The sequence below is a fragment of the Amblyomma mixtum genome, chromosome 1 (genome assembly GCF_055824585.1).
Source record: "Amblyomma mixtum isolate Tamu chromosome 1, ASM5582458v1, whole genome shotgun sequence".
In the NCBI taxonomy this organism is placed as follows: Eukaryota; Metazoa; Arthropoda; class Arachnida; order Ixodida; family Ixodidae; genus Amblyomma; species Amblyomma mixtum.
In genome coordinates this window covers 267,733,244-267,805,332 of record NC_143012.1, presented here as the reverse complement: position 1 = coordinate 267,805,332, position 72,089 = coordinate 267,733,244, and the positions used below count along the sequence as shown (strand labels likewise).

The window sequence follows — 72,089 nt, the reverse complement described above, 5'->3', positions numbered from 1 at the left end:
ATGGGGAACGCTTTTGACTACAGCGAAAACTTTAATAGAATAAAAAGTTACAAGAGTGCCGTCAGGATCTATAGATAGAATGATTGTTATAGTGAAATCTTACATTATATGCAAAACTCATGTTCATAAATGGTTTCTCACTCGAAAATGCTTTTGTCCAGAATTGGTGGGTATTAAAGACGCCACCTTATATCTTGGGGTGGTGTCCTTGTGAGTGCTCGTTAAAGTGCAATGTGCGCAACCATGGAAATGGAGGGACACCAGCTAGACGACGTGAACGAAGTCGTACTAGCACCGGCTGGTCGACTATCCAAATTTCACCCGCACAGAATCTGCGCAGCACTGCAGGAAAATAACCAAAATGCGGTAAAGTGCGTTACATTCTTCTGCTGCGTAAAACATTCGAGGCAAAATCTTCAAAGAACAAGCAGCTGCGTTCTTCTTGCGAAATCAAACACTGTTGCGGTGCTTGCGGAGAGCGATAGTCTTCTACACCAAATGGAAAACTACTCACGCAAAGCTTTGGCATTTTTTTACAAAGGTCTAGGACAGCCAGAGTTCCCAGTACATTGACGTCAACGACCCGTCTGCAACAGGAACAGAAAATTCTCAGACATATCAAGACTTTTTCGGTAACAATTGTATTTGAGATAACGAGTACAAAGTCGTCCAAACGCAATCTATTATGTAACAGTGAAAGGCGGTCTATTTGGTGGTTCCAACACGAATGCATGTTTTGTGGTCTGTCCTGTTTGTTTCCTTCTTACGTCCCTCCTTTCGTTTGCGGGGTTCGATTCCGCAGTCTATTGAAATAGAAATAAACAAAGAACATCTAGATTGTTTGCATAACATGAAACGAACATCTTTTGGAGAAGACTTCCATCTGATAACGTGCAGAACGCGTTCTTGTATTCGCAGTTTTCCCTTACACAGTGACATCACGAAAAAGCTTATGAGCGAGGTGCCACTATGAGCGAGGTGCCAAACATTTTATACATCAGATGTTTCTTGTTCTTATGAGGTACTCAAGAATATTAGTTTAAGTAAAGAAAGTAATCTTATAAACAAAGCTGAGGGTCATCAGATATAAAACGGTTTGGTTTGCAATGCTTCACACGGTGATCGAATTTTCGTACACTCACTTGAGAGAATCGGTAAACCGGACCGTGGCGCCAGAGTGGAAAACCACGGAAACTTCTTCCGTTAAGGCGGCCTGGTCCACATCGCTGAGCCCCAGGTTTGGAAGAGTCAGGTCCCCTGCCATTAGCCTGACTTTTTCAAGGGCGCCTGGCTGCTGTTTCTTGAGGCGGTCAAACACCTACGTAACAAAAACGAGGTAAAGTATTAAATATTTACGTATCACCACATTCGATGGGACGCGCTGTCAACATCAAATGTCGTTTCGCGTTTGCTCCGTTGGGATTTTCTGGGTCTCCCAAATAAGGCAACATTGAAAGATTGTGAAAACCGGTATAGAATGTCGGACAGGTTACATTGCAATGAGTGAGTTTTTAGAGAAGTGTGCCTTTGATAGGCTTTTGTTGCATCTTTAAAGGGCATTTAAAGAGTGACAACACTTCGACTATAAACCGAATATCAGCGCTTTTAAGTGCTTTCCATGAGCCGACAAGGGCTGTACTCGACCAACAGTAAGCAAATTGCTGTCTATCATTTAGAAATCTTCGGTACAATTCGCTGCGTGTTTGCAGGAGCCATGGAGGGAACTGGATTGGGAAGAGTTAGAGATAAGAAGCAACACATAATAGCTCAGTAATCTCCGATCCGGTCACGCCGATGTTTTTGTGAATAAATTAGATGAGATTAAGAAAACGGTGGCCACAACTGGTGAAGGACAGGGTTAATTGGAGAGACATGGGAGAGGCCTTTGCCCTGCAGTGGGCGTAGTCAGGCTGATGATGATGTGAAACATGATCGAGGATCTAGACCAACAAAGCACAACGGTGAGTCTGCAGAACATTATACAGAGAAGTAAGTAATGTTCAACAGTCTCGGAACTGTTTAAGATAGGTAGCGAGGTGCTGGAGGTTGTATGGGAATAGGGCAAGTAGTGACCGCAGATCTGGACCCCGAAAGTGAAATAATTATAAGAAGTGGAAGCACCACCTTAGGTATGTATTCTCACATCATAAATAGCAGTTTACCAGTATCACTCAAGAGGAAAGTTTAAAGCAGCTGTATCTTACCGGTACACATCTAAGCGGCAGAAACGTTAAGGCTAACAGTACGAGTCCGACTTTAATGGAGGACAACGATGCGAACTATGAAAAGGAAAATGATAGAGGAAGAAAAAGAGCGCAGTGGGCCAGAAAGAAAACGCAAATTAATGACATACTATTTGAAATCGAGAATGAGAAATGTACATGGACAGGGCATGTAATGGTCAGGTAAGATAAGTGATGGTAGTTAAGTGTAACGGACTCGATTACAAGTGTAGCCAAGTGTAGCAAGGGCAGCAGGAAGTTCGGTAGGTGATGAGATTAGGAACTTTGCGAGCATACGGTGGCCGCAGCTTGCACAGGACCAAGTTAGCGAGACAAACATGAGAGAGGCCTTTTTTTTTGGAGTGGGCGCAGTCAAGCGGATGATGATCCATTTCGAATATCTGCTACTTCATGCAGGAAAATAAGCGTCGTTGTTCTTACGAGATTTCGGTAATCTTCCTTGAAGTTTTTCAGCACAACTTAAATTAACCTATTGTACAAAGAAGCGATGATCTTTGCCTTGACAATTCTACGGTAGAGTAGTAACTGCTCGTTAGCCTCGATGACACCTTCGATGTGGCTCATATTGCCTCCGCCTACACAGGCGATAGCGCTTTGAAAGTAACGCCGCCCCTTCCTCCTGAACTCTGCTAAAGGCGGCGAGTTCTTCCAGTTTTAGGCTAGGTGGCAGGGCGCGTTCGGGGCTACGTGTGATCGCCTTAGAGCGGAGATCAATTACTGCTCGGCGCTGAGCAGGAAAGTCGATACTTAAAATCACGTCATTCGAGCACTGCACGTAGTAACACTACGTAGCTTGTCGGGTAGGTACCGTCGTTCGTTGTCTCGTCGACGAGATAAGATGGCCGCTAGCTGTATGGATGTCTAGGCTAACCTGTGTGCTTCTCACTTCAGCAGCGCAGGGAAGGCTGCACATATCACACGATACTCAATAGCCACTTCCAAGTAAGCGGTCTGTGTTAATGCGTCGAACGTCGGTCTGATGCTGGAGTCACGGTTTGGTTGGGTGATTTGAGTCGTGGAAGGGAAACATCGTGGCAGTACTGAGCTGCGGCGATCTGGCTTCGCAGGGCCTTCCTCTCACGGCATTTTGTCAGTACGTGGCGCGATGAAGCATCTTCGTAGTTAAGCTGAGAAGAAATCTTACTTACAAAGGTTTCTCTTTTCAGGTTCCCTACGGGGAACGCTGAATACAAAACGCTGAATAGAATTTCCCAACGCCTCTCCTTTGCTTATTTTGGGTCCTTGTAGGGCCATTCGGCAGAAAAGTTATGTACAGTCCTGGTCAAAATTCTTAAGGCCAAGCTGCAGCGAAATGAATGTTCCTAGAATTCTCGGTGTAGCGGGTCATACAGAACACATGTCTAGCAGGAAGTTTCTCTACCGCAAGAAGAAACCTCCTGCTAGCATTTCATGGTAATTCGGCCTTTACTAGTGCCGTAACGGCTCTTGTTATGCGGCTGAAGCGAAGAGCCTTCGGCCTTAAGACTTTTGACCAAGAAAGTGCATTTTAGCGTCTCGTCGGGGTTTTGAATACCAGATTGTAACAGGAGTTAACTCTTTCCTTGACGACGACGATGCTAAACGGTCCGTAGTAGTTTTTGTTTGGAAAAGTAGTTAGGGAAAAACGGTGGTTTTTAAGCCACGTTCGGGCTGCGCTATTCAGTTCGAAGACGTTGCGGAGATTTGTCTCGTTGTGCCAAGAGCTGAGCGCAGCCGTACGATTAAGGACGTGCCGCCATCTTTTTTACTTCTTCAGGAGGGGGCCACGGAAGGTTGACCGTTTTTGAGGTTAGCGAGACAAGAAATGCACACCAGGCTCCATCTTCGATGGCACATCAGGCCTGCGATTCAAGACCTCCACAAAATTCCACGGGTAACATGACGACAGACTGCGACAAATGCGTGGACAAAAGAAGGGCAGGCTCACGTAGCAACAAAAATCTTTGTTACTGAGCGCTACTACTCAACACCACTGACTACGCAAGTTTCAAAGATGTGAAACTTTTATCACAAGATGAAGAACCAGCTGGCCTCTGTTGTGGCATTGGTGGCAATCCAACTTTTTTTTTTATTTAACATATTTTTTTTTTTCGTTTTCATTAGACTTACACCATGCGCCAGAAATGAGGAGAACTGAGGAGGTGAACGAGGGGAATGCCGTAAATCGTCCAGACATTTTTGGGGGGCAGTGGTTAAAACGTAATTAAACTGGTAAAGGCATTTCGTTAAGCTTTCTTTTGCGGTGACGTCAATTTTGGTTTCACAGCAAGATCCGCATAAAATACCTCCTTCGGCGTAAATGGCGTCGTCTTTGCTCGTTGTAGTCAGTAACTCAGCGCTCGTCCTCGTCTACTCACTATCCGTTGTTTTCCTTTTTGCGCTGCTGTCATTATTTCTAACATTAACAATTGATTAACAGTTTGTATGCACAGTTTTAGACAGGCACCTGAAAATTCTTCCATACATATAACTGCATTATACAATGATACGTCCGTGAAAGCAAGCAGCGCTTGTTACAACTTTTTTTTTTTTTTTTTACCAGAGGAAGTGGTTTTGAACTAGCGTTATCGTAGTGGCCTGGAAAATATGTGGCTTAGAAATCTCTGAAAGAGAACACCGCCACATTGCTTTCAAGAAAACAAAGCTTGCATACAAAACTTACTGGGCAGTTGAGCATAGTTTCCATTCTGGCTTTCGGTTCTTCTCCACGCTTGCATCGCACCAAAACATAGACTCGTTTCACCCCGGGACAGGATCGCAGCAACTTTTCCAGCAGTACCTGGACCATGGCAGCACTGAATGAGACTATGCGCGTGGTTGTACGTGACTGAAATAATTTAAACCTTTATTTACTCGCAGATGATCAGCAACAAATTATATTGAATTGTAGGCATCCAGTCAATAGACAATAAACGATTGTTAACATTCGGTCACTAGAGTAAGCTATGTCATTATCATGAACAGGGAACAGCAGTGCACCTAGTATGCTTCTTCGGGGAACGGCAGATGCGATTGAAAGCGGTGTGAAATTTGCACCGTCCATCTACCTAAACTGATTTTGATTCTTAACGTACGAAACAATTCCAATTAGTAGGGATGGAGGTACGACTATTGAACACTGAATAATCTCCAGGGACACTCGCCAGTTTTAGCTAAACACCCTCACTCTATTTGCAAATGTCAGTTAAGACGTCAATGAAGCTTTTGGAAATATTGTGTGGAAACTGAATGTTTCGGTATAGTTAGTGTCACACGTTACTTCGCATACACTTCAGGAATCTGATGTCTACAGCTTGCATGCACACTGTGTCGACGTTTTTCAATCCGTGTTTCACGAGTGGCAGTACGGGAAAGCTGTTTCATGCCTTCAACTACAAAAAGTCTGCTGACCTTCCCAATGAAGCCTGTTGCTCCAGTGATGAACAAAACCCGGTCCTCGTAAAACTGAGCAACCTGGGATTCGCCACATTCTTCAGCAGCCGTAGCTGACGGAGGACTTTGCTGCTGCTCATCTTCCGTTGTCGCCATAGTGGCCTCTCTTCAACACTGTGCAGCACACACACAACCAATGACATATGAGAGAAATTCTTAGTAAAATATGTAAGACTTAATGAGGCCCAGAAAATTGGCAGGGTTCTAACGTTGTTAAACCGAGTAGATGCGCGAAAGCAGGCGTTCATTCTTCAATTGGACGGGACACTTCTGCTCCACCTTAAGCGTATGACGCAATCTCCTTTGTGGGTTAATTCCTATATATGAAAAATTTGTCACTCTCTACTTAACAATGATAGATGGCGGCGAGTTCTCATACTACTACCAGCGCAGTGGCGCAGAAATAGCCACCGTTAGAGATTGTGCGACCCATTTTGCTCAGCCCGAGCTACCTCTCGCGCAGCTGGCACGGCGCTCTTCCGAACTTACCCGAGCTTACCCGAGTAAATCGGGTAACTCGGGTAAGTTCACGAAGTAACTCGGACTGCTAGGCAACAGCACAATACCGCGCGTACATACGTGCGGTGAACGATGAATGGACGTATGGTGTCAAGATTCTTGGTCGGTGTTGCTGAGCGTACGAATGCTTTCCACTGAAACACGTCTCGGTTAGTTAGGCGGCTATAGCATTTTTTTACTGAGGCCGAACTTTGAGGGAAGCGAACTGTGAAAAGGCTTGCGTAAGAGCCTAAGGTGGTCGAATTTGTCCTGAGCTGTTTACTACGTGTTGCGTCACACCATACTGAGGCGATTTTTCTGCAAAAACTGAACACTGTTAAAATACATGAAACGACATGAAAACGAGAATACACATTCGACTACATGTGGAGTCGCCTACAGCAAATAAAGGCATATCGGCCGGGATATCAAAATCCCAAAGAATTCTCCCCTCTCGGACTGTGAATACTTTTCCTGTTTTCTTATTATTCTTAAAGCACAGTAGTCTACGCATTTGAAAGCGAGGCGTACGCACCGCGCTTTGACAGGGTTTATATTTGCTTGGTTTCGTTGTGCAGTACCGTTGTACGCGCAATATATAAATAAATTTTCGGAAGAAAGTTGAAGCTGCTCTGCTGTGCGTTGATCGTATATATTTGGCTGAAATGTTCGTTTACACGCGTAGTGCCGATTGACGTGGATTCTTGGCAGTCGTATTCAGAAGGAACTGCAGGGTTTGGTTAATTCGCAGTGGTCGTTTAGTTTTCGCTCGTAATAGCAATTTATGGCGCTTCGTTACTTAATTTTTTTTTCTGTCCCTCTTCACCTCGCAAGGGACGAAGAAAGTTCCGCACTCCGTCCTGTCTGTTTCTTTCTTGGTCCCTTGTCGTTCGCGCGGTTACAGTATGCATACAAGTACGAACTACCAACTAGCCTGCCTTTCCCTGTTATCTATGAAAGTCTTTGTTGGGATAAAAATTAGCACAATGTGTTGTTACCAACCAACCGAAGACGATAAGTTAAATGATTTTGCATTTAAAAACCTGGCTCTGTGGCAAGAATTAGCATAAAAAAAATTTGTGAGAAATATTACATTCCGAATATTGCGTTTATGAGCCTGGTCAGAAAAAATTAACGTTCGCTTGACGTTAAACACTCTCGATTTTTGCTTGTAATAGAAAGGGGTGTAACGGGCTCCTTTATCCTGTACGGGCTCAAGGCGGGTAGAAAGTCTTTAAAAGCGAGAGTTCCAAATGAAATATGCATATTTCAGTTTAGGGCTAAGAATGGATTTGTAGGTAGTGAGTTTAGTATTGGTTCCAGTACAGCACAAAGAGCGACAGAAAACCCAAGCTTCGGCTTGCTGCCGAGAGGCCCGTGTACTGTGCGATGTCAGTGCACGTTAAAGAACCCCAGGTGGTCGAAATTTCCGGAGCCCTTCACTACGGCGTCCCTCATAGCCTCAGTTGCTTCGGGACGTTATACCCCCCTAAACCACAAATCATACAAAATCATTGATTACTGTATCTAGGCACTGTATTCCGGCACTCTGTGGTGAGAGTATAGCTGCATACAACAAGCACTTTACGAGACGAAAAGATGATGAGAATACTCTCAGAATTATTAATATCCGTCAACCATTCAAAACACCACAAAGAAAACTTGTCGGGGCCCCCTGGTAAAGCACTGCAGTCTGATGCGTGAATGTCAAGCCTAGATATGCTTAATGGAAAGGCTTTAGGCATGCGCAGCAAATTTGACCCCAAGCAGCTAGCGCTGTTATTCGTGCCATCAGTGGATGACCGTGCGGTGAGTTTTTTCTCTTTTGTTACAAATATGGCTGTCCCGGCTTAAAATAATATTTCATTGAAGAGCTAGGGGGCTAGCAGATCTTGTCCGGCAGTCACTTCGCACCAGTGCCCGTTCTTTCTTCTCTAATCCCCTTCCCTCGCCTGTGTGTCCCGATTGGCCGCAATGTTGCGCTCATCCGGGATACTCCGTTTTTTCTTGCCCCGAACCCTTAAAATTTGGTTCATTATAGCTACTCTGTCACTTTCTAACTGTGCTCTCACCTGAAAAAATAAATACTACCTTCATTCTTTAGGACCGATGCAGTTTCTTTGCAAGTCTGTGAACGATTTGGGACTACGATCAGCCCACGTACCTTGTTACTGACGATAGAAGCGATCCCTAGCTCTCGTGCAGCAGCTAATGTAAATATAAGCTATCAGCGCTAGCTGCAGAAGTGAACGACATTGCCATCTGGATAGAGGACGTCCTCCACTAGAGGTGGGTAAACGAGTCTACTGCATGCACATGCATTACATCTTGTTGTTTTGACATATTATTTTTAGACTCCCGTATACGTAGTAGACCAAGATAAACGAACGTGCATATGTGTCATACCAACAGCCTGTGGCAAGTTGACATGTTTGAAGGCAGACTAATCAAACAACTCGCCCAAAAAAACGCAAAACAGAAAGGACACTGTATGCGGTTGTAGATTGCCTTTATGACAGGCAGTTAATACACCTTATCGTAGGGAAAGGAGTGTGGTATAGGAATGAGGGGGTTGGATATTAGTTCGAATGTCCTATCTTGTTGTGCAACCAGCAATTAACTACGTCCACCTGCCCAACATTATATAAGCAAAAAAGGTTTTTTTTTCGTGTATGTGAGGCGTTTCACCCGGATCTACAGGACATTCCATTTCCAAGTAAAACGCGAAGCAAAAAAACAAAAAACAAACTCATAGCACGGTTGCAACAGTGTCACGCGAGACTCAGCGGCGGCTGTTAAGCCATTTTTATTTTACGATATATTGCATCCGAGAATATGAGAATGACTTCATACCTGTATAGTTTTAGAACACTGCTTTTAGCTTTCCACTTCTACTCCGCGCACCTGGAGTGGCTGACTCGAGAGTCTGCCGTTCTTGGTGCGCGGCGCCACGATCGTTGCTCCTCGTCTCGAGCCGGCGCGCTTACCAGCAGCCGCCACGGACGGACAATGATACATTCCTCCTCCTCCATCGCTATACTCTACCTCTTCCTTCCGCGGTAACCGCTCTTCAGATGCCCCCGTAGGAGCCACCATACCACTGATCATTCCTCACACGACATACAGTCCTTCTTCGCCGTTAACCATCCTCCGGTTGGAGATTCGCCCTCTCTCGATATACTTTACCTCCTCCTTTCGCGTGCCACGCCACGGTGGCTCAGTGGTTACGGCGCTCGGCTGCTGACCCGAAAGACGCGGGTTCGATCCCGGTCGAGGCGGCTCAATTTCAATAAAGGCGAAAGTCTAGACGCCCGTGTACTGTGCGATGTCAGTGCACGTTAAAGAACCCCAGGTGGTCGAACTTTCCGGAGCCCTTCACTACGGCGTCTCTCATAGCCTGAGTTGCTTTGGGACGTTAAACCCAAATAAACCAAACCAAACCATCCTCGTTTCGCGGTAAATTGGGCATTCTTTCATCCCCACTGGAGGATAGGAACTGCATGAAGCGCGTAAACGCGACCGTTCATGCTCGAAACGTACTACGCCGTTTACTCTAATAAAACGGAGAGTTCAGCTAGGTTGTGCATACTGCTTTTACATACTTCTTTCTTGGTCCCTCGTCTCAACGCTGTTTTTTCCCAGCCGTTTACTCCGGCGGCGAAAGCAGCCAATAAAGCTGTAACTCGAAAAATAGGAGACGTAATCTTTCCCCACATATCCTATATAGCTCAAGCACTGTGGTAGTGCGTAGTTCGTTGTCCGTCGCGACGTGAAACGCTGTCAGCGCAGCCGACGTACGCTCTGCTGGCAGCTGAGCGTGTGTCGTGAATTCTAACCGCGATAAATTGGAGGTCTTGCCACACATAATATATGGGGAGTGTCCGAGCAACTGCAAAAAGTGTCCAGGAATGCATTTCTATGTTTTGTGGCCGCACCAACGAACGCGAGCAGTGCAGCGACTGTTTTTGCCTGGAAAATTATAGCAGCTGGGCGTAGAGAAACTATTTGCCCCACTGCTCACCACAGAAAGCTGTTTAGACAGGCCCCCTTCTTATAAATACGGAGGATCTTCATAAAGGCCTGGCACAGCTTCTAGGGTTACTTGTACAAGCATCTCTTTAAGTGAAGTTTACATAGTACACAACGGCTGGCACGTGTTTGCTGCAGCCTCATTTTCCTTTCATTACAGATTCTTCGTGCGGGCTGAAAGACAAACTCCGGCATCAGCCAATAAAAACAAAAAAAAAACAGAAAGCTAAGTTTGAGAGAAACTTACACTAATTTTGCTTCAACTGCCTTGAATTGCGTCAAAAAAAAAAAGAAATGCCTTTTGCGTGCATGTTTCAGACGTCGACAATCATAAGTCAATAGAATGAAGCTCTGCGTCGTAGCTGGGTTTTGTGGCATTGGAAAGCACTAAACATTTAGCGCGTACGGCAAATAGATCGGCCCTTTTAGCTGAGATGTTGGTGCTATCCAAGAATTTAATTTCTTGTCAGCCGCTGTCGCCTCAGGAGCAGTCAGCGCGCACCCAAGAGATCGGCAAATCACATGCGTAGCGATGGGGAAGCCGGAGAGGGTGACCCGACACTTGCTTCCAGCCGACGCCGCTAGGATGCTTTCACTGGCGCTTCATAGAATCACTGTAGTTACTCTAATGCCTCAGGCATTGCGCGAGGCGTAATATTTAAAAATCAATAATATTTTTAATAATCCAGATATATTCATCAAGACGCGGATCACTTTTTAGAGAACTCAGCTAGAAGACACCGCAGGCTTTTCATTTCTACAACTGCAGAGAGGCGGGCAATCGCTTCCAAAAAAAGAGCACACAGTTTTCGGGACATACAATGCGGCTCTCATGTGCGGCTCCCCACTGTGCTGCTCTCCATCTTACACATCTGTTGTAAACCCCTACGATAAGCAACCCTCGTTAAGATGTTGCCGCATGAAAGAAGAGTTAATGGGAAGCCTAACAATCACGAGCGCTTCTGAAGAACACATTTTCGTCCATACAGTCGTTCCGGCTTGTACGTAAGCGTAGAGAAAGGCGGAGAGATAGCCTTTGAAAGTGAAGCATTAGATTGAAAGTGAAAAAGAGGGATACATTATATAAACGCACTATATAGGCGTCGAACGGACGGGGCTAGAGCTACTCTTCAACCCTGCCCGTTCTTGCCATCATACCGTATCCGGTCCTCCCCAACGTGTTCCAAATGTTCTGAATCCTGGACTTGTCATGAATGCCCTTATTGTACAACCTCATTGTACAACCCCCTCCTCTCCTTCATTGATCTGGCGGCTTTGGCTCACCTCTAACCATCTGGAGGAGCTTATGGTTAAGATATCACATACCACCTCCGTACTTTCACATTAACAGACTTGTACGCAATTTCGCGAACACCGTCGAACTGAGATTACTGCCGCCACTTGCATCGACATACGTACCTGTTATTGACGATAGAAACCGGCTTTACCTCTCGTTCAGCAGCAGAGTTACTTATAAGCGATTAATGTGGACTGCATTAATGAAGGACGACTCCATATCGCAAAGCAATGTGGTACGCCAGACATGGGCAAAAATCATGCTATGCCTCACCCGATAGGCACGTACATGCCCGCATCTAATTTTCTTGCTTGTTTCGGGCTTTCATAAATCCAAGGGAACAAACTAGACGAATAGATGGAGGTAGGATGCAAGCCGTCTGTGGCAAGCTGACATGTGTCCAATAGTGTAATTGAAATAGGGCATGAAAAAAAAATGCAAAAAAAAGTGTATGATGCCACTGCGCAACCGGTACGCCATATACTTGATATACGTTATCATTTCAAAAGGAACGGTTTGGTTAATAGTTCAAAATTCCTGTCTTTCTTTGCGAGCTCTAATTGGCTTGGTTCGTCAGCCGAACCTGACTCTTCCAAAGGGGCTTTTTTGTCTCTGGATGGGATGAAGGAAGGTCTTCTTATCGTGTACAGTGCTACCTGCGGGCAGGTTGCGCACAGTCTGGTGGCCAGGTTCGTTGGTTGAGATATGTTTGGTTGAGAGGGACGTGATTATAATGGTGACCAATTGTTCCTCCTACTGAACGCACCCAGTATTTATGCGCTTAATAAATGTTTTTCCTCCTCGCCCTCATGAACATTACCTTTGCATCTCTAAACCCTCAGGGATAGTGACTATTCCCGCGTCGACATCTGGGTGGATGCTGCCACATTGTAGTAAAATATTACGTTTTTTTTTCAACAGATTTAATACACACCGCACATATGCCATCTTCTTGATTAAATTTTCTTGCATCTTCGCATTCTAAGACACCCTACTCTTGCTTCAAACAACAGGGCACTGACGCTTGAAAAATTATGTGTACGATCTATTCAACTGATGTGTCAGAATGCGATTGCATGCATTACGTGCTGGAGCGTTCCTCGTTGTTTGATGCAACCATTTTGCGGTGGTTCTAATCTCTCGCCGTTCCATTCCGCTCCATGCACGTCAGATGGCTCTTGATTGCGCCCTCTGGAAGCGGATGAATACTGGTGAAGACGACGATATCCAAAGGACAGCAGGAGAGACTAGCAGATAAAAACGCTGGGTGGTAGGCTTCGCCGACGGCGCCTTTGTGCTCTAATCTAGCGGCCAGCGAAGCTGATTTGTTCACGCCGCTGCGGGCTTTATCCCGCTCACGGCCAATTCAATTCCTTTAATTCACATACATTCAGAGTGTGACATTGGCGTACATCTGTACGGTACATTCGGTACGTTGTACAGTACGACCTGCACCTGCGTTGATGCACATGCATACTTGCACGCAGTATGCACCCGCATACTGCGTTGATGCACCCGCATGCTTCAACTCCATCTTCTAATCGCTCACTTAATTCTACTCCGTGGCCGTTCAGAGCATTATTAAACACTACCGCTACCATTACCTAATTGCCCCCTGCGACATTCTCCGACAATTTTCTTGCACCCCTGTGGTTATTGTACTCCCGGGAGAGTACCCACTCCTTCTTGATTACATCTTTTTGCACTCTCCATTGCGGCTTTCTCGCCACTTTTCATTTTCCAGTACCCAGCGATAAGCACCTAGCGATGACAGCGCCCCGGCATCTGGCTATGCAACTATGGTAGTAAGGTGTTGCACAACTGCATTGTATGGGGTGGTAACGGTGATAGTGATACGCAGGCGGTGTTAGCCACACAAGAGTAATTGTCAACAACTTCGTCACCAGTAGTGAATAGTCGTGACAAAAAGAGATCGTAATTATACTGCATAACTAGAAATCCAATCCTTCCCTTCGGAACGCCAGAGATAGTTAAGCTACTTCTTATTTGCTGACTCGTGACGCTAACAAGGTTTCGCACTCGTTAACAAAGCAAGGTCATATTAACAGAATGGGCGGAACAATTGCAGGCAGTATAGAAAAGTGGCTGTTCCTGCTGGAGACCTCTTGGAACGCAAGGGAGCGTGTGAACGTTGCAGGAAAGATACCAGCTGGTGCGCTACGAGTTGCTTTGCGCAAATAGCGCCTCTCGAAGCGGCTGCTTCCTTTCATTGGGATCGGAATTGTTGCTCAAGGAAATGCGCTGTCGTGTTTCGTTACTCGGCTGTGAGTCAAGTTTACTTTAATCTGCGCTCCCTTTCAGTGTGACGCTGGAATTTTGACCGAATTGTTTTGACCGCCAGAAACCTTTTTTTTTGTAAAAGCTGGATAACAGCTCATTGGGCCAATTTCTGTCCGAAAAGGACAAAAACTCACCGCTATCTATCGCGCCTCGATAGAGAAGTTCGCTACACCGAGGCCTTTATCTCTACTTGAGTTCATGACAGTCTACCGTAAGTATGGTTACAGTTAGGTTGTGCTTTAAATAGAAGCGTTAAATATTAGCGATTAACAATTAAGTTTTAGGGTTCGTTTCTCCTAGGTTTGGAAGGGGTCAGGTTAGGTTACGTTTAAAGAGAGGTAGTAATAATTATCTGTTTAAAAATGAACTAGCAGGCTTTGATGCGGCAAAAGTTTTCCCGGAGTCACGAAAAGAGTAATGAGCTTTCGTCCTTATTCATTCATAATAGGCAAACTATTCTCCATTGAAATTTTGTACGAGATTTCTTTTTTTTTTTGCTTGTTCCTTGGTTGCCCTGCTGTCTTTTTTGATACTGATGTGAGTTGTATGATCTCGCAATCGAATTGTCCTGTCTCTTAGTGGTTCTCATGATCGACGCGAAAACAAATGAGCGCCTAAGTAAGTCACTTCAGATTGTGTAAAAAAAATGTCACTGAAGTCCACAATGAACATTCATGCTTTTATTCCTTTCCTGATGAAGTAATAGGTCACGAAAACAATACTTTAGAGATGTCAGCGCTCATATCGACAGTTTCCAATATCTTCTGCGTCTACTGGCATTGTTCACGGATAATCTCCTTGCCCCTTACATTCCTGCACGAATTACCGTCGAGACAAACAAAGAATTGGTTATTTCTCTCAGATCTACGCCAAACATTGGAGTGACTGAGCTTTACAACATTTAAGCCCCACTCCCACCAGCAAACCAAAAGCAACAACGGCCATAAAGGACTTGATAAAAATGTGTGCTACGTAGAGCCTGTAAAGAAAAGAGAAAAATGCATTGATATAGAAAGATAAGGCGGGATTGTTCTCATACAATTAAACAATATAAAATATCACAAGGACGCGAACGTCTCAGCGCTTCATATTTCACTTTCGATTCTTTCGTTACTTTATTCCTTATGATAGACTTGGTGATGATTGCTGGAGTTGTGGGCGTAGTATTTGACGGTGGAGTTGTGTCTTGTATGTCTATGCGCGAATGAGCCCGCTTCCAGTTCCTTCTCTGCCAAACTCCTGAGCTTGCAACAGTGTGTGCGAGCAACCCGGATGTTCGTCTGGTTAACGTCTGTGATTTTTCCTGTTTATATTATTTGTCTCTTTCATGACGCACACTACTAGGCCGGCTAACATACTCTCAAACGACTGCAGACAAACGCAACAAACGCACGGACAGAAAAGGGTGACCAGACAAGCCCCGCTGTAATCTTTTATTGTTCTATGAACGTATAAAGGGCACTAAGTTGTGCAGCGGTGAACACATGCTTAAAACAGTGAAATCTGAAATGAGCTCCTGCGTTTTATATGCGTGGTGTTCGTGTTTTTGTGGTTCTTTGCTTATTTATTCGGGCTTTTAGCACGAGCACTGAACCGGGAAGTTTGTGTCTAAGCCCAGGTGGGGCTCTGTTTTGCTCAGAAGCCCACTTTCCGAAAACTCGACCAGCGTGGCATCTTACCGCGTACCATTCGCTCACAAAGTCTAAATTTCTGTGTCAGTGCTGACACTTTGAAGTTTACTAAAATTGCTAATTCACAATTAGCTCATCTGGTCTGCTAGCCGCTGTAGACGTTTTTTCCTTCCATTTCGCCTTGCTTGAGATCGAGCTATGCTAGAGTTCATGCGTGTCCTTACCGTCGTAAATGCTTCCATGCCTGCGGGAGTTCCGCATCTTTGGCCTTGAAGAGGTACCTGCGAATACCCAGAGCGTAGTTGTCAAAGTACGAGGTCCATTCCACGTTTCGGACGTTCATGCCAAATAACTGCATAAACAGAAAAAGAAAATGACGTGCGATTTAGTGCGGTCAGGCAAAATGCGAATTATTTGCGCTGGCACTTGGATTTTCGCCTCGGTTTCGGTTCAAGGCTCGGTAATTGAAGGTCAAGTAGTCTTTAGATATAGATCGGGCAAATTCGACTTAAGCGCCGGTTCCGAATGGTATGACACGGTAGCGTGAATGCGCAGCCCATATCTGGAGAAGTGGTCATTCTTTACTTTACATTCATAAATCGCTGGGAGTCCTCATACTACTCCTGCACACTGGTTTAGATGTTAAGCAACCCACAACTGCCCTGCGATGGCACGTGCTGCTACCGATTAGTCTTGCGAGACCCATGCTGCTCTTCCCGAACAAGCTCTTTCCACCAGCCGTTCAGTGAAATACTACGAAACCTATCGCCACTATTCAATGAACTGCCACCTGCCACGGTAGGCAGCTTGCTCACAGTCTGGTAAGCAGGTTGTGATGCCGTTGCAAGTTCACCTGTGTGGCCCACCTGCCGCATAGGGGCGACAACAAGGAAGAGGATTCGGACAAAGAAATAAGCTTCGGCTAAGCCTGTGACTTGGAGTCACAGTGCCAGCACACTAAAAGAAGTCTTTTAGCTCTCAGAAAAAGTGAAAAGACACAGATGTGCATCTAAAAATAAGAAAAAGAAATTGTGCGTACCACGGTAGACAAGGCTTAGAGTAATATATGTCAGCAATGCAGTGACCACATCTTACTATAACTTGTTAAATGAAAACACAAGCTTTGAAAATTTTGGCGGGATAACAAGGCCAGGGCAGTCGGAACACCAATGTTGTTTTAGGACACTTGGACAGTGAAGAAAGTTGGGCGACTTGGTACTTATTCATTATTCACAACAGTGCACGAAACACGGACAAAAGGGGGAGAATCGACACTTGGACAGGCGTTAGTAGGGCAGTACACTAAGCTCGGCTGGTGACGATGAAGACTTTCTGAAATAAATTAAGAACAACGATAGCAGCACATCAGAAAATATTAAGAAAATTCTTTAAATTAAGGTTTATGTATGTGTCTTGGCGGTAGGCATTTGAAATGGCACGTTTTCAGAAGCTGTTTGGCTGGACAGGTGCTTGAAGCTGCTTGCTGCCTTAAACAGAAACTACTGCGGATTAAATTGTGAAACTAAGTTTCGACAACTGATTCTCTTGATGTTCATATGTAATTCGTGTGAACCGCCCGGCTTTTAAGCGCTAGAATTTCCACGTTATTTGTTTTACAACGAAGATGGTAGTGGCTCATTCGCGGCTTGAACAGCGTCGCTGGCGTGATACATCCCATGACCTCACGTGAACAGCTACGTCACCATTAGCGAGGAGGTATCAGAGTGTGCTGCGCACAGGTGTTGGTGAAGCCTCTTGATTTTACCGCGCATAGCAAATGCCCATATCACGAAAGCACTAACAGCTATGCTTGTCGAGCACAGTACAGGAAAAAGCACAACCGCAGAGAAATATTTCACTGAATTTTTTGGTTATGCTGGCAAGACGTGCACTTTCTCGGTTTGCAACCGCAAAAAATTTATTTATTTATTTATTTCAAGATACCCCTAAAGGCCCTCTTTCACGAGGGTATTACATAGGGGGTGGTAAAAATTACAAATTGTATACATAAAAACATTTAACATCAGTAACAGGGCAAAAAAGAAGCAAGAAAAGAGCAATAACTGGTAGTTAGCAACAATCGAAATGTGGCGGAACAACAAGACGCAAAAAAAAAATAAAAACATCGGAATAAACAGAACGAAAAGCGAAACTCAAACACATTACGGTGAACAGAACAGAACTAGAAGAAAACTACACATCGCTTTGATTTTTTAAAAGTTCATGAAATGATGTCGCGTTAGTTTCAGTTGCGATTGTGGAAGGCAGCCGGTTCCAATCAATAATGGTTTTGGCTATGAATGATTTGGCAAAACTTGAAGTGTGACATGTGATGCGTTTGATCTTGAAAGGATGGTCACGGCGTGGAAACACTGCTGTGGGTAAGTGAAAGAAATCGTGAACTTCCAGCTCTTCGTTTTTGCCATAAGTTCTTTCCTGGTTTTGAGGGGCCAGTTGTCTTTCTTATTTAGTCAAAAACCTAGGCGTTGATTGCCGTAGGTACCTTTGTACCAATTCCCAATTTTGAATGGCATGCACGACTTGCTTATAAGAGAAGGACCAGTAGGAAACCAGTGCTCTTTTACACATGTTTTCTCATCATTTCACGCCGAATGCACTGTCCGACTTTTCGAATCATAGCTGTTCTTTTCCTATAACCAAGTCAGTACAAAACAATGAATTAATTTCTAAATGTATTGCTATGGGGCCCACAGTAGTGGAAGGCTCTGAATTAATATCGGCTATCAGGAAATATTTAACGTGCACCGCAACCTGAGTACACGATCATATTAGCATTTTATTGCGAGCGCTGATTACTTGTCATCACATACACAACTTTTTTTATTCCGAGAGCATGCTTTTGAGTATGAAGAACTTAACAGAATATGTCAGTGGGCGCCGAAGGAAAGTTGCAGCCATGTCGGGGCCCCCAGATGCATTTCCCTCGATCCGAGTGCCGACCATGGCTCAGTGTGCAAGTGCCGAACGCCGTAGTTGGTGAGCCACCATGGCGCAATAGCAAGCCAGTTCTGAAAATACTTATCTTTCCATCTGGCTATTTTTCTGATATTGAATGGAGATATGTGCACCTGTTTATCTGTGGCGGAGAGGTCACGCACAAGTCCGACAACATTGCTCGACCGGAAGCGCCAGCTGTTGGTCCCAAAGAACTGCACTGCGTCGAGGCGCTTGCAAACCTTCTCGTAAAGAGTTACGAACCTGGAAAGCAGAAAAGGTGAAATGTCAAGTGCACCATGAAATTTTGTTGTAGCGTACGAAGCAAATAATCATATCAGAACAAGTGCTTAATTTCGCGACTGGTTTCGAAGAAAAAAGCAGATTTCGTGTTCACCTCTCATGTCCTGAACAAGCAGCTCTACGTATAGCAAAGTTTGCAGCCCTGATTTGACACAAAGCATCGTGCAGTATTTTGAAGAAAACTAGGCATTGATGGTAGGAAGGTAAGGAGCGTCGATTGCCCGAGCGTCGGTGAGTGGGCACTGTGTTGAGAAAACTGCCAGACGCCTCACATAGCTGCTGAAACACCATCCTCGATGAATCTGGCAACCACGGTTTTTCAGGCTGCAGTCCTTTATTGCGGCGTCTAAACTCTTTTATTTATAATATTTCTACATTGCTGGCCGCTCATAGATCCTGAAGTAGGGAAGCGTCATCCTGGCGATGACCTAATTTGTGGCTTACTTTTAACTTAATACCATCTGAAATGATTGCCACTTCTCATTATTGGATTGAATGACCTTCCGCGCAGACAAGAAACAACGAAGCAACATGTTTGCCTCTCACTTATCTGTTAACGTCGTGAAAAGTAAAACGAAAACCTTCATTTGATAGCAATGAACAGTCGCGCTGAAATAACTTCACAAACGAATACCAGAACGTACGATAAAGTTCTGAGCACCGATGTATGGGTGGGAAGATTTTTCTCATTTGGCATCGGCAAATTCAGAACCAACCTCGGCTGTCGACCAGTAAGCTGCAGGGCCAGGTCAGCTGTGCGTGCTGGCAAGTAACGCAGGCATAAATGCAGCAGGCGATGCAACAGCTGGTTGTCGGTCAACAAAAAATGCGGGTAGACAATCATGTCGGGCAACGGGTAGATTGGGATGATCCTCCGTAATTCATCAGCCAGTTCACCCCACGTATGCGGCTCGAAGTTGCTGCTAGTGCAGTTATACACCTTGATGTGTTCTGGCCTGCACAAAGGCAAATGTGATTTCAAGTTGACAAGTTCACTGCCGTGACTAAGCAACCTAGGCACAATTTGGGACATGGTGAAAAATAATCACGCGGTAAAAAAGAACAGCTAGTGAGCTGTGTCCGTCAGTCGTTGAGGCCACTGTTCAGTATTACTCGTGGGTCGCTGCCTAGCCAACAAGCGCATCTGAAAGAAAGGCATGACGTGGTTCTCCTTAGCATAAAATTTTAATCGGACAAGATTCGTTTATTACTTGGTGCATTTACTGAGCGACCGGTCACCTTTACTAACTTGATTCTGGTTTCCTTGAATTTGAGTATGTCGAATGAATTGTCTCTTCATACCACATAAAAGGGGCACACAGTGCGCCACAACATGTGCACTGACTTCCAGCTTGGAAATAAGTTCTCGTGTTGGTGTTTGACCTTTCTTGTCTTATACGGTTTTCGTGCTGTTTATGTGGTACTTTTAGTACTGCAATTTACTGCCTGAGGTGCTTTAATCTGTGACTAACCTATGCTTGACCTGTCGTGGCCTGCAGAGCTGCTATGTGTCTTAAGGTAACTAAGCACTGTTCACCCCTGCCACGTTGTTATCAGGCGCAATGATTATGCTACTACTCTGTATCGAAGCAATCACGTTACGCAAGAACGTTCTGAGACCAGAGCATAAATAAGGATCCCGACCATTTGGCCTAGAGGAATCGAAAAGAGAAAGCATGTGAACGTATTCAAAAGCAAGCATAGATGACTCTTCGTTCGTTGTTATTTGAAATAGTTAAGCAAATAACAGCTGTGTACACTAAGAATCCTGGGGATTTAGCGTGTAAAAACGGTCGTCTTGGTTCACCTTTTTCTGCCAGGGAGACGAATGTCTGCCGCTGGCTCTCTTATCAAAGAAGGCGCCAGTCGATGAAAAAAGAAAAAAAAAATGTGTGTGAAACAGATTTTTTTTAATGTGGGCTTTGGATTGCATTAACCGCATCATAGTGGTGCTATAAAAAGAGCATCATTGAAAAGGGCACGCATACGCATTAACGCACGCACGTGGACACTTTTACGTCTTATATTTGTTCCCTTCTTTTCAGTGGCCATGTGGAAATCAGTCCCAGCCTAGGATTTTTCGCACTTTTATTTCATGATGGTCTCTGCCCTTCCAAAAAATAAAAATAAAAATAAAAGATCCATATATTAATCGTTAAGTGTGTCTTTTCTTGTCGATTAGGCGCTGTTTCGAGTAATCATGCTCAACTGATTGTACTCGCGAAGGATTTATTCAGAGCCTATTTTTCTTAACCTCGGTGAAGTTCGTTCTCCTTAAACAAAACTTTATGCGACAAACGGTTTAACTTTTTTTACTTGCAGAATTAACAGCCCAGATATCATTTACAGTTTTCTAATGTGCATTTGTTCGCTTTTATGTTTCATTTTGAGGCCCATTGTAGCCAAAACTGCTTTTTAAAGGGTTGTCCTAGTGCCAGGAGCTGAAACCGGAAGTTGGGGTTCCGTAGCTTTGAAAGAAGGGAACCACGCACGGTGGATACACTGCTGGATGCAAAGAATGACTGTTCAAGCACAAGGAATAATTGTCACCTTGTCACGCTGGTGTGCCAGGGCACGCATATGAGCATGTTCGTTACTATGTCCACAGGAATTATGTCAGCTAAGGATCCCTTTTTCACCATGACCGAAGGTAATAGGCCTGAACTCACCTGCAAGTATATGGAAATGTTTAATAAGCCAGTTCCCGCCACCATCAAACGTAAGAGCTCCAGGATAAGAAATGACGGCGCGTTTCACCGGCACTTACGCACGCCACGATACCGGTAAGCGCATTGAAGTTGTCGATCCAGCCCTTAAGGAAGAAAAAAAAGTGTATATATATATATATATATATATATATATATATATATATATATATATATATATATATATATATATATATATATATATATATATATACACATATACACAATATATTGATTACTATCACTTCAAGATTTCAGAGCACCATTTAAAAAGCAATTAAGCAAACAAGGAAGGGGATGAGGGGCTCGTTGTAAATATGACAGAAGCCAACAGCCACAGAAACCAAGGGGCACAGGGGATTTTTTTTATTAATTTATTTATTTGTAGTGTTGATCAATTTAGAATATTACTTAATATGTTATCGCTTAACGCTAATTGATTAGAAAAGCAGAAAAAAAACAACCACATGCCGCCGGTGGGATCCGAACCCACGACCTCCGAATTACGCGTCCGGTGCTCTACCTCTGAGCTACGGCGACGGCTGTCAAACCTTCTGCTTTCGGGGGTATTTATGTTTACAAGTAACCTAACCTTGAGAGTGTTCATCAGCGCCACCCACGTTCATAAGCGGCGGACGTAGAACGTCCTGATTTAGCGCAGGTGTGACGTAGAACGTCATCGAACGGAGAGGGTGGAAGCTGTGTGAGAACCCTCTTATGCTTCCTATGGCATCAAGGCTGCCAGAATCGAGGCCCTCGCTAAGCAATTAAGCAAACAAGGAAGGGGATGAGGGGCTCGTTGTAAATATGACAGAAGCCAACAGCCACAGAAACCAAGGGGCACAGGGAATTTTTTATTTATTTATTTATTTGTAGTGTTGATCAATTTAGAATATTACTTAATATGTTATCGCTTAAAGCTAATTGATTAGAAAAGCAGAAGAAAAAACAACCACATGCCGCCGGTGGGATCCGAACCCACGACCTCCGAATTACGCGTCCGGTGCTCTACCTCTGAGCTACGGCGACGGCTGTCAAACCTTCTGCTTTCGGGGGTATTTATGTTTACAAGTAACCTAACCTTGAGAGTGTTCATCAGCGCCACCCACGTTCATAAGCGGCGGACGTAGAACGTCCTGATTTAGCACAGGTGTGACGTAGAACGTCATCGAACGGAGAGGGTGGAAGCTGTGTGAGAACCCTCTTATGCTTCCTATGGCATCAATGCTGCCAGAATCGAGGCCCTCGCTAAGCAATTAAGCAAACAAGGAAGGGGATGAGGGGCTCGTTGTAAATATGACAGAAGCCAACAGCCACAAAAACCAAGGGGCACAGGGGATTTTTTTATTAATTTATTCATTTGTAGTGTTGATCAATTTAGAATATTACTTAATATGTTATCGCTTAAAGCTAATTGATTAGAAAAGCAGAAGAAAAAACAACCACATGCCGCCGGTGGGATCCGAACCCACGACCTCCGAATTACGCGTCCGGTGCTCTACCTCTGAGCTACGGCGACGGCTGTCAAACCTTCTGCTTTCGGGGGTATTTATGTTTACAAGTAACCTAACCTTGAGAGTGTTCATCAGCGCCACCCACGTTCATAAGCGGCGGACGTAGAACGTCCTGATTTAGCGCAGGTGTGACGTAGAACGTCATCGAACGGAGAGGGTGGAAGCTGTGTGAGAACCCTCTTATGCTTCCTATGGCATCAAGGCTGCCAGAATCGAGGCCCTCGCTAAGCAATTAAGCAAACAAGGAAGGGGATGAGGGGCTCGTTGTAAATATGACAGAAGCCAACAGCCACAGAAACCAAGGGGCACAGGGGATTTTTTTATTAATTTATTCATTTGTAGTGTTGATCAATTTAGAATATTACTTAATATGTTATCGCTTAAAGCTAATTGATTAGAAAAGCAGAAGAAAAAACAACCACATGCCGCCGGTGGGATCCGAACCCACGACCTCCGAATTACGCGTCCGGTGCTCTACCTCTGAGCTACGGCGACGGCTGTCAAACCTTCTGCTTTCGGGGGTATTTATGTTTACAAGTAACCTAACCTTGAGAGTGTTCATCAGCGCCACCCACGTTCATAAGCGGCGGACGTAGAACGTCCTGATTTAGCGCAGGTGTGACGTAGAACGTCATCGAACGGAGAGGGTGGCAGCTGTGTGAGAACCCTCTTATGCTTCCTATGGCATCAAGGCTGCCAGAATCGAGGCCCTCGCTAAGCAATTAAGCAAACAAGGAAGGGGATGAGGGGCTCGTTGTAAATATGACAGAAGCCAACAGCCACAGAAACCAAGGGGCACAGGGGATTTTTTTATTAATTTATTCATTTGTAGTGTTGATCAATTTAGAATATTACTTAATATGTTATCGCTTAAAGCTAATTGATTAGAAAAGCAGAAGAAAAAACAACCACATGCCGCCGGTGGGATCCGAACCCACGACCTCCGAATTACGCGTCCGGTGCTCTACCTCTGAGCTACGGCGACGGCTGTCAAACCTTCTGCTTTCGGGGGTATTTATGTTTACAAGTAACCTAACCTTGAGAGTGTTCATCAGCGCCACCCACGTTCATAAGCGGCGGACGTAGAACGTCCTGATTTAGCGCAGGTGTGACGTAGAACGTCATCGAACGGAGAGGGTGGCAGCTGTGTGAGAACCCTCTTATGCTTCCTATGGCATCAAGGCTGCCAGAATCGAGGCCCTCGCTAAGCAATTAAGCAAACAAGGAAGGGGATGAGGGGCTCGTTGTAAATATGACAGAAGCCAACAGCCACAGAAACCAAGGGGCACAGGGGATTTTTTTATTAATTTATTCATTTGTAGTGTTGATCAATTTAGAATATTACTTAATATGTTATCGCTTAAAGCTAATTGATTAGAAAAGCAGAAGAAAAAACAACCACATGCCGCCGGTGGGATCCGAACCCACGACCTCCGAATTACGCGTCCGGTGCTCTACCTCTGAGCTACGGCGACGGCTGTCAAACCTTCTGCTTTCGGGGGTATTTATGTTTACAAGTAACCTAACCTTGAGAGTGTTCATCAGCGCCACCCACGTTCATAAGCGGCGGACGTAGAACGTCCTGATTTAGCGCAGGTGTGACGTAGAACGTCATCGAACGGAGAGGGTGGCAGCTGTGTGAGAACCCTCTTATGCTTCCTATGGCATCAAGGCTGCCAGAATCGAGGCCCTCGCTAAGCAATTAAGCAAACAAGGAAGGGGATGAGGGGCTCGTTGTAAATATGACAGAAGCCAACAGCCACAGAAACCAAGGGGCACAGGGGATTTTTTTATTAATTTATTCATTTGTAGTGTTGATCAATTTAGAATATTACTTAATATGTTATCGCTTAAAGCTAATTGATTAGAAAAGCAGAAGAAAAAACAACCACATGCCGCCGGTGGGATCCGAACCCACGACCTCCGAATTACGCGTCCGGTGCTCTACCTCTGAGCTACGGCGACGGCTGTCAAACCTTCTGCTTTCGGGGGTATTTATGTTTACAAGTAACCTAACCTTGAGAGTGTTCATCAGCGCCACCCACGTTCATAAGCGGCGGACGTAGAACGTCCTGATTTAGCGCAGGTGTGACGTAGAACGTCATCGAACGGAGAGGGTGGAAGCTGTGTGAGAACCCTCTTATGCTTCCTATGGCATCAAGGCTGCCAGAATCGAGGCCCTCGCTAAGCAATTAAGCAAACAAGGAAGGGGATGAGGGGCTCGTTGTAAATATGACAGAAGCCAACAGCCACAAAAACCAAGGGGCACAGGGGATTTTTTTATTAATTTATTTATTTGTAGTGTTGATCAATTTAGAATATTACTTAATATGTTATCGCTTAAAGCTAATTGATGAACGTGGGTGGCGCTGATGAACACGCTCAAGGTTAGGTTACTTGTAAACATAAATACCCCCGAAAGCAGAAGGTTTGACAGCCGTCGCCGTAGCTCAGAGGTAGAGCACCGGACGCGTAATTCGGAGGTCGTGGGCTCGGATCCCACCGGCGGCATGTGGTTGTTTTTTCTTCTGCTTTTCTAATCAATTAGCTTTAAGCGATAACATATTAAGTAATATTCTAAATTGATCAACACTACAAATAAATAAATTAATAAAAAAATCCCCTGTGCCCCTTGGTTTCTGTGGCTGTTGGCTTCTGTCATATTTACAACGAGCCCCTCATCCCCTTCCTTGTTTGCTTAATTGCTTAGCGAGGGCCTCGATTCTGGCAGCCTTGATGCCATAGGAAGCATAAGAGGGTTCTCACACAGCTTCCACCCTCTCCGTTCGATGACGTTCTACGTCACACCTGCGCTAAATCAGGACGTTCTACGTCCGCCGCTTATGAACGTGGGTGGCGCTGATGAACACTCTCAAGGTTAGGTTACTTGTCAACATAAATACCCCCGAAAGCAGAAGGTTTGACAGCCGTCGCCGTAGCTCAGAGGTAGAGCACCGGACGCGTAATTCGGAGGTCGTGGGTTCGGATCCCACCGGCGGCATGTGGTTGTTTTTTCTTCTGCTTTTCTAATCAATTAGCTTTAAGCGATAACATATTAAGTAATATTCTAAATTGATCAACACTACAAATAAATAAATTAATAAAAAAATCCCCTGTGCCCCTTGGTTTCTGTGGCTGTTGGCTTCTGTCATTTAAAAAGCAAAGAAGTTCAGCGTGCTTTGCAGAAATGCACTTCCAACGCCCGTAGACAGGAGCTTCCTCTTGATGAAACCACAACTAGATTACTGACGGTTCGTAAATGAAATTAGCCTCGTTATAATGCGTTACTCAGTCCTTCATTTTTTGACGGGTTAGTAGTATGCGAAAATAATCTTGATTCCTCACCGGAAAGGGTTCCTTCCACGAGGCCGTGACGATGGATGGCCGGACTATGGCCACTGGAAGCGTTCCTCGCTCATCGAGGATCAGTGATTCAGCCACTGCCTTGGTCAGGGCGTAATTGTTTGGCTGCCCAATCGAGAACTCGCTCATTGTTTCAGCTGTCTTCTCATCGGCGCATCTGCATTGAAAAAGAACAGAAACTTCCTATCAATAACGGATCGTCCTAAACATTTCGTCTCTTGAGTGTAGAAAACTTCAGGAACATCTCATTGCTGCCGCTAATCATGACGTCTTTATTTAAATCTAAAGAGCATAAAAGCTGACCTACAATAATTACATAATAAATTTAAGAGCTTTTTCGCAGGATAACTGTAGCACAGCAATTACTTTCAAGCATACTTACTAGGTTGCTTTAATTATATTCTCAGCATCTACAGCCGAGGGGTATATCACCTCGTATACTTCATTCTTACTCCAGTTGGAATATGCTGTTGATACGTGAACAATAGCCTACGAGAGAGATGGCGAAGAAGATTAAATCAGTAAAACTTATACACCCACTAAGAACTTTTTGAAACAGTGGCCACATTTAACGAGTTAACCGTTAATTCTGAGTAAGTAGCAGCGTAAACTTTATTGCGCAACCATTAATGCCCCAGGTTTCGAGCCGTCGCGTAGCTCCCGACGGTGGCCTCGGCTAACCTTGAACAGCGTTGCTTCAGCCGCGCTCCGCCAGATGGCAGCGCCATCGGCGCGCCGCGCGGCAGAGGCGCCGAGCAGTTGGCTCTGTCTACGACAGATGGCGCCACAAGAAGGTCCGCCCCTTCTGGCCTTCGAAGCCGGCGTTAGCAGCATTGGCGCGCAGTGCATCGATGGCATTCGAATGATATCCGTTAAGCCCAATTTCTAGTCAGACCACATTAATAAAAAATAACACCGAACAGGAAATTGGTCGAGTTGGGCAATCGAACCAGGGTCTCCGGAGTGCAAGACGTGTGTTCTAACTTCACTGGCCGCCCTTATATATGAGTCTTCATGCATGAAGTGCATTTTGTTCTTTGTTTTCTCCTAGTCCTTTTTCAACAGAGTTCTTATTTTCATTGTTGCGAAAACGCTACTACAAAGAGTTGATTTCTGTGCTTTTCCCACCTCCTATTTACAGCTCGATGTAGTACTTGCCATTACCAGGGCATGGCGTCATTACCCTGGTGCAAGAAATTGTACTTTAGCATTGCCTTAAAATTTCCTTCTAGAAGTTACATACGGAAACATTGCCAGTGAAGATTTGGGTTCATAAAAGGGGCATTTTCGTGTCATCTGGGAAATGCCACTTCTGTGACATTCCTGAAACAATTGAACATGGCTTCACCAACTGTAAGGACTGAATTCGGTTCTGTGATGTCCTGCAACGGACCTTGAAAAAGCGAATTTATTTGACTTTTCATACCAGTACAATATGATGATAAACCTCTGTATATGTTACTTCATGTAGAACTCCACAGCTTATGAAAAGCTAGAATGATGCACGGCACTGGGAGTCAGTTTCGACGAAACCTCATTTCTGCCAAATGATAGTTCAACTCAGGGAAGTGTATGAACTGACCGACATGGAACCAGTGTTGCATTCTCTCCCGGTGAAGTGCTCACCCTTACCTCCCTTCTAGTGCTCTGGTACTCTGTTGATTTCGGATGCCTTTCGTGGTGATTCCTAAAAGCTTTGTGAATAGCTCATGTATATATAACATATTTCAGTGTAATAAACATGTTTAAAAAAAGTGCGATGATAGCCTACAGCTCTTGTGAAGGGGCCAGTGAAGTTGATCTGTTCGCGGAGCGGCAGGTTCGAATTCCAGTCGCGGCAATGTTTATTTATTTGTTGGTTTCTTTATTTAATTATTTATTTATTTCTCTAAGGTTTGGCTTGGTTTCACCGACGGTGGCGACGCGTGCTTAACGCTAGATAGGTGCACACTACTTTTTGTTCAAAATCGCAGTCACCCAGATTATGTGGAGGATACCATGAGTTCTAGGTGACATTTGTAAGTAAATTCTAAGGACGATTACGATTCTCCCTGATACGAAATTTGAGCGCGAGAGTGTGTTGCAGTTTAACACGAGGCGTGATCGGCTGCAGCGATAGCCTAATGCTCTCATCATTAGGCTATCACCTACTGATGAGGCGATAGCCTAATGATGAGAGCATTATTTGAGGTGCTGGGTTGTCGGCACGTCTGGCGAGGATATTAGTTCAATAGTAGTATTAGTTGATGAAGAAGACGATGTGCAATGCACATCGCGCGAGAATGTATGCATTAGTTCGATAACAGTATTAGTTACACCTACGGTGGTGTCGCTGCTCAACTCAACAACGGGCACTTAAGTGATGCGGTCTAAAAAGGAAAATTTATTTTCATTGCGATGGCGTGCAAAGGTTCACAATGAAAATAACGAAGCTAAAGAAATAGGAGGTGGCACAGAGAAAAACTATTGGTTGTGCTCCATTGACGTGATTTACGCTTCAAGAGCTATGCTGGTCAATTTCTCAAGACTCAGGCTTGCTTTAATAAGTGCTCTCTGATGATTTTCGTCGCGTAGAGTACTTCCCGGCTGCTGTCACTCCTCTCAGAGCGCATACAGTAACTTACGCAGCTAAGCATTCTCATTTTCTTCCACCCTTTAACCTAAGTTTCAAGGATGATCTAGTGCAAGCGTAATAAAAAGGTCAGTTCTGTAGCATAACCAACAATAGCTTATAAATTGGTCAGAAGCTTCATAAAATTCCACCTAACTTTGAACTTTGAATATTTGTACAGTATTACTCATAACTTACACAAAGTTTTGGCATCTTCCTGGAAAGTTCTAGTAGACGCCGAGTACCCAGGACATTGAGCGTAACCGCTCGTCTGCAAAAGAAATACAGTTCATAGCTCCAAAATTGCCTATGGGCTCCACACAAAAAGGGGGGGGGGGGGAGGGGGGGGGGCAGGGGGAGGCTGCGCTTGGTTTTCATTATTTTGCATCAGTAAATGTGTTAGGCACCAAAACTAAGACTCTGCCTGGTACGTATAAGTGAAGTCGTCAAAGTACATTTCTGCTTACCGAAAAGAAAAGGAAACAAAAATTTCTGGCAGGCATTTTTGTACGCTTAGTTTATATATAACTGCGTTTTTAACGATAATGACAGCCGGAGTATTCGAGCACTCGCTGATGGTACGGCTTCATTAAACCTTTAATGAATGGCACTGTGATGAAGCAACATGCCGGGCAGGTGGTAGGCCCAAAAGCACTAATTTAGCTCACGTTACATAAAGATGCATTATGAATCGCATGGTATTAGCTTTCACGTCGCGTTTTAGGAACTTCTTTCAGTGCCAGTAAATGCGGCGAGCATAGATCTGAGACATAGTATGCGTACGTAAATTGTTTGGCAGCTCACTTCAGAGGATCATTAAACCTGACGGTGGCAGCTGAGTGAAATACAACAGAGACTTCTTCGATTAAGACTGTCTGGTCGGCATCGCTCAGTCCCAAGTTCGGCAAAGCCAGGTCCCCTGCGATCGCCCTGACCTTTCCCAGGGCAGCAGGCTGATCTTGCCTAACGCGATCAAACACCTGGTGAAGAAAAAGAATAAGATGTAGTTGAAATACTTTAACGCGATTTTATCTCAAACTTCTACGTCATATACATGGCTTCATTCTATAGAAAATATGCTGAAACCACAATTTATCCTTGAAGTATGTTATCGTTATATTCAAATATGTTAAACTCTATGAAAGGAAAGACACCTCCAAAACCTTGACGTATGTGGAAGAAAAGCAAAGTAACTTTAACCTTCTTAGATTATGATCTAGTATGGCGCTCCGTTCTGCTAAAAAGAAAACGTTAAAGAGGTTTCTTGACAACAGTGCACTGAAATTTCCTGGCTTAAATGCTCCATCCTGTTTTCCGTTAGGATGTACCCATCACTTCCATCCTGACTTATCCATTCATCTTAAAATATGATGCAGCAAACTGAAATCGTTTTATTTCGCGTTGTGGTGGCGCTGCCTGCTTTAGTACACTTACCGCCAGGGACCATAACAGTCGCTATGGTTTGGTTTGGTTTATTGGGGTTTTACGTTCCAAAGCAACTCGGACTATGAAGGACGCCGTAGTGAAGGGCTCTGGAAATTTCGATCACTTGTGGCGCTTTAACGAGCACTGACATCGCACAGTACACGGGCCTCTAGCATTTCACCTCCATCGAAATTCGACCACCGCGGTGCTTTTGCCGGCCATTCAAGGGTGGCAAGGAAAAGACAGCCACTCCAGAAAGTGGCACAGCGGAAGCGAAACCGACAGAAAGAAACCGGAACACATTCATCCAGGGCTATGCCGCCTGAATGCGTTCCTGTGTCTGATCTTCATTTTCTCTGGCATCATGCGTGGTTCTGCATCACACCAGCCAGCTCAAAGACAAGCTTCAACTAGGAAGCATATTCCTGTAAGGTAAGAGTGCGGGATAGTTGGTGACCCATTACATATAAATACCAGCGCAAACCAGCAAGACACACGACGAAGAACGAGGACAAACAAGTGCTTGTGTGTCCTCGTTCTTCGTCGTGTGTCTTGCTGGTTTGCTCTGGTACTTATGTGTATTCCTGTAAGTAACTGCAATAAACCGGCAATATCGAAACTTGTCAACCGTTGGCAGAAAGTTGTCCCCGAGCCTAGTGCCGCAGAAAGAGTGGACGTTTGGAAGCTAAGTCTAGCTCAAAGCAGTCGTGACAGCCCCGTACCACAGTGAATCGTGAAACCATAAAACCCCAGGTTATTCGAAGCACCTTGCTTGTATCATGCGAGTACACAATATTCTCTTTACTGTTCTGACAGTTCAAATCATCAGAATACGCTCCGCCGTGCTGGCACGCTGAATACAGTCCCAGAAAGTGTTTTTTTTTTTTTTTACAGCGAGATCTGTATTAAGGAGCCTATCCCTATGCTTCACCGGAGTACAGCTGCTATGACGTCATTGTCGGGCGCCGTGGAGCAGCATGTGGATGGAGCCGAAATAGGTCGCTGGAGGCCCAGCGAACATCATTACGTCACAGCGCGCAATGAGTGCTAGAAGCGCAACTGCATTTCTGCAATCGATGGGGCCGGCTAGCAGCTCAGGGAAAAGTCACGGGCACCCCTTAGCCACCACCGCTCTTTCTACGCGCGTTCTTAAGCCAGCGCCAGTCTTCTTACCAGTATAGTTAAGCTCATTAATCAGCTTTCACTTGTTGAAGCCTACTCAAAGTATGAGAGTATGAAACTGAAGCATAAGCAAGGCATGCTGCTTGTCGAGTTGGTTGGTTGGCAATCATTCTGAGAGAGGCAGCGCTGGTGGATGATGGCTACGGACACGCGCATTTATGTCTACTTCTTGTCTTTGTCTGTCGTCCACCAGCGCTGCCTTTCTCAGAGTGAAGCCTAAGCGCGAGATTTACTTCAGAGTTGAGCATCGTGCGAAGCCTTGCCGCCGGTTCTTCTCCACGTTTACTTCGTACGAGGAGGTAGACCCTTTTCAACCCGGGACAAGACCGCAGCAGTTTCTCAACCAGAACCTGAAACACGAGCACGTTTATGTCCAGTGATGCTGAAATAAAATTAAGGTTATAAAAAAGCATCGTTAATTCGATCACGAATAGAACACATTGTTTACTCTAGCAATTAATGCTCTGGAGCTTCCGGGTGGCTTAATCTATGCAGCTCCTCAAGGCAAATGTGGGAAAAATTACTCAAGCATGCTCGTGTCGCAGCTTTTCTGGGATTGATATACGTATATGTCGTGGTAATCACCGTGAGACTGCTTTAGGCACCTGCTTGTCTCACTGAATGTGTGAAGCGCTGGAAGGCTTGAAGAGGTTCCGATCTGTCACTGGGTGATTCATTTGGTAGTTGCACGAATCACGTTACTCGTAAGTGGCAGGAGTCGATATGCGGTCACGTATGGAAATAAGGAGTCAGTGGCACGCACTTTGAATATCGCATTGTTAGATGTCGCGATTGCCTAGCGGACTCCCGCCGACCAACCAAGAGCCATTTTACACGGCGGCCATCGTGTGAAACCCGGTACAAATTGCTTGCAGATGCCCAAGCTTCCAAAAATACTTTTACCATGAAATCTTCCCTGCGTATGCCCATTTCGCAGCCTCCTTCAAGCATTTTGCTCTACAGCCAGCTGGTATGCTGTACCATTCAAGCGGCCGTTAACATTTACTGAATGTGCGGGTGTTACCAAGCATGAGGAACATGCCCACCTTTCCTATGAATCCGGTTCCTCCAGTGATGAATAGGACGCGACCGTGGTAGAACTGCGCCACACGGGAGTCCTCCTGTTCTTCGGCACCCGCTGCTGACCGTGGACTCCGCTGCGGCTGATCTACCATGGTGAAACACTATTCTCTGCAGCTAACTGCATGGCACAGGAAAATTATTTTAACAAAAGCTGCCTTAAAATTCAACAACATTTGCCCACATGGTATAGTGGTCTGAATAGAGAGAGAACGATGAACTGAAAGTCAGGGAGGTTAACTAGGCCACGCCCAGCACGCTGCCCTGCACGTGTGAACAAGGGAGAGGAAGGTAGAGATAGAAAGGGTAGAGAGGATGGCAGATGACTTTTTCGTATGAGCGTAGTCTGTAACTAAAAGGGTGCACTAGGCACACTCTGGCAGTTTACAACCCTGAACTCATTTCCGGGTCTCAAGAATTCTAAAAAACGTCTTCACAGCTGTCCTCTATGATGTCGGTTTGGTACAAGGACCCAGAATTTTGGCCTCTGTAAGGGGACGAGGATCTGAGCGGTGGAGCTTTCCAGCCAGGGGGACACGCTCACACTCAGACTGAGTGCAAGGGTCCAAGTTAAATCGAAGACCACGCAGCGAGCTATCAAAAGCAAACTGATAGATATAAAGTTAAGAGACAGGTAGAGGGCAGAGCGGGTGGCGGAACAAACGAGGGTTAATGACATCCCAGTCGAAATCAAGAGGATGAAATGGGCTTGGACAGGGCATGTAATGCGAAGGCAACGTAAACAATGGCCCTTAAGGGTAAGAGACTGGATTCCAAGGGAAGACTAGCGCAGCAGGGTGCGGCAGAAATTAAGGTGGGCGGATGAGATTACGAAGTTTGCGAGGGAAGGGTAGCCACCTCCGGCACAGAACGGGGTTAATTGAAGGGATACGGGTGAAGCCCTGGCCCTGCAGTGTGAGTAGTCAAACTTATGATGATTCTACATTCTTAAAGATTAAAGATGATTCCACATTATTAATGAAGGAAATGCGATATCATTCAGGTTGCCTTCTGTGGTGTCTGCAGTGAGTGTCTAATGTTCTTTCTCGAGATTTTCCACTCAGAACTTTATTTAGCACCAGTTCTACTGCTCTTATATTCTAAGCAGGTGTCATCGCCTTCTAGGATGTTCGATCCTTCCACTACTTTATCATATGGGGTTATACGAATTCTATCGTTCACACCTCCTTAATGCACCCACCAAACCGCACAAATCCACCTGAGTCTATTTTCTGGACAGCGCCTACTTCCATAATTTTGTGGGTCCCTTATAATTTTTTGGGGTGGGCTAACTTCCAAAGTTTGGTGGTCCGCAGATTTTCCGATATGGCGGTGCCCTATGACTGGTTCATCGCTTTAGCGATCCGCCACTGCCCTGACAGGTGGCTGTTTCATACGCAGCCACCGGTAATACACATGCTGCTGTTCCCCAGTTCCCTGTAAGGTTGATGCGCAGCGCCACAGTGGACAGGTGGCAACTGCATTTAATTTGTTTGAATTTTTATCATTTCCCACGTGTCACGGAGGGCAGAGGGAGATGACTCACAATCCGGTGGGCATATTGTGATGACATCACTGGGTCACGTGACCTGCCTCAACCAATCGAGAATTTCGTGAGAGAGAAGCTGGAAATTTTTTTGAAGGAAACCTATATGTTATCGCGTTGAAAAACGAGGCGCTTGTGCCAAGGATTTAAAGATAGTTTGTAAAAATATATTACATTTAAAATACTGCATCTATAAGCCAGGTTAGAGAGAGATAAGGTTAGCTTGAAATCAAAGCAAATTTTTATTTTCGTTTAGGAAAGGATGGGGCAGTCACAAAAAACTGCTCCAAGTGAAAGCTTGAGGAGGCGGCTGCCCCAACATATGTGAAGACCGCTGGCATCACATCAAACATAGAATCTGCCATTTTGAAGCGAAAATAAACACAGAGGCACGTAGTTGAAATCTACTGATCTCAGATAAGTGACATACATAACTGTTTTACTAGTGCAAAATTACACACAAATGTTACCATATGTCAAACACTCTAGAATTCTCCTTATAATCGGACATGATGTAACGGGCCGCTTTATTCTGTATGAACTGAAGGCGGGTAGGCGGAGTTTGAGAAGGAGAGCCACCTATGAAAAAAGGTATATTTTTGTTTAGACCTAACAAAGAATTTGTAGGTAGTGAGTTTAGTATTGGTTCTAGTAGAACGCAAAGTACGGCTGAGAAAACAGCTTCGGCTTGTCTCGGACAAAAACACTCGATTGCTTGTTCGTAGGCACTGTCTTCAGAAACTCCCCGATGAGAGTACAACTGTATACAACCGACAATTTGCGAGCCGAAAACATTATGAGCATGCTTGTTGAAATATTAATAGGCATCAATCAATCAGAAAACCTGAAAGATAACTTATTGAGATCTTCTGGCACACCCTAGCAGTCTCCTACATAGAATATATGGGCTAGAAATGGTTAATCGAAAAGGAATTTTTATGCATAAACATTTGGTCTATTAATAGATGAGCGTGGGGTGGTGGTTTTCTCTTTTGCTAGAAATATGGCTATTCGGGCTTTAAATCCGGCTAAGGCAAAATCCCGCGATATTTCAACGAAACGCTTGAAGGCGAGCAGATCTTGTGCCGGAGGCATTTCGCGCACGTGCCCGCTCTTTCTTCTGTGGTCTCTTTCCCTTCTCTGCGTTTTCCGATTAACTACTATGTTGCGCTCATACAAAATACTTCGTTTTCTCTTGCCCCGATTCCGTTCAGTTTCCTCCATTATACCTACCCTTCTTTCTAGGCGCGACAACTTGGCTCGCCTGTCACCAGGTGATTGAGCTTCCGATTGAAATAATAAGTACTACCGCCGTTTTTTAGAAGCCGTGCAGTTTTTATGCAATTACATACACGATTTCGGACTATGATAAGCGCTACTTGTTGGTTCAACGCACGTACCTTGTAATCGATGACAGAAGCGGTCCCTAGCGCTCGTGCAGCAGCTAATGCAAATATAAGCTACCAACGCTGGCTGCACAAATGAACGACATTGCAGTCTGGTTAAAGAACGTTCTCCAGTAGAGGTGGGCAGGTGACAGTACGTGCCTCGTCAAATGAGCATATGTATGCATATGCATTCCATCTTGTTCTTTTGACACATTAGTTTTATGCCCTCGTATACCTAGCAGGTGAAGGTAAACGAACGCACCTGTGTGCGATACCAGCAGGCTGCGGAAAAATGACATGTTTAAAGGTGGGCCAATCAAATAACACGCGGAAACGTGCGCAAAACAGAAAGGACACTGTATGCGGCGGTAGATGCCCTGTATGATAGACAGCTAATATACGGTAACGAAGGGAAAGGAGTGAGGTGTAGTAAAGAGCTGGGATTGGATATAAGTTCGAATGCCCTGTATTCTTTAGTAACCTGCAATTGACTGCGTTCATCTGCCCAACGTAGATAAAGAAAAAAATGATTTTTTCCTGCATACGCGACACGTTTTATTCACCCGGGCCCACAGGACAGTTTATTGCCAACTAAAATGCAAAGGAAAAAAAAACTCACACGACGGTTACCACTGTGTAACGCGAGATTCAGTGACAGCGATTAAAGTATTTAAATTTCAGAACATATTGAAGTAGAGAACATGAGAGTGACTTCATACCAGTACGCTTAGAGAGCGCTCCTTTTAGTTTTCTATTTATACTCGGCGCACCTGGAGTGGCAGTGCAGAGTTTGCCGCTCTAGGTACGCATCGCCGCCACCACTGACCCTGTCCTCTAGCCGACGCGCTAAGCAACAGCCGCCACAGAGGGACCGTGCTACATTTGTTCGCTCTAGCTATACTCTACCTCCTTATTGCACGATGACCATTCTTTGGATGATCCCGCGACAGTTATGCTGCGGTTCATCATTCCTCGTACTCGCCATACCCGCAAACCATTCGCTGTTGGGGGTTCCTCCGCCCTCGCTGTACTATACCTTCTCCTTCCGCGTTGTGGCAGCCACCCTTTGGTTACTCATTCCTCGTACTTGCCATACACTCCTTTTTCCCCGCTAACCATCCTCAGTTTAGGATTCCTATGCTCTCGCTGCACTCTACCTTCTTCATCCGCGTTGTGGCAGGCCCCCTCCGGCAGCTCATTCCTCTATTCACCGTACCCTACTTCAGTCCCATTAAGCATCCCCCTGTTGGGGATTCCTCCACTCTGGCTGTACTCTACCGTCTCTTCCGCGCTGTTTCAGTAATCCTCCGGTTGCTCATTCCTGGTACCCGCCATACTTTCCTTCTTCCCCGTTAAGCATCCCCCGGTTTAGGATCTGGCTGCCACGAGGCGATCCGAAGACTGTTTACCACGAAAGCAGGAGGTAGAGAAGAGCGAGAGCGGAGGAATTCCAACCGGTGGACAGTTAGTGGGGAAGAAGGGGGGTATGGTGACTACAAAGATCCTTGTAGTCACCTTACCCTTCTTCTTCCCCATTCTTTCTTCCTCCTTCTTCCACCTTCTTCCCCGGGGAAGAAGGGGATATGGTGACTACAAGGGTCCTTGTAGTCATCATACCCTCCTTCTTCCTCATTAAGCGTCCACCGGTCGGAATTCCTCCGCTCTCGCTCTGCTCTACTTCCTGCTTTCGTGGTAAACAGTCTTCAGATCGCCTTGAGGCAGCCAGACTTCGGTTGATCGTTCCTGGCACCCTAAATAACCTCCTTCCTCCCAGTAATTATCCTCTGCTCTCACCATTTACACCTTCTTCCTCGGTAAGCACTCTGCATATGGTTTAAGTGGTAACCACCCTGCGGTTCTGTATTCTTACGCTCTCGCATACCATCATCCATACACCGTAACTCTACTTCTGCACCTTCCAGGATAACTACCATCTGGGTGATTTTCGTAGCAAACTCTCTCCGGCTTGCTTTTTTAAGCTTCCGCTATACCACACCTCTTTCCAATGTAACCTCCGCATCAAGACCTCCTCTTTCTTCCAGGTTAATCATCCTCCATTAGTCTAGTGCTAACCTTCTACCGGTTGCTCATCCTTGCGCTCTCCTAATAGTCTCCTCGTTCCAGGGTAATCACCCTCCAAGTGCTTTCCATGGCAGCGCACCCACCCGTTACGCCGACTACTATTGGAGCTGTGCAGAATGGAATAAACTCCAAGCTGTATCACCGAATGGTACGCAGAAAGGAACCCACTGCTGTTTGTTTTGAGCACTTAAAAGACTTCATAGTACCACGGAGGTAGTGACGCATATGACCTTTACCCATATTGCAAATCTGGGGAATTGTTTTGCACGTGCACTGTTTTCTTTATGGGGTTAATAGGTATAATTTAAATTTGCTGTGGCGTTGACGGTGGTGGTCTATAGGCTGGAATGCAGGCTGTGTTAGGCTTACAAGAGTATTGACGACAACGTCGGAGCCTGTTTATGTTGTTGCGTCAGAAGCTTTTTGTGTACCTCTCTGTACTGGTCGCTAAACTTTTGTGAACTCGTAAACACGGGGAAAATATTGCCGAGGGCACTCTGAACATATTCGCCACAGTCCGAAAAGCGTGAATGCATTCAATTGGTTAGGTGCTGGGGATCTATTATAATGACAATCAGGCGCCGTTACGAAAAGACGTAAATAAGGGACAAAATATACACGACAAAGCGCACGTGTTTTCCATCTCTCGCCACTATCTTCCATCTTTGTAGCGCGGCGTTTGATCAGTCTTATGAATAGTTCAAAATTTGCATGCTCGAAATGTTCTTTGAGATGAATGCAGAAGCAAATTGAAGTAACAAAATAATCTTTCCTTTATCCACTTCTCCAGGAAGCCAGTGTGTTTACATAACTGCCGATACTCCCTAGGTAGTTATTAATTATCTCTGACAACACCTCACTGCACAGGTTGCGCAGTAAGCTCTTTCACTCATCATCACAGCACAGGCACACTGCAAAAAAAGCGGCCCATAAACTTCGAAATTCCAGTTTCCGCACAAAAGTAACGAGGCGTGCTGAACTATTTCCAAGAGTCTAAGCTTAGTGCAGTCTTTAAACACGGTGCATTTTGAATATAAACTTGCCAAGCAGCCACTAATTTGAATAAACGAATGATATTTTATTTATTTATTCATTCCAATCGAAGATATAGTTTTATGATGGAAAGAAATATTGCAAACGTTACCTTGAGTAGCCATAGGCTTCTATAATGACAGTAGCAGTGACGCAAAGGAAAAGAAATACGCATGTTGACTCAAGGTTTACATGAAACAACCTAGACCTTTATTCAGGCAAACTGAAGTGCATCGTAATGATACTTAGGCGTACCAATGCATACAGTATAGAAGTTCATCACAAGATGCGTATATGAAAATACAATCACTGAATAAACCTGGCAAAGTGAGAATTGTGAGGTGAGTACATCAGATAACAAAATATGCACAAAGCATGCAACACTACCGTATTAAAAAGAATGACAGCACTTTGATACGAATTGTGCAATGGAGAGCAATGCAGAAGTAAACATGGAACATTTTTCCAGAATGCATTTTGTTTTTGGACAAATGAATATGGAGGATGAGCTTTTGAGACTCATTGAGATAAAACACTATGTGTACGCTGGCCATATCTTGGGGAGCAGGGATGATTCTTCCAACAGTACTTATGCCTCAAATCTTGTACACGGACATATGTACCAGCAAATTGGCTGTACCAGAACTGCTTTCAAAGTTGTTTCGGCCATCAAGTTTTTGACATTTGGGAGCATTCTTTAAGAGCGAATTAAGAACTGATTTTGTACTGCCAGTGTACCCTACAGTGGTGATATGCAGTGATGCCATATGCAAGCACGCTCTAGGTTAGAGCTTATGTAACGCACTTACGGACAGAAAAAGGCATAAAATATCTGTTATCTTATAGCACACATGACTGATGGCGATGCCCCAGGCATACAGAAAAACGGTGAGGATTCCAAAATGATCACTGTCAAAAAATAGAGAACAGAAAAATATTGTGCTCTTGTTTTATATTTATGTTTTTACAATTGCACTGATTTCGTGAGGAAGTACATAATATGTCAGGTTAATTGAGGTCAATTCTTTTTCAAACACTAATTAAGTCATAGGAGCTGTATTGTAAATGTATTAACATCATTAAAGTTAGACCTTAACTACTCTGTATCTTTCATCGCTGCACTCTGCAGTGAATTAACTGCATCTGTATATTTACTTGCGTGTGAAAAAATGATATGGTTTTTAGCTCACTGTAACATTGAAACCGGAACATTGTTTTCAGGTCATTTTCAGGTCATTTTCAGGTTAAACGAGAAAGGACTCAAAGTTGAACCTTGTGAAACACCAACTTCTATAAGCGAGAAAGAACTATGGAACCTTGATATGACAAATATTGACATCTATCTTTTAAAAGGTTTGCAAGCAGGCCCGAACAGGAACACCGCAATTTCAGGGTTGAATGTTTTCTAATCAGAAGAACAAGCTAAATTCTATCAAAAGCTTTGCTCGCGTCAAGAAAAAATAAACTTGCAACCTAGTTATCAAACGGAAAATTCTGCATGTCGAAGTTTTTTCACGAAAAAACGTCCTTTTTCGGCAAGGCGCCGTGCTGGTAAGGTCACAGTACGTTGAGAACATTAAAAAATCGTCATGGTCCACAGTATATACTTTTTGATATTTGGATTATGCACGGCAGGATAGAGAGTGGTCTGTAATTATTCGTATTATTTCTGGTCCTTCCTAATACAAAGGTACCACTGTAGCAGTTTCCTTTGTAGTTGGTATTGCACAATTTCTACCATTCGCCCTAAACAAGGCGGTCGAATCTTTCAGGCATCTGGGACTGCGGAAGCTGACGAGCGCTTATAGTGAGCACAGTTGCTCTAAATTGGCTGAATAACGCACACAATGCCAAAATGATGAGTCCTCAAAGCAGGCTTTCATGCCTCAGACCTTTGTGTCTTATTTTTTTTTGTGAGGGCGAAAATAAAACGAAACGTTCAGAAAAGAACTGACATGCAAGAGAGATAGATACAGAGAGGGGGAAAGGCAGGGATGTTAACTAGAAAGGTTTCTGGTTGGCTACCGTGCACTGGGGAAGGGAATGAGGGGATTAAAAAGGGAAGAAAGAAGGAACGAGAGAGACACTCCCAATCTGTCAATCAAGGCAGTCTCTCGTAAAAAAACAAAACAGTGCCTTGAAAGCCTCGATGGTAGTCGACTGTTGTGGCCACGGACCGAGGATCTTGGCCTCTGTGAAAGGGCGAGGGTCCAGTAGGTCCAGAGCACCACGCAGCTTACGTCTTTCGTTCACAAATACAGGGCACTCACACAAGAGATGAGTGATTGTCTCTTCACAGGCACAGTTTTCACAAGAAGGGCTGTCGGCCATCGCGATCCGGAAAGCCTACTGATTCGTGAAGGCAACGCCGAGCCATAGACGGCACAGTAATGTTGCTTCACGACGCGCTACCTCACATGGAAGACGGAGGCGCCGTCCAGGGTCCAATGCCTCGAGGCGACGGTTGCAGAGTTCCACGCTGAAAATGTGAGCTCCAGCCTCAAGGAACGAAGCCCACACGCTCCCTCAGCTCTCGTTACACGGATAGTGACAGGAATTCCGTCACTGTGGGCAGAACGGGCAGCTTCGTCGACCTAGTGATTTACATGAATACCGCGGTGGCCTGGCAGTCACTGGAAAATTGTCATGTCGTTTCGATGTGGCGTCATGGTACAGCTTGAGGATTTCTGCAACGAGTCGTTCGTGTGACCCAAGACGTAGTGCAGCTTGCAAGCCTTGAAGGGCTGTTTTAGAGTCGGTGAAAGCTGTCCAGTCATGTGCAGATTCCTGACTGATGAATTGATTGCAAACTTCGAAACCTTTCATGCGCGTTGAGTGGCTTGGCGATAATGAAAATTAAAAACATAATAAATGAAATGCTAATTGGGTAACCGAATGACTGCTCAAAAAATTATTCATTTTGCTCTTATAACATTCGCCATTATGTTTGCTCTGAGGTTCGAGCTACGGGTGCAAAGAGTAACACCATCTTTCTTTTTTCTTCTTGGCTTAATGCGAGAAATCTAGGTAAACCATATTTCCCTCGTACTCGATGTCCTTCTGTATAGGATAAAAATTCTACGACTAAGTTGGCGGCCTCCAAAGCAAAGTTTTGTTCGTACAACTCCTTACCGTTCCAGTTGATTTTGTGGCTGTGGTTGTTCCATATCACTGGTATTGAAGAGGAACTTGCGAACGCCCAACATATAGTGGTCCCAGTAGAGGTGCCAGTCCATTTCCATAATGTCCATGTTGAACAACTGCAGTTCCACAGGTGCATCGAATGCGTGCTTTTTCATGAAGTGTATACAAGCAAAAAGATGGTATTAAAGGCAAACGCATGTGCATAACAAGTTACAAAAGGTGCAATAAGGACTGATTTTATGAATATGTCTAGCATATCTACGATATAATGAGGCTTCTTTAGTGCATTTCTATTCAAAGTCCCACCTTTAGAGATCTGAGCGGCTCTTTCATTTTCTTTAGGCTTGCCTATCCTTGAGAAGAGTAACTGTTGGGACTACTTGGTATATAGTTTTCACAGGAAGGACGAGACGTGTTATGTTCTCCTCTCAAAGTCCTGCTTTCGTAGCGTTTTTCCTGCGGATATTCTCACTGAACATGTTTTCCGGGCATTGTCTATCACAGAGAAACTTGTCCCGTATACACAGATCAAGACATTCGATTTGATGTTGGAAGACTTCAAGAAGTAGCTCTCCTATCGAATAAAACAACGGACAAGTGCCCGTCAGTTGCATGCTGAAATGGGTACTGTCTGATGTTAGCACAAAAAAAATCTCTTGAACATCCATGACCTGGATTCGTTGGAAGGAGTTGACTATTCTAGGCCCTTTACCTGAGACCTTCAGATCATTTCGTTTCGTGAACAAAGCGAGCCAATCTTATGCCTAACTCGCAATCAAAGTTCCATTCATCAAGAACCGCAGTCGTCAAATTTGGCTACGTTAGTATCTCATTCCTTATAGGAGAAAGGAAGGCCAAGTTAGCCCGTTGCAGTCTACAAAAGAGAACTACAGACCGCGAAGGACTTACAACAAGGCACCGTGCATTCATCTGCGCTTTTCTATTTACCGAGAAACAGAAGTCCTTTTTTGTCATATTCTATCCTTTTGTCTTTCGTCTTCTTTGTGCGCGCTGTTTCACAATGAATCAATACCAACTGGCCGAATGTTCGACGTTACTGAGCGGTTTTCTATGCTGAGTGCATTGAGTTCACAAGCGCTATCTCTGTTCGCTTCTCATACAGATGAGCTCGCAGAGGCCTGCCTATTTCAGTAATCTCTGTTTTGCTGTACTTCTTCCCAATGTTAATTTTGCAAGACGTTAATAACTTGTTTTTTTTTATTGATTTAGTTTTCGTTCCGTTTTTGAAAATCGAAATGCTTCGCAATACTTTCGCGCCATCCTCTCTAGGGCTTGCTACTGCGCTGGTGTGCGCGGCGATTCAGTCCTCTGAAATCTCGTTTCAGCTTTAGATGTCGCCCTGACATCATGTTGTTTTCAACCCACCTGCTTATCTGCGGACGACATGTCGTTCATCAGCCTCACTACATTTCCCGACCGAAAGAGCCAGCTGTTGGTCGTGTAGAACTGCACGGCGTCCATGCCCTTTCGGACCTTCTTGTAACGAGATACAAATCTGGAAAATATGATCGACAGTTCCAATCGAAGTTTTGTGAAGACATTTTATTTCATCTCTATCCACCTAACCATTTACCCTTCCACAAACCTTTCTATGCAGCAGTTTGTAGAGGCTTATCAATCGAAACAAGGATGCAATTAGAGGGTGTTTCGACTACGCAATCACGGCACGTTCTGCTGAAAATGGTCGGTCGCACTCAGGTGTAATAAAAGCCAGTTTTCCCGTACAAATATTAAACGAGTGAATTAAAATCGAAAACTGAAACACAAAACTCTTGCTGCTCCATCGCACAGCCGCTGAAATGGACAAGTGAAACGGCGAGGAATCTTCTAATGCATTGTGGGAAACAAAAATATAACAAATTACCTCAAAATCCACCTCTACAGCAAATGTAAAACCAACCTTGCCTGTTTTCCAGTGCACAGAAAAGCCAGGTCCGCAGTGTACGCTGGTAGGTACCCCAACAAGAACAGCAGAAGGCGATGCAGCAGTGGTATACTGTTAACTGCAGGTCGGGGGAAGAACCTCGCTCTCGGTAGTGGGTATTTCTTAACGACCCTCCGTGTTTCAGCTATGACTTCCCCCCATGTTCGTTGTTGAAAGGCTGTGGTAGTACAGTTGTACACCTTCAAGCTGCTTGGCCTGCACAAAGACATTTTTTTCTTTGTATTAAAGCGAAGGGGTAACGCTGAGTCTTTTTTTTCTGCAGATTGAACACAAGTTTGAGATCGGTAATATGTTGATACCAAGAGGAGAAATAAATACCGCTAAAAGGCAGAGAATTCCTTCTTGTTGTTCAGCCGAAACCTGTCATTCTCTGCAGCAGTTAAATTTTAAGGCAATGTAATCCTAGACAACACGCTTTGTGTTCCTGAATGACACATTGTAGATAACCGCTGAGGCAAGACACAATTTATCCAGTTCCTTTTAGTCAATTTAAAGCCTGGTGACCCTTGAATGTGAAATTTTGATATCACCTACCGGCAGCGCGAGCAAATTCATTCCATTGAGGATGCCGTTTCAGAAGTTTTTTTGAAACCACTGTAATGATAAATGTTATCCACAATGTGGAAAACAAGACACGAAAGAGTAGAAACGCAGCTGATATGCAAAGAGCGTAAGGATAAGCGCTGTTACTTAAGCCATTCCCTTTGAACCCATTTATGCCTTCCCTCGAACGATGAAAATCATAATGTTCACCTAATTTTTATCATTAACTTTTGGTTACCAGCAGGTAGAGACAAAGTTTCCAGACGATCGATTTGCTCTGAAGTCGTTCATAGAAACAATCGTGCAGTCCTCATTACTCGTTTGTTGAGGTACAGATTATGTTCCTATAGGCACAAAAACAAGTAGTTTGATCGTTACCTTGCTATTGCAGTGTGCCAAGCAGTGCTTATCATCATGTTTGCTACAACGTCCACTGGCACCAGGTCAGCTAAGCAGCTTTTTATGGCCATTATCGACGGCAGCAGGCGTAAACCTACCTGCAAATGTTTAGAGACGAAACGCATTCGGCGCTTATCCCAGCACAGCGTTCACTGTAATGTTAGCTCAGTACTCATTCTCATTCTCAGACTAAAGAAATTGTGAACCGCAATTAATAAGGGGGATGATCGTACTTACAGACACCATGATTCCGGTGCAACCATTATAATTGTCTATCCAGCCCTTGAAGAATGAAAAGAGGGGAAGTAATCATGTTCAAGTCAACGAACATTCGAGAGACAGCCACGCTGTCTTGAAAGGGACCTAAAATCACTAGTCACTAAACATGAAGAATTGATTACGAATTCATTGCCCCAATCACTTTTCATGTTTAACGAGTGTATTGCGAATAATGTTGCAGTGTGTTGCAAAAGAATGCACAACAATTTGAAGTGTGGGGGGGGGGGGGGGGGGTATTCTTTCATTTTGAGACGGATTACGATTACTAACCGAAAATACGTCCAGTTCTCACCGGAAAGGGCTCTTTCCATGAGGCTGTGACGATGGACGGCCGGACTATGGCAACTGGAAGCGTTCCTCGCTCATCCAGCAGCAGTGATTCAGTCACGGCCTTGGCCAGAGCGTAGTTGTTCGGCTGTCCAACAAAGAATTCACTGATGACATCCGCCGTCTTCTCATCGACGCATCTGCATGCGAAAGAAAGCGCTGAGTTTCCGTTGTCTATGCAGAACTTTTCAGTATAACCGTCTTAACTTTCCACCATCATTCCTCGACCCAGCAAGGGCTACAGCATCAGCCAACGAACTTCCCCCTAGGGACCCCGACCACCTCAATACTTCACACCTGAAGGTGTCAATAAAGCATCTTTTCCCCAACACCATCAACAGCGGGAGAAATAGTCGCATTTTGCCAATTTTGGTTAAATTTTTGGGACGAAGAACTATGAGGTTTAAAATTTAATGCAATAAATCGAAATGAACTCAGCTAAACACAATTTTTATTATTATTCGCTTCGTCAAATTGTTTTTTGTCTTCTTATTAAGTCGCATTTGGGAAAGCAAGCTTTTCAAACAAACATGCAACATATTTACAGATATGCTTGTATGCAAACAGTAAAAAAAATTAAAGAAGCTTTGGAATATACAGAAAATTTGCCAGATCGATGCTAAATAGTCAGGGAAAAAATTTTAGCTCCAACGATTTGCCAGATAGAAAACAATTACTTGAGACCCTATAATTGGACGCGAAATCGGGAGAAACAGTCGGGTAAGCCTCTCGTAGCATAGGCGATGTAAAATCCTGCCCAAAAGATGCCGAATTCCTGCAAATGAGACTAATAACAGCAGTAACGTCAATGCCTTTTTTAGAATGGTGCCAGTGTCGAGAAAAACGGGTCCAAATAGGAAACTAACAGAGGCGCTGCCACCAAGCCTCTAGGCTCGCTCTTGAATCTTTTTCGGTCTCTGAACTGAAATCCGATGATGACTCAGGACCCTCAGAGTAACTGCTGCCTAGATCGTTGATATATTCAACCGTGGACGCAGTTAAATCTCAAGATGTGCTCTGTTTTTACAAGCGGTCCAAAAATCATCTCAACGCCTTAAAAAAAAGCAGGCTAAAGGCAATTTCAACTGTACGTCTCTAGGTCTAGCACAGGTGGATCAACATGTTCACGTATGGTGCGGAAGCGCTTGTACTTGGCGTTCGCGTCCGTCGTTAACGGGCTAACGACGGACAGTGGGCGTGGTACAAAATGGTTAAGGAGATCGGAGCCGTTCACAGGCTTCTATGTACTACAATGGCATGTCGTAATTCTAAAATAATGATTTACATGCACTTGCTAGCATAGCAAGTTCTACGTAAACGCATATTAGATTTCTCAAAATGGAAACTGGCACTTCCGCTTACGTACACTTACCTAGTAGCTTCGATTAGTTTTTGCGGGTCAACAGGCGAAGGGTACACCATCTCTTCTATTTCCGCCTTGCTCCAGTTGGAATATGCTGTTGATAGATGGACAGGAGCCTAGGAGGAAACGGGTGCAGTGAATGAAGCCGTTGGGAAGAACAAACACCATAAGTCTGCACTGACTTTATTGCGTGCATGTTCTATTCAAGTCACATCAGGCCGCAAAACAACCATAAATAGCTGATTATCAGTATTAAGTGATTATTGGTATCAAGTAAACAAAGAGCCGGTTAAAAACAGCCAGTCTAGACAGAATAAAGGAAGCTCATTCCAACATGTCCTCCCTTCTATACGAATAAGGCACAAGGAGCGATGGGACGTTTCCGAAACATTAGCTTCGTCACCGGCACCGAATCGGTTTGACAATGCGAAATAGCGCGGATTGTGAAAAAGGTGGGATAGGCTTTCCCGGAAAAAGTAACTTGCGTGGTAATAAGCGGGGACCTCGATTGCTTCCTGCCGGTCAAAGAATGCCTTGTGACTGCGTTCGGCTTAGACAGTGTCATGATTTGCTTTATGTAAAAGTAAAGTTTGAAAATAGAACAGCATGGTGGAGAAGCTTGTGGGCAACAAAAAAAAAACGGAAATTAACAAAGACAAGTTGAAAGCTTTTATCGAGAGTGGAACGTTTCAATAAAATTTTAGCGATGACAGCGACTGCAGCCTTTTCATCATCAGCTTGACTACGCCCACTGCAGGGAAAATGCCGCTCCTAGGTCTCTCCAATTAACCCTGTCTTTTGCCACTGCGGCCATCGTATCCCAGCAAACTTCTTCATCTCATCCGCCCACCTAACTTTCTGCCTCCTCTTGCTACGCTTGCCTTCCCTTGGAATCCACTCCGTTACTCTTAAGGACCAGTGGTTATCTTGACTTCGCATTACATGCCCTGCCCCTTCCCATTTCTTCCTCTTGATTTCGGCTAGGATGTCATAAATCCACGTTTGTTTCCTCGCGCATTCCACCCGCTTCCGATCTCTTAACGTTACACCTATCATTTTTCTTTCCATAGCTGGCTGCGTTATCCTTAACTTAGGCTGAACCCTTTTCGTTTCCCTCCACGCTTCTGCCCCGTAGGTGAGTGCCGGTAAGGTTCGCTGTTGGTTGCAGCCTTTTAACGCGATAGTATTTAGGTTGTCGTCCCACAAAATAATTCTGGCTTCTCTGTCACGAAATTCCCTGACTGGTCAAGAGGTGCCACGAGACTTGGCCACTTCAACAGAACCTCCCCATCGGGTTGCGGGAAATTGCACACCGTTGCAGAATTCAGTGTAGTTGCCACCTGCCCACCTTGGCGCTGCGCTTGAGCCTTGCAGGAGCTTGAGAAGCGCAACCTGGGTCTCAAAGATTAGCATAATCCTATATGATAATCAAATGAAAGGTACTCGAACATTCTGGAAGGTGATGACTCTTGCGTACCATATAATAGCAATGGGACCAGTTCCAGCGCGAGTGTTCGCAGGAAAATTGCAAGAAGAGCATTAGGCTTGATACTATAGTAGGCTACCTAACTGCTATCGCATTTTCTGTTTTAGGAACGTGGTTAAGAAGGCCCGCAAGCTTTTTGAGACAAATGGAGACCAGGCCTAGCGTTGCAGTTCGACTAGCATATTTCCTTTCGCATCTGACAAAATACTCAGGACTCACTCAAAACCGCGGTTTCTTGCTTCGAATATCTCCTTAATAGTTCTATGACGTCGAAACGCTCCGCCAGTCAGGTGCCTACTCTAGATATCTTAATTAGAATGGCGGGCAAGCAGGCCTCGGAACACTGATCTCCGACATTACTCGAAAAAGGCAGGACAGCTTAGTTTCCCTATAGAGGGAAGCCAGCCCCTTATTCCGAAGCGGAATTTACACTGAGGGCTTCGAAAGGGGGGGACTTGGTGACATCACCAGCCGAGAGAAGTTCCTGTTTAGCCCTCGTGGCGCAGAGGCGAGGGGACACCAGACTGGTACCCGCCGCCGTAGCTGTGTTCAGTTAGCTTGACTGCCCCAACGCTTTGTGCGCCTTCGTCGGCGGTGGCCTCCAGCCCATTCCACATGGAAACAGGGAGAGTTGGTGCCACCGAGCGGACAGCTTCCTTACGTCCAGAATCCCCGACACACTCGCGCTAGACGGAGCCAGTCAGTCAAAGACTAAGATTTTTTTTTATGACGAGCACAGATTTCACCATCAAGAAGGATGGAAGACTCCCTCGTGGGAATGACCATAATTGTCGTCGTTTTTTAAGCGAAAATTTTCAAATCTGTAGGTAAAGCCTCATTAAGAATTTGTAATATTGCACCTAGGGAAATGGATTTTGTGTATATCTAAAGATCAGTCTCATTACCACCTGAGGACGCATTTGCAAGTTGGATTTAACAATTGCATGGATTAGAAGGGGCAATTAGGACAGGATGGCAATAGAGAAATAACAACCGCACCCCTGCTTCCTCTCGTCTCCTGTCCTGGTCTGCCTCGTAACCTTCTCTCCGTCTCTTCTCTCTCGGTGGTTTGCCGAGCGACCGATTTAGGGGTGCTGCGGTCTGAGGCTTCCATCGTGGTTCCACTGACGCCCCTTAATACTTGATAATGTGGGCCTGAGCTTCTTCTGAGCTTAAAAAATTAGCGCATTCAATGGAAATAGTACAGGGTAAAATTTGAACTGTCAGCCGGAGGGATTGCTAAATAGTCTTAATTCTTGCAACGGCAACCTTGTGAGTGCTCTCGGACGTGAGCCAAGCTCTCGAAACCATAAGAGTGCACGGGCACCAGCTCTAATTCTGGAAAAATTCGATAAATCATGCTGTATATTGTTGCTTATGTTACATTAATCACGAAACCTCAGACTCTGCATTTGAGACCATACTGCGCAATGATGCACTCTTGGCAGAAAGCGACAGTCGTCTGGCCAAGATTGCACCAACAAGCCACAGCTTTACCCTTTCAGATTTTCCTCCGTCCTTTTAGATTCTTCCTGCAGAGAATTTGCTGAACAGTCAATGCAGTGAAACATCAGTACCGGCAGTTTGCGTTGCACTTGCGAATCTCTGTCGCAAATTTAGTTATCCGTCGGATAAAATGCGGTGTTAGTAAAACACGGGCTTCTCATATGTAAGAGTGCCAGACAAGTTAAAAATACCGCTGATTATGATGATGACTCTGGGCAAAAGCCTGCGATGCTCCTGCCATTCAGCTTGTTTTACCACAGCCAGGTGTACATCCACCTTCTATACGCGCGAATACTGAGAGCGTAGAAATATATATGAGTGGCCTTAATTAAAGGAGTCCACTATTGCGACTAATTGCGTCAAGCAGTAGTCTACTCACGCAAAGCTTTGGCATTCTTTTACAAATGTCTAGGACAGCCCGTGTTCCTAATACATTGACGTCAACGACCCGTCTGAAAAAAAAAAAAAAACGAAAATTTGAGACCTATCAAGATTTTGCGAAAACAATTGAATTGAAAGTAATGAGGTTTGCGAAGTCCTTAAAGTGAAACATATTTAACGCAAACAAAAAAAACCTCGTTTGTTTGTATAACATCAGTTTGACACCACTTCGGAAATGACTTTCCTTTACTGACATACAAAACTTGAGTAGCCTTGAAATTTGGGCTTGTTGGCACATACTTCTGGTCACTACCGAAACAAGACCAGGGACCGGTGAACGAGTATACACATGCAGCGCTAACTTTCAACAACTTTAATGAAAAAGATGCACAAAAATATATACATACAGCAATACCAATTGCGGTACTTACCTAGGTTCGCGCTGATCTTCGCATATCTTGCGATTTCACAGCATTGCAGTGTGTATATATATCGTTGTGCATCTTTTTCAATATTTGGGAGTTTGCGCTGTGTGTGTCTAATCGTTCGCTGGTCCCTTGTAATGTTGTGCTACTGATCAGCAATACAAAATGTTCTCTTTTTCACAGTTTTCTGTTTCCCGACGGACCAAAAGATATATAGTGGAGCCTCAGTACAAGAATTGCGCCAAGTCAATAATGCATGAGGTGTTCCTTTTTCTCATGACATACTCAAGATTATTAGAGTTAAAAGAAAAAAAAAACGATCTTCGAAGCTAAGCTGAAGGTCATCAGGCAATAAAACGGTTTGCTTTGCAACATTTCACACGACAATCGAAGTTTCCCAAACTCACTTGAGAGAATCGGTAAACCGGACAGTGGCACCTGAGTGGAAAACCACGGAGGCTTCTTCTACTAAGGTGGTCTGGTCAACATCGCTGAGGCCCAGGTTCGGAAGAGTCAGGTCCCCTGCCATTACCCTGATTTTTGCAACGGCGCCTGGCCGCTCTTTCTTGAGGCGGTCAAAGACCTGGGCAACGCAAAAGTGAGGTGAAGTGTGAGATTTTAATGCATCACCACTTTCGACGAAAAAAACTGTTAACATCAAACGTCGTTTGCGTTTGTTTTAGATTTTGCTTGAGCTGCCAACGAAGTTAGCATTGAAAAACTGGGAAAACTAGTACGTACATGTCACACAGCTATCATTGCTGTGAATGCGTTTTTAGAGAAGTGTACTTTTCTTCGACTTCTATTCCAGTTTGAGAATTGCATTTTATAAGTTACAGTACTTCTTAAACAAGACGAATGTTCGTTCCTTTAACATCGCTTCCTACCACCCGATACGGGCTGCACCCTGCCAAAAGTAAGTTGTGGTCTATCACGCAGGAATGACAGTGAAGATTGACATCCACTGCATGCTCATCGTATGGCGTGCCGTCTATACCAAGATATGTCCGTACATTATCTTTGCCCATCGACAGGCAACGCGTATCACGTCAAGACCATTGACTCCTTGAGAGCGTGCTAGCACCGATTGGCCCACAGCTTGGTCGGCACTTGGTCTAGTGTTCAATTGCGTAGCTTGACATAAAGTAGACCCGGAATCCAAGACAATGATAATGCCAGAAAAAAGTTTGGCATCTTACAGCATGCGACAAACAGATAACAGAACTCAAGACCATTCGATGACTTGCTGATTTCAGGGTACCGTGCTGAAAATTTTGCGCTCCTTTTTCGATATCCTTAGCTTTTGAAAAGAGCGCTTTCAACAGAGCCTGTAAATGAATGATTGCGTCCACCATTATTTTCGTTTTTGGAAATATCTTGAGGAGGGGGAAGGAGGTCAATTTTTTGTGGACTTGATAAGCGAAATATTTTTGTAAATTCCACAGTGCGCGTTGAACATAATGCGTAAGGCATTGCAGAGCTAAACGATCGTAATATATGGACTGATCTAGGGCCAGACTGCACCAGGTGATGCGAAAATTTATCTTAAACCTTGATGACAGCGCCTGCAATGGTGCTGCGCTTAAAATATTTTCGCTACGCCTAGCATGACGTCTATCCTGCCCAACTGCTAAACAAATGGCAGAATTCCGTGGCAGTCACTCATTATTACACCGGGTAGTTGCTTGAGAGCTATTCCGCCAAATGTACGTCACGGAGTTCTTCGTTCTTCGGAGCAGTCATGTGACCACCAGAAATAAAATAAACTCTGAAGAGACGTGATGAGTGCTACCTGAAAGCATTATAATGGTGTCTTCGACTGGTCGCTCCCACGATCCGGTTCGGATTTGGCAAAGTGAGAGCCGCTCTAGCTCCGAGCGCATGGCGAGACCAGTCAAGCCGAATGATCATGCGAATGGTCAACAAGTTTTCAGAGCGAAAGCACAGGAAGCAGAAAAAGGACGTAACTTCCGGAACCGCCACACCGCAGTGGCGCCGCCGCTGCCGCTGGTGTCCACGACAGCAACGACAGCGGAAGTTGCTCTGTCACGTGAACACATCTCGGGGCCGCTCCGACTTTTTTCTCGGAGCGCCTTAGAGCGCTGTGAGCTGGAGGCGGGCGCTCTGAAAGAACCAGCCGAATGTAGTCAGAGCGCTTGATTTCGACCAGCCGAACGTGCGGCTGCATCTCAGAGCGCTCTAGAGCGATTTGAAACGACCAGTCGAAGACACCATAAGACTGGCCCGATGCTTAGAACAAAAACTAAAAGCAGACAGACGTACAAAGAGGAGCTTAGAAGATAGGGCGTAATAATGCTTCGAGCGTACAACGCCCTCCGTTTCCGAGTGTGCATAGCAACCGGGATGTCACACAGTAGCGGTAGAACGAGCGCGCGCGCGTCGCCGGTGGCAACTGCCCCTCCGCTCCTTCGCCAGACGTCTCGTTGAAGTCGAGTGAGCGAAACACATGGCCCCGAAGCGGCACAGTGGTTCCGCGCCAAGCTGTTCAGGGGAGCGGCAGTGGGTTGACCACAAGGTTTTCACCAAGCACACTTTAAAATTTCCAAAGTGTCTTCGGTAATTTTTTTTCTGGCAGGGCGTCGAGGTTTTTCACAGCTTCTCTGCAGAGCACGAGCTTCAATGGCGTGATCCGTGCTGTGCTCTGATCGTCGGTGTTATACACGAAGACAACGCAGGGTGTAGGATGATGTCTCAGGTTTTATGTTCGGTGTCGGCGTAGGACATGGCGAGCATGTCTCCAGTTGTTTTGTTTAGCCGTTCCGTGGGGCCTTGGTTTTAAAATTGTACGATGTCGTTCTACGGTCGGTCGTGTCGCTTAGTTTAGGCCCGCTTGGGTAAAGCGGGCTGTATACACTGTTCCCATGCCCATGATTTTCGGAGGCACCGTAGAGAAGAATAATGTATGCGACGAAAGATTTCGGAGTTTAGCTACACTTCCGCCGGTAGATAGAGCTTTCCCTTCAGCCCAATAGGTCAAAAAGTCGGTACCCGGAGCTATCTACCTGCAACCGGACGACGACGCCATGGAAATGAGTCAGCCAGGTTCGTACCGATCAGCTGGTAAGGCCTTCTTCGCAGCTCATTAAACTTTTCTAATTTTTCTGGTGAGGTCGTTCCCGTTTTTCATTGTTGGAACTATGGTTAAGTCTGTACGTACAGTGCGACGTCGGCTGACAGACGAAGCCAGTGATACGTTTCCTGGGCCCGATGGATCGTGCGCGTGAACCACAGATGACCTGCGGTTGGCTCGTCATGGGATGCTTGAAGAATATCGTGTCTAAGGTCTGTAGACAGAGGCAGAGCTGTTGGCCATTCAGGGCGCATTAAGCATCCTCTGTCCATTCTTGCCACCTATAGCCACCTTGACGTCCTCCCAGACTTATCAGGCGCCATCCGCAGTCTGCGGCGCGTTTTGAACACCGACTTATGGCACAAGTAATTCAGGACATAAATGAAAAATTCTCCCTCACGGTATGTGTACGATGGATTCGTCGAGATACCCAGCCCACACAAGCTTTGGTAGATAGAGAAAGTCACAAATCAGCTTCTCCACGTCCCGTTCAAGCGGCCCTAACCTCTCCGGAATCAATACTCCTTTAATAAAAAGCAAACTTCCGGCGCGCCACGCGAACACTTCTCCCGCTATGCGGCACCGACCTACCAGGTGGCTTTGCGCGCTGGGAAGAGGTCTTGCTTCGAAGGTTACACCTCCATGTCGCCCTCACCCCTACGGTAACCTGGTCGTGGTCGGCACAGTGTCATGTCCCTTTCGGGGACTCCTAGCCACTTCTACCCCGCTCCTGTCGGTGAGGCAGACACTAAACACTTGCTTTGGACCTGCCCCCCTTTGTGTGCTATCCGGCAGAAACACCTACTCCAGAGCTGTCAGCCACCAGGCTGTCCGCCGGATGCTTTAAAGGAATTGATTTTTTGGCCGCACCACCGGACTTGCTGGACCTCCTTCGAGAGTCTAGAGTGTATCTATATTTGTAAATAATACTCTATGCCAGCATGCAAGCTATATCAATAAAAAGAAAAAGGTCTGTGGGTTTGACAAAGAGACTGGAGTGTTTGTTAGGTACGAAGCTTTTTTTCCAAGGTGATGCCCTTTTGCTATCAGTAGAATCACAGTTCGCGCTTCTGCATTCCTGGGGCTGAGAAAACCTTGCCTTTCAGAAAATAAAGAGGGCTTTGAACCAGAATCGGATCGTCGATGTTGGGCCAGCATTCTGCTGGCGCTAAGTCACAGGATGGGGTCGTCGTCGTATTCTTCCAGCAGTGCGCCCCAGGGGCTCGCTACAGGCCGCCGACGTGAGTGTGGTTCTGTCGCAGACTCTAGTGGGCGCGGCGGCCCGAAAGGTGTTTTAAGTAGGCCAGTTCCTTCAGAGCGTTATAGTCGCTGACAACTGTGAATATGCCTGTGTACAGCTAACAAAAGAATTACGGCCTAGCCAGTATAATGTGAGGCAGCGTCTTTCCGTCGCTAAATATGTGGAATAGGCCAGAACCAGAGGAAGGGGAAAGTCCTCACCTCCACCAAGATGTTACGTGGCAGGAGGCGTTCACGCCACGCAGAACACTGGTGCACTCACGCTGAACAGAACACAAGCACAGGGCGCACCGGATGCCAAAACACAGGCCACTGCCCAGGATTCGGAGCCCGAGCACGCGCCAAGCGCCCTCTCACTTCGTCTGCCTCATCTTCTCTGAGTCGACCCGTAGCAATATTTAGCCTGCGCCTTTGTCAGGGAGCGACTCGAGGCCGCGATGACACGTGCCAGTCCGTTCTTTTTTTTAAACGAGGGTGGCGCTTGGGCAAGCTGCTCGAGTTGGTATAATTTTGTTATGATGTTTTCATTGACGTTTCCGAGAAATGATGGAGATTGCAAACAGTGCTGAAGTTCCTTAAATGCGGTTCTCATTTGAACTGTACGTTTGTCTTCACAAGAATTAGCAGGGCTCGACAATGCATGAGTTTCTGACAAATAATCTGCCGTTATTATCATCAGCAGCAGCCTAACTGCGTCCACAGCAGAACAAATGCTTCGTCCGCATACCGCCAATTGAACTCTCTTTTGTGCCAGCAGAGGTTACTTTCTCATCGCACATTTTTTAATCTCATCTGTCCATCTCACTTTCTTCCATCCCATGTAGTGCTTGCCTTCTCTTGAAACCCATTCTCTACTCTTAACGACCACCGCATTTCTAGCCTTCGCACCACATGCCTTGCAACGCCCATTTCCTCTTTTCCATTTTGAGGAGGATGTCATTAACTCGCATTTGTTCCCCGATCTGCTCTGCCGTCGTCCTGCCTGTTAACGTTCCACCTACCGTTTTTTCTTGCATAAACGGCTGTGTTGTCCCGAACTTAAGTTCACCACATTTAGTTAAACTCCGCATCTACACCCCAAAGGTGAGCAGCGGTAAGATATCACAGGTATCTAGCTTTCTCTCCAGGGATACTGCTAAATTGCCATTAATGATATGAGAGCACCGGTGAAAATCACTCCACCTTATTCTTAATCTCCTAATTATTACTTTATCATGGGTATCACCTAAGGTGGCTACCTGCCCTAAGTAGGTGCTTCCCTTAATACTTCCAATGCTTCACTGCCGAGCGCAAATTCCTTTTCCCTCCGGCGACTGCTGAGCCTTGCTCATGCTTACTAATTCTTTCCTTGACTTCATTAACAAGTCAATGCCATCGGCGAACCGTACATCACTAAGGTATTATTCGCTAATTTTTATTTCCAACCCTTACCTATGCATATCTCTGAATACCTTCTGTAAACTCGCGGTGAATTGAATTGCAGAGATCTTGTCTTCGTGCCTGACACTCTTCCTTATAGGAATTTTATTACTTATTCTATCGAGTATTATAGAGGCTGTGCAGCCGCAAAGATATTTTCCAGTTTTTTTTTTTTTTTCATATGCCAGATCTACGCCATTTTGCCTCATTGCCTGCATGATTGCTGACGGTTTCTACTTAGTCAAATGCATCCTCGCCGTTTGCACAAAGTAATTTTTGAAAGATGGGATTTTTGAAAAAAAAAAAAACAATATTCCTTCGTGATCAGAGCGACGGCTTCGGCTGACGTCATAGGTCGAACCTCGTTATAACGAAACAGTTTACAACGAATTAATGAATATAACGAAGGAATGAAGATTATCCTTGGAAGCTTGGTCAACACGGCTCTAAAGAGGCTACGGCTTAACGAATTCATCCCCATGCCCCTTCTGCTTCGTTATAACGATCGAAGTTCAATGATACTTGTGAGGCAAGTGGTTACATGAGTAAATACTTACAATTTGCTGATTAATTGTTTTTTAATTTTACCAGCTAGGTTTTTAGGTGCAATTAGGGAATTGTAGAAGGCCATCAGGGCAGCTAACTTCGATTATTAGATTCAGAAAAATTGTAGATATAGACTTAGAAAAAACAGCGGTTTTCCGCGTCGTTTCTTCCATGGAGCGTATCAAGCTCGCTCAGCTGTTTGTTCTCGGAAGCAAGAAATTTCGGCCGTCCGGACACATACACGAGGCGCGTGGCGGCTGTGGAGCCCGCATAGGTACACCCACTGAGCGAGTTGCTCGGAGCGGACGCATCATACCCCTTTCGTTCTTTCCCTCTGGCTCGAGTGGTGGGAAGTGACGCGTCGCTTGACAGACAGGATGAGGTGGGCGTCGCTGCGCTCGATTTGCGGCTGACGCACGCCCGTCGGTGCGTCTGGAGACCCGAAATTCATTGTGCATGACAGCTATCATTTCGAAATAAACCGGGTCGCATCTCGCGTCAGAAAGAAATTGATAAACCCGCGCGCAGGTGGAGGTGGCTTTAAGCACGAACAAACACACATTCAAAGCTTCGCGGTTGAGCGGACGCTCCCCATGCTGAATTATAGTCAGACAAGTCACCGTAGGACAACTGTGTACAACCACGAAAGCCTCACGGAGCGCTTGAACAAGACGTCGCAAACTGCTTGTCATGTATGTCGATGTGGAACACATGACCTAGCATGTTGTTATTCCATTCGCAGTCTTCGTCTACAACACCACACTGCAGGAGAATACCGGGATAACTCCTTCGCAGCTTGTCCATGGCAGGGAGGCAACGACCACGCTCGACGCCATTCTCTCAAACGTCACCGAGGAGAATATGAAAAGTGCAACATGAAAAAAAAAATATGTTGTTGAAATTAAAAGTGAATCATTGCAGAAAGAGTATGTTCTAAAAGAAAACTTAATGCTCACGCCAGACAGATGTTACAATTCTAGTTAGGTGTTTTTGAAACGCCGTTCAGCTGTGAGAGAGGCAAGCTCGACTGGAATAACAGGCAAACGAAAACTAAGAATGATTATAGCGACGTGATGAAGGGAACGCTATCACGCGCAAATAGAGCGTTGCCGCTCGGCATGATTAAGTGCGGCGTTGTAGCGTCGTCTGTACGATGAGAAGTAATATGTTCTTGGAACTTTATTGAGATTCCTTCTGTGGAGCAATCAGGTTATGAACGTCCGGCAAAAGGTACTGGTGGATCACAACAGCGCGGCGCGGAGGCCCTGCATGCAGTCGATCCTAAGCGCGCCGTATTTCGTGAAAACATTTTTTAGCATTACACACAGCCTAACAGTAATTAACTTGGTAAAGGCATTATGCTTGCTTTCCTTTTCCTGTGGCATCTTTTTACGCTTGACGGCAATAGTGCAGTAAACGGCGTCGCTGACGGTCGTTGCGACAAAAAATTGGCAGTGCTTTAGCTCTGGTTAGACCTGGAGGATTGCGAAAGCAACGAGGAGAGAGAGAAAGGCTCTGGAGAGCGCGCGGCAGCGGCGGCGGCCCCTGCACGCTAGCTATGCGCCACTACTGAGCATGCGCAACTGGCGAGCGCGGTGTGCGGCACGTCTGCGTCAACCGCGCAGCGACGCGGTGGCGCGCCAGCTGTGCGCCGTGTGACGTCACTGCTCCTCGCGCATGCGCAGTATGGCTTTTCGTCAGCTCCGAGGAATGGCTCGGTGACTCGCGTAGTGTTGATTTCGCAACAAAAGTCCTGAATTCGGCTTTAAGTTGAAGAAATGAATTTAGCTCAGCCGGAAACGATCATGTAAACCTCATTGGTCGTGGTGGTGGTGTAAATGTATAGGCGGAATTAGCCTTACTGAAGCCTGTCGGAAATTTCTCCTTCCTTAGACACTGATTTAAATGATTGTTTGTATTCGTGTGGTCTCTGTCGATATTGTGACCTGTGTTGTCATATCACAAATTTGGGCTTGTTTACAGTCGAGTAGCGTGTAATAACCGCGGAGTGGCCGTGACGTGACTATAGCGTGACGCTGGAGTGACTACGCAAAGTGGAGAGAGGAGTTAAGAAGAACTTCTTGTTGGGCGAGTTGGTGCATACTGTTGTAGGTACGAATTGCGCACAAAAGACACACACAGGAAAAAACACACGAGGGAGACTGAAAGAGCGCAATAGCCTGGAGAGAGGAGGTTGTGATCCATCTAATGCAGTCATTTATTCGTCTCGAAGGAGGACGATAAGTTGCGAGTTGTTTCTGCTCCTTAAATGCTGCGAGGTCAAAAGTGAAAGAACTTCCTGAATTCATTAAACTTAGAATAAAATGTAGTTTTTAGCAGATACAAGAGTTCCGCCTCTTGGCGGCAGATAAATGTTATTAACAAGGGAATGTCATGCGCTAAAAAATGCTGCAAATAGAAGCTATCGTCCTCCGCGTTGTTAGTGGCAGTATCCTGTCCCTTTTTGTTTTTCAGCCTTTGCGAAATACCATGAAAGGTGAGTGGACTATGACGCCCTCGCTGAATAACCGATAATTTTATTAGATTTCGAAGGGAATGTCATCCGCCAGAAATGGTCCAAATAGAAGCCATTCACCTCAGAGTTGTTTGTCGCAGCAGCGCATTTTTTTTCTGTTTTGGGCCATTGTGGAATAGCGGTTAGTTGACAATGGCATCTGTGAAGAATGACACATTTAAAAAATTTTTCTTTATTGGTTTGAGGCTTTATAGGCTATGAGAGACGCCTTAGCGAATGGCTCCGGAAATTTCGACCACCTGCGTTCTTTAATGTTCACTGACATCGCACAGCAAAATGGCCTCTAGAATTTCGCCGCCATCGATATTCCACCTCCGCGGCCTGGATCGAACCCGTGTCTTCCGGGTCAGCAGCCGCGGACCATAAGCACTGAGCCATCGCGGCGGCTATATTTCTTTATAAGTTTGATGAACAGCCGGACAGCACAGTTTTACATATGCTCCTCAAAAACCTTCTGTACACTGACTACATTGCACAACAGTACTATATTCAAATTAAGTACGAAGTTGACTGCAACGTTTCTTTTTAATTACAGGGGGAAGCAGAGAACATATCGTGTTTTAATTAGCTTTATTGTATTGGCCTAGATAATTCATGGTCTAGAAATGGAGAGACCTTCAGCTTGTTTTCAAGAAAAAATTAAGTTATAAGCGAAATTTACCGGGCAGTTGAGCATAGCTTCCACTCTGGCTTGGGGTTCCTCTCCACGCTTCCATCGTACCAGAACGTAGACTCGCTTCACGCCAGGGCAAGATCGCAGTAATTTTTCGAGCAGTACCTGGAGCATAAGCACATTTAGTGAGACTGTGCATGTGGTTTAATTTCATTATTTCATTCGAACTTTTATTTGGTAGCAGTTCGTCAGCAACAGACTGTATTCAGGTGTAAGGCATGCAGTCATCCGCAAAAAACCCGACGTTATTACCCGGTGAGTGGTGGAAACTGTCATTAACATAGACAAAGAACAGCACAGTGCGCTCCGAGTCCATGAAAAACGCCAAACATAGATGCAAACGGTAATTTTTTTTAGTGTAGGAAGAAATTACATTTTTTTAAATGATTTGGAATGTTGCATAAAATGAGGCAGTCGGCAACCAAGAGCATGTCGCAGACACTGTATATTCTGAACCTGAGCAGCTTCCATATTTTATCGTTGTTCGTTAGCCACACACGTTTTCGTCCCTTGTTAAAGTTGTTTTATTGTTTTATTAGTTTTTATTGGTTTTATTGGTGTTTATTGGTTGGTTCATTGGTGTTTAACATCCCAAAGGTACTCAGGCTATGAGGGATGCCGTAGTGAAGGGCTCCGGAAATTTCGACCACCTGGGGTTCTTTAACGTGCACTGACGTCGCACAGTACACGGGCCTCTAGAATTCAAATTCAAATTCAAATTTTATTTTGCCACCATGGTACAGATGATGGCGGGGACCCGTAGTAAAAGCTGCCGTTTGACAGCTTGACAAGGCCACGGGCCCCCACTTTGACAGCAATGCAGTGGTTGCAGCAATGCAGAATTTCGCCTCCATTGAAATTCGACCGCCGCGGCCAGGATCGAACCCTCGTCTTTCGGGTCAGCAGCCGAGCGCCGTAACCACTGAGCCACCGCGGCGGGGTTTTTCATCCCTTGTAGCCATAAATCCAACTTCCTGTAATAGTTTTCATTTTGAAGCCTGCCTTCCTGGACACGTCAACATAAGGGCACGCCTTTGCTACTGCGTCTTCCGGAGAGCCCCGTGAGCACGTCACCGACGGGTAAAGGGCTACCTCAGACGTTATCCTTCTGAGGGACACCTCCTCCAATCTTATTAAGTTATGAAGGAGGTGGTAAGTGCACGGGAGAGTCAGGTTACGTCACCCAAGCTGCACATGTAGTCGGCCCAATATTGCAAATAGACGGTTTCACTCCGGACCTTTCATGGACCGGACTTAGCCAATACGTTTCCAATATTGGGCCGATTAATTGTTCTGCTTGGGCAACTTCCCCTTAAAGAGGATGACAAGACTCGAAGAGCGGAGTGGATGGTAGGCTAGCGGAGCAGGCATTCGTGTTTGCAGCTTGCTGTCTAAGGGCGCCTCCTTTCCTGCGGTCAGCATTATGGGCGCCTTCTTGTACCCATTGTATCTGGATGCGTTTCATTATATTCTTTTTAACAGCATCTATGTCCTCACTCATTCTTTGCGTATTTTTACCTCTCTTAAATTGTTTAATAGCTGCTGAAGAGTCCGTGTAGATACCTGACGCTATGCAATTGATAGACTCCGTGGCATCACAGATGGCACAGCGCTCCATCAGAGAGAGGCTTGGTGGCACGTGGCGTACTCCCGGTGTGTGTCTAATTCAGAATGTGTCGGTTTAGTGTCGCCGTTCGTCGCCCCCGTATGTATGACCGATATTTACTCATAAGCTGTACACGTTCCTGGACTTACTTCAAAACATCAACTGCCATTTGACTTGTCGGCTTTGCTTTGCGACGTGTTGTCTTGTTTGTAGTTACTGTCGTGTATATCCACGTACGAGGAGGAGGGGGAGGGGGTCTATAATTTTTGATGTCTGTGCTGCCAGCTCATTGTATAAGGCTGCAATGGGCACAAAGCACATTTACTTGAGATGTATTCTGCCCTCTCGCTCTTCAGTGCGTTCCATGTCCAGCATACTTGGACAAAAGTTTTCACAGTTGGAATTGGAAAGTACTGCTATGCAGTTATTTAAGGTAATGGCCCAATCTTTCGAAGCATACCAACTAATTCTTTTATTATTTACCCATTTCTCGCATCGACTGCAATAGGAAACCAATGGGGAACGTTCTTGACGTTAGCAAAAACATCATTAGCGAAATAATGGAAGCCCGCCGAGAGATCTGCTGATATATAGATTGTTACAGTAGAAGCTTACGATATATAAAAAGTGCGCTCGTAAACTCTCCTCTGTTGAAAAATGATTTCGTCCAGAATTGCTGGGAGTGAGTCAAAGTTTCAACCGTGTTTGTCTGTGGAGAATCGGGATGGGCGTGTGTTTTGTCAAGGCCCCGATGGTGCGCATTGCGTTTGTATTTATGTTTACTGTTACCTACCAATGCCGTCTCTGCAGTCGGTGGAACTGAACCTGGTATAGTATACTGGGTTCAATTACTGAGTGTACTTACAAGGCCTCTGGCCATCTCGGTCCGAGTCCGTTCTAACCTGGATGAGATGTGTTTGATAACGTGTAAAATAACCGCTGTTGCTCTCTTCGTCCGATGGAGCCATTGTGCTGTTTTTCTTGACTTAAGTATATTTAGTCCAAAGACCCTCAGCTCGTTCACATCTCGCAGTGTTTGGTTACCAATCTTAAGCGTGAAAACAGTAGCTCGCAGTTTCTTTCGTCCGCTATTCTTCCACCGGAATGTAGCTAGACTTTTGTGGCGACAGTTTCAGGCCCGCTACGCAGATGTACGTACCTCTTCAGTGGTTTTGAGGCCTCTTGTAAATGAAGCTTCTGCGCCTCAAGGTGCTTATGAGCGGACAATATCGTGGAACCATCTGCGTAACTAATGAACTGTACATGTGGTTTTTCGTTTCATTGTAGTCCAATGCTATGAAACCAATATTAAATAGTAATTGGGCTGATACAGAAACATATGTGGCACTTTACTATGCGAGATGTAATTACCGGACTTAAGGCATGAATATTAACTACACTTATTCAACTGCAGACATAATCAACAGATTTAGCTCAATGTCTGGATTGCAGATGGCAGTGAAGGTATCCGTGATGTTTTCGGAGTTATTGTGTTGAACATGAGCTTTTCGGGCACAGTTTGGCAAAGTTAGTGTCCCCATTATTCCCCATTTGCTTTAGACACGCGATGTCCATAGCTGCCGTGCGCCCCATGTCGGTGTTTATTCATGCCTATCATACCCAGCAATTCTGTACAAAAGCATTTTTGAGTAGAAAACCTGTTATGAACGCATTTTTTTCACATAATGAAAAATTTCACTATAGCAATCAATATATCCATAGATCGCCCGACGGCATTCTTGTGTTTTTTTTTCTACTAAAATTTCTGCAGTCTTCAAAAGCGTGCCCCATTGGTTTTCTACGGGGTCCTAACTGTTCGATGCGGTCGATAAAAACGCTTTAAAAGAAAGATTTTGCTACATATCAGAAGAATGAACCATTATTTTGAATATTTCCATAAAAGTATTTTACAATTTTCTAATTTTCAAAAATCTTTGTCCGAAATTGTTTGACATAACTGTTTCATGCCTTCAACTGCAACAAGTCTGCTGACCTTGCCAATGAAGCCTGTCGCTCCAGTAACGAACACGACCCGGTCCTCGTAGAACTGAGCAACCTTGGACTCGCCACACTCTCCAGTAGCCGTTGCCGACGGCGGACAGAGCTGCCGCTTGTCATCCGTTGTCATAGCGGGTTCTCTCCAACAGACTGCAGGACATTGGGAACCAATGAAATTTAAGTGACATTCCTCGTAATGTACGCAAGTCTCAATGTGGCTCGGACAGCGAAGCGTGTAGACGCTAGCGCAAGAGATTTCACGTTCGTCCGTGTGTTGTGTGTTTCTTCTCTGTGTGAACGTGCTTCTCCTCTGCAGTTATGATACAAAATGCGACCAACTAGCCCAAAAGCTCGTTTTACTCGAACAGACTTCACTGGTTCATGAACCTAGTGTGGTTGAAGTTAATTTTGAGGTCTCCAGTACGTCACGCCTCGCATCCTAAAACGTTAGTTTTGCGCGTAAAAAAGCGCAAATTATTCAAATACTTGTAACGACACCAAGTGACCTCGCGAATTGCACTTTCCTCTGACGGATCACGAGTCACATCCTGTGCAATCACCTGCGGCAGAATAATACTCCAAAGGCATAAATCCCCAGTTATGAAAAAAAAAACTGTCCCCTCAGAGCCTTTGACCCCTTCTTCCCTTTTCTTATCTTTCTTATTGCTCTCTAGGCTGCGCATCTGCAGTGAAAGCGAGATACTTGCGATTCTCCGCGCAGTGACCCGCTTTATATTTACTTGGTTTGGTGGTGTGGTTAACCGGAGGGTCACCTGCGACTGAGGCGGGATGCAGGAGGTCCGTCAGTAGTTCAGCTACATTAATTTGTGTTTCCTTGCGGGAAATAAGCGGAAAAAAACTGTTTTCGCGACGGAACAACATTCCGGTTCACTTCTTTACACATGTTAATAGAATTTTTTATGCGGCTTTGCATCTGGTAGCAATATGCGTTTTATATTCTTGTGTACGTCCAGCATTTCTATTTTTATAATATGTTTTATATGTTTTTGTGCCCATTTTTATATGTTTATATAAAAGAAACAGGGTGACGTCATTCAGCGGCCGTGTGACACACACAGCAGGCCGAGAACCGCCACTTCAGACTATCCTGTACATCTAGTTTGTCTACCTTTACTCGTCACTGGTGACTTCCACACGGTGCCAGATTAGGAACGAGTGTTTCAAATTAAAGAGCCATATTTTAGTTTTGACGTGATCTGGCCATTGTAGCCATTGAGTTTGATGTTGGTTGTAAGAGAAGGAATATATCGACGAGGAAAACCAATGGTACGGTTAGACGACGATAATACATGGCCGATATGAACGCCCCAAGATAGACAGAAGGCGTTACCCCACAGGCGTTTCCCGGCAAGAGTATAGTATTATACAGAAGACACTTTGCGATTCGAAAAGATAAAGATCATGCTCTTGACCGTTTCAAATTATACATTAACCATTCAAAAACGTCGCAGCCTCACAAATGACTTTGACAAGTGATCGTTCAAAACATCACAAAGATAATTTTTCGGGGTCTTTTTGAATACCCTTGCATTCGTATGCAGCGGATGTGAAACCTAGAAATTCCTGATCCAAGCAGTAATTTTACCAATTTCACAATAATTTTACAAACAATTCACCATAACCTGTTACCGCTGACATTGGTTCCATCAGTGCATGAGCATGGAGTGATTTTTCCAGTTTTGCAAGAAATATATCTGCATTAAAACGAGCGAAAACAAACACCACGTCATGACCGTGCAAGGGCTATTAACCTTTAGGTCAAGATATAGTAAAACTGTATTTCAACAAAGTACTACACGGCGAGCACATCGTGTGGTTCAAGGTCTGCTAGATAACATTGTAAAAAACCCTGCGCACATCCGGAATATTGTTTTCTTCTGCCCCGATTAGATTGAGTGCATCCGTTATACCAACCCATCTTCCTCGACGTGCCAGGCTCAGACCACCTGACACTAGCTGAGCGAGCTTCGGACTGATATAGTAAATGCTATAGTCGTTATCTAGGACCCATGCAGTTTATATGCGATTCCGTGAATGATATCAGACTGCGATTACCAACACCAATAGGTTCAACGCACATACCTTGTTACTGATGACAGAAACAGCCCCAGCTCTTGTGCGGTAGCAAGTTCTGATTTAAGCTAAAGCTAGCTGCAGGAAAGAATGACGATGCCATCTGGCTAAATGACATCCTCCTATAGAGACGGGCAACCGACAGGATGTGCGTCGGGATATACACAGGTTAATGTTCGAGCATTCCATCTTGTTTTGACAGATTAGTTGAATGCTCTCGTATATCTTGGAGGACAAAGCAAATGAACGCGCATGGGTTTGATGCCAACTGCCTTCGGCAAGATGAGGTGTTTAAAGGCGGACCAGTCAAATAACCCTTCGAGCTTGCATAAAACAGAAGAGATATACTGTATGCAGCCGCATGTGCGCTGTAGGATAGGCAGCTGGTAATTACGCTAAACGTATTAAAAGAAGTTCTGTACAGGGAAGAGGGGGGTGGGGGGCTATTAATTAGTTCGAATGCCCCTTCCAGTTCTATAAACTTTAATGAACTGAATTCCTCGGCCCAAACTTCTGCAAGCAAAGAGGCTTTTTTTTCCTGTTCCGCGAGGCATTGGATGCACCTCCACCTACAGGACATTTAGACATAAAGCAGAAAAAAGCACGTCATGCACGTGAAAGGAATCAGCATGGGTCCATTTAAAAGCAAATCTTAGAGCGGATGGTCTCGTCTATTTAATACCAAAAAACAATAAACCAAAATTTTGTGTGTGTGTGTGTGTGTGTGTGTGTGTGTGTGTGTGTGTGTGTGTGTGTGTGTGTGTGTGTGTGTGTGTGTGTGTGTGTGTGTGTGTGTGTGTGTGTGTGTGTGTGTGTGTGTGTGTGTGGAGGGGGGGGTTAAATTCTTATTGTTTTCATAGAGATTTTTTCGCTCAAGTTTAAAGGTCCCGTCGCCCTTGCCTATGAATATATTGTGATATAACCGGCGAAACGGCAGTTAGGCATCCGAACACAGGGTGTTTCACAAAACTTGAGAGAAGGAGTTAAAAAAAAAAGCTTGAATCCACAACTAGATGAAATCAACGACTAATTGTATGTTGTCATGTTGCGCTCCTTACAGAAGTTTTGCTTATAATCCGCTTGATTAGCTGAGAATAATTATATGGAACTTTTATTACTCGTTATTACTCGCTTTGGGGAAAGCAATCGATCCAGTTTCTTTGTGCCAAAGTACGTCTTGTGGGCTGATTTTTTTCCGGCATTCAAACAAAGCCATTGAAATATGGAAAGAAAAATTCTGGGGACGCTTAAGCAGCCTTCACAGTGCAATGCGACAGCCTTGTTTAGTATACCGAGTGAGGTGGTCTCATAAAGCCCCTTAACTTTTGCACCGAACGAACGTTCCTGAGTGGTCAAAGAGTAGCGCCCAGATAACGTCCCGAAGGGCGGTGGTTCGAATCGCGGCTAGACCATTTTTATTTTTAATTGCTTTTCATTCTTCACAGGCAATATGTAACGGTGGTGGAATGATATCACGGCCCTGTAGTCCAATGGTGAATTGTGCAGTTACGTCATCAGTGTTGTACTGTGGGATAGCTGTTGGATGTTCGAATTACCCGTGCGAGGTCATGTGGTTTAATGTGATGACCCTCTCGACCAAGCTGGATTTTCCCAACACGCCATATTCGACACCGGATACTCAGCCGATCAGGACCATTAAAGCTATCGCCTAAAAAGCAGCTCGCTCGCTACAATATTGCAGCTCTCCCAACCATGTTTTGAAAGAAAGAAACGTGCGTGCTGACTGTGGTCAGGTCAGTGGCCGCTGTCACGTTTATCACACACCATCTCAACCAGCAACACTTAAACAGTCTGTTCAATCTCTCAGATACTTGTGAGTGCATTAAACCCCCCACTTGTCGTCGAGCACTGATGTCAATCACCTTCGGAAGAACACACGTAAAACTTGGTTTTATTCTCCGGTCACTTTGCATAGCTAACCAAGATACACAACTATTTGCCTATACCATCACTGGTGCGACCGAAGCTTCAACATGCGTTACTCATTGGGTGTCCTCATCAGCTGCACCATATTAACAGTTTAGAGGCACTGCAAAAAAAAAAGAGCTAGTCGATTTATAGCACGTCAATACTCACGTTGCTTAAGCGTCACTGTAATAAAAGAAACTGTCAGCCTCCCAACTTTGGAAAGCAGACCTAAAATATCACGCCTTGCTTTGTTTCATAAGTTATACTATAACCCGACATCCTACTCCGCTCCACTAATTAGACCTGCCATAGGCATATTTCATCGGCATATTTCGTCGCAACAAAAAAGAACCTGACGATAACAGAATACCTGCTGCGGTGACTCAGCGGGTTTGACGCTCGGCTACTGAGCCGGAAGCCCGGGGTTTGAACCCGGCCACGGCGGCCGCGCTTCGATGGAGACGGAACGCAAAGGCAGCCGTGTGCTGTGGGACGTCAGTGCATGTTCAAGATACCCAGGTGGTCGAAATTATTCCGGAGACCTCCACTGCGGCTCCTCTTTTTCTCTTTCTTCTTTCACTCTCTTCCTCTCTTCCTTAACGCCGTGGTTCGGGTGTGCACCGAGATGAGAAAATTACTGCGCCATTTTCTTTCCAGAAAAACCAATTTAATTTAATTTAATTTAATTTAAGAGAATAGAACGCCGTCTTCTATTGGTTGTTAGCACTATTGATTGTGGTAAATTCATATCAGCACTAAAAGACAAGCTAAGAGAGTATTTCCGCAAGATTTACCTTTTGATAAGTTAGTTTTGCAATCCTTGTATTTCGTTTTTTTCCTTAAACCCCTGAATATAATGCACTTCCTTGCATGTTTCAATGCTTTTAGATATTTTCATAATGTTTTGATAGTTAATTGCTTAAACCGTTTATTGTGATGTATTCTGAGTTACCTTTTAAATACCGTTATATTGCTACTATATTTGTTCATTGTTTTTCATTGTTTCCTTAATATGTACTGCCCACATCGTCCTTTAAAGTAAATAAATAAAAAAAGAAAGAAATCACCGCTAGCCGTAGAACACCTTTATAAGGTGGGAGATGTTCGAGAGGCACAAAGCTTTGCAACTTGCCCCTTTGAGAGTTTCAGACTGCTTTGTTTAAAACGTTGCAAAGAACCTGCGCATGTTTTCTCTTTGTCGGGTGCAGTGAGCCAGACTGAAGCTTCCACAACTGAGGCATACTGTACAGTTTTGCTCATATATGTATAGATTGACCCTACTACGGCCACTGTATGGTCTCTCCATCAAACTGTGAGAAATACAGCCGAAGATATACCCTCCATTCGCGTGTTTCTAGATGAAAGAACACTGAAAGGGCGGGTTAACGACAAGAACGACTTCTAAAGAACGCATCTTTGGTTGTACAAAGGCAGTAACCATTGCTGATTCGCGTAGGCGTAGATAAAAACTTCCGGGTTTAAGAGCGTTAGCTCTTACTACTTACGTCTGTCAAGGACGCGTCTTTCTGCAATGAAGGTCGAATTGATCAAAGAAGTAACCCCGTGACCACACTACATGACGTAGCAACAGTAGGCGCGTTGCGTCTCAGCTGATGCCTAAACTTTCGATCCGTTATACATACTCGTATATATGGCAGTATAGCGAACATCGAAGTGGGACCCCCGGGACCACCATTTATATAAAATTTGGGGGAAACCCGTTTTGCGCAGAATATTTCAAGTGGTGTCAAATGACTGAACATGTTCCTGATGATAAAATCACTAATTGAGATGAACCCAAAATTGTGTGTGGGATTGGCAACGACGACCTTTCCGCTCTCAAACCATGCATTTCGAGGACTTTCAGACGGCTATTACGGCTGAACCGTTTGTCACAGGGGGTTCCGGATAGTGTCAAATGATTCGTCGTGTTGTGCCACACACGTTTATAAAATTCATTAACTGATTTTACGAAGAAATATACCGCATATAGCAAAGGTGGGTTTAAATCAAAATAGTAGTGCAATATCCATGAGATAGATGGCGCTGCTTGTTTCTTAGAAGGGATGTTTCAGGAAGGAAACATCCGCGGATGTTTGGATTTCGTCTACTCCACGTTTGCTGAGCACATCGATGCAAAAACTTGAAGCTCCCGTAGCTAACGCTCTTAACTCGAACTCTGAGGCAGTGTTGACGGATAATTTTTTGCCTTTCATAGACAAAGCTTCAGGCTAAATTTCAAACACTGCCACCACCAGCTCGGACCATGGGATTCCAAATGATTACCTGGACGCCTTCGAACCGCGATTGCGACCGCCGTATGGTCATGCATACTTACCTTGTTACTGTTGTTCGAAAGAGGCTGCAGGTCTCCTACGCAAAATTACGCCTAAAATAAGCTACACACGATCTCTGTGTAAATGACAATGCTGTCTGACATTAGAAGAGGCTGGCGAAGGGTTGGACTGCACTTCGTCAGACGGACTCGAACAAGCATACACATTCCATCTCAGCCTTTTGACGCACAATTTCTAAGTTTGCACGCAGAAGGACAGGCTATACGAATACACCAGAGTATGAGACTAGCCTTCCATGACAAGGTCCCATTTTTTCACCTGAGAATTCGAAATAAATCACTGAAACACACGCAGACACACAAACGCACACAGCGAAAGGATACTGATTGGGGGTGATACGCTGCCGGTGTGGCGGACAGCTCTCACAGTTTGACGGGGAGAAAAATAGAGAAAAGGGGAGATTGGTTTCGTCCAATAGCCTCGCCTTCATTAGTGATTAACTTATTTGACAGGCAAGCCCTACTTGAGCGAATGTGCTTTTATTCTTCACGTTTTGATACCGCTTTGATCCATTTGCACACCAATGGTGATACCCAGCAGAAGTGGCTTCAATTTCCCAGCTCAAGAAACGGTCTAAGAATTCTAGGTCAGTAACCATAGGCGACGTTTGTTTTAGCTTTAGATAAATTAATTAGGCAAAGTAAACGAAAGCTTGCCGCGGTCTGCCAGGGTCTCGCTCTTGTGCGGTCGCGTTGTGTGGTCGTGTTTATGTGTGGTTGTGTTGTTTGGACGCATTTATTATCGGCTCCGCCAATTTATGGTTCCTGTGCCCAGCTAAGTCCTATCTAGGACCCACCAAGGGCCTCAACGGATCTTGGAAGGTACACGGACCCTAATCGCTACCATCTTTTGGATGTGCCCAATGACCTCGGTGAGCTACCTGTTGAAAATGTCTCTGGCAGCCACGCCGCTGCGCTAAGCCTCTCCTCATCGAGGCGAGCGTCGCCGGCGCGCCACGTTCCTCCCTCCTCAACAGCCATGGAGGAGCCCGTGGATGGAAAGACCTCTAACCCGTTGAACTGCCACCCTGGTTAGTGGAAAACTGTGCTTCATGCTTACCGAACTCGAACCCCGGATTCGACTTCGACCCCAAAACACCCCTCATCGGCCTCGGTTGAACCTAAGCCAAGCACCAGCAACGCCGGCACGCCACCGGACGCTGCATCTGGAAACTCCCGAACAGCGTTCAAGGAGACGCCGCAGCTCCTACGCATGACGCGCGCGGTCGTCCACAGAAGTAAGCAACTCGCCGCACTGCCGGCGGGAACCATCAGACTGGTCTTTCGCCCGCGAGGGGGCCTCTCCTTGGAGAAGCTCCCGGCTCCCAGTATCCTAAAGGCACTTCACGGGACGCTCAGCTGTTAAGTGATGGGCGAGTAGCACATCACAATCCATCCAACTAACAACACCTTCACAGTGGCGACGGTAGCAGAGGCAACAGCTCTTGCTTTGGTAAAAATTCAGAAAATTGCTTTAGATGGAACGCAATATCCTGTAGCCGCGCACATCGCGGCCCCTCCAGCGGCAGTCAAGGGTGTTATTTCCCGAGCATATTGAATTTAGACACCCGAACAAATCCTAAGTGACTTGCAGTACCGCAACTCGGAGGCTAACATCACAGCGGCCCGACGCATGGAAAAAACAGCGTCGATTCTAACAACCTTTGCCTCTGATGCCGTGCCTCACACCATTAAATATATGTGTGTGGTACGCCGATGCACCAAGTACAAGGGCAGCCCCGATGCTTGCACAAACTGCAGAAAACCTGGCCACAGGTATGACGTGTGCAGACAATTTAAGAGACCCCATGCACATCGAGCTGCATTCTTTGTGGTGGTGCCCACCTTACCGGCCCAGGCTCATGCAAAGCAGGGACCCCTACACCTCGGCGACAGACCACGCCGAAACCCAAGCAACCCGTGCCACGCCAAAGGACTTTCCGCTGCTAGTACCTCATCAAGATCTCCAGCGAGCCTGGACCAAACCCACCAGTACACCCCAAACCTCACAGCGGGAGGAAGAAATATCCCTCCTGCGTGAAGAGGTAAGTCACCTTAGGGCAGCCATTAATTCTACCTCTCCTACCGTTTCTCTACCCACTCTTTCACCAACACCTCAAACCTCTTCACCAACACCCTAACCCT

At 45.2% G+C, this 72,089-nt stretch overlaps 2 protein-coding genes and 1 pseudogene across 2 annotated transcripts in view; all 3 read right to left on the bottom strand.

The window, feature by feature from the left end:
- Positions 1 to 5,771, bottom strand: part of LOC149371640 (fatty acyl-CoA reductase 1-like) — a 14,390-nt gene extending 8,619 nt beyond the window's left edge. Inside the window, exons 1-4 of the mRNA XM_089580860.1 lie at positions 5,634 to 5,771; positions 4,906 to 5,022; positions 1,143 to 1,318; positions 515 to 587 (exon numbers count right to left, since the gene is read on the bottom strand). Of these exons, the coding sequence (XP_089436986.1) occupies positions 515 to 587; positions 1,143 to 1,318; positions 4,906 to 5,022; positions 5,634 to 5,771 (504 nt within the window). The remainder of the gene's footprint in view (positions 1 to 514; positions 588 to 1,142; positions 1,319 to 4,905; positions 5,023 to 5,633) is intronic.
- A 9,880-nt stretch (positions 5,772 to 15,651) lies between these two features.
- LOC149371639 (putative fatty acyl-CoA reductase CG5065) lies at positions 15,652 to 32,664 on the bottom strand (annotated as a pseudogene).
- Positions 32,665 to 41,745: 9,081 nt separating this feature from the next.
- On the bottom strand, positions 41,746 to 63,695 carry LOC149371638 (fatty acyl-CoA reductase 1-like). Its single transcript, XM_089580839.1, has 11 exons — positions 63,561 to 63,695; positions 59,950 to 60,066; positions 50,844 to 51,019; positions 50,010 to 50,082; positions 46,648 to 46,754; positions 45,241 to 45,415; positions 44,907 to 44,951; positions 44,649 to 44,767; positions 43,683 to 43,922; positions 43,148 to 43,277; positions 41,746 to 41,877 (listed from the first exon to the last, which is right to left on the bottom strand). Exons 1-11 carry the CDS (start codon positions 63,693 to 63,695, stop codon positions 41,746 to 41,748), a joined length of 1,449 nt encoding a protein of 482 aa, XP_089436965.1.
- Positions 63,696 to 72,089: the final 8,394 nt, after the last annotated feature.

Excerpts from the sequence above, each read along its gene's own strand:
- LOC149371638 (XM_089580839.1), bottom strand. The coding sequence starts at position 63,695 with ATGACAACGGATGACAAGCGGCAGCTCTGTCCGCCGTCGGCAACGGCT. Across the intron at positions 51,020-59,949 it reads AAGCTATGCTCAACTGCCCG|GTCTTTGACCGCCTCAAGAA; the intron begins GTAAATTTCGCT and ends TGCGTTGCCCAG. Across the intron at positions 43,278-43,682 it reads TGCACTGGAAAACAGGCAAG|ATTTGTATCTCGTTACAAGA; the intron begins GTTGGTTTTACA and ends CATATTTTCCAG.